The 69851-nt window shown below is 56.5% G+C and overlaps 1 protein-coding gene across 3 annotated transcripts; it reads right to left on the minus strand.

The window, feature by feature from the left end:
- Window positions 1-4751: 4751 nt before the first annotated feature.
- On the minus strand, window positions 4752-42024 carry TNFRSF8 (TNF receptor superfamily member 8). 3 transcript variants are annotated; one of them, XM_016205633.2, is made up of 14 exons: window positions 41943-42024; window positions 36537-36650; window positions 31337-31489; window positions 27906-27999; window positions 27399-27559; window positions 25289-25405; window positions 23733-23885; window positions 19418-19511; window positions 19000-19145; window positions 17676-17777; window positions 17500-17553; window positions 11226-11251; window positions 8472-8679; window positions 4752-4996 (listed from the first exon to the last, which is right to left on the minus strand). In XM_016205633.2, the coding sequence occupies exons 3-14, from the start codon at window positions 31422-31424 to the stop codon at window positions 4752-4754; spliced, it is 1488 nt and encodes a 495-aa protein (XP_016061119.2). In that variant the 5' UTR covers window positions 31425-31489; window positions 36537-36650; window positions 41943-42024. The 3 variants fall into 3 exon arrangements, with proteins under 3 accessions (XP_016061119.2, XP_087676904.1, XP_087676905.1); XM_087820778.1 differs by having other exon boundaries at window positions 8472-8676; window positions 41943-41997; XM_087820779.1 differs by lacking the exons at window positions 19000-19145; window positions 19418-19511 and having other exon boundaries at window positions 41943-41997.
- Between the last annotated feature and the right edge of the window lie 27827 nt (window positions 42025-69851).

Consider the following 69851-nt stretch of genomic DNA (forward strand, 5'->3'; position numbering starts at 1 on the left):
TTGAGGTGACAAGAGATCTCCAGGACAGTGGAGGTCAGTCACTAGTCATTCAGTACTTTGGAGACCTGGGAACCCGCTTGCTCGTCTGTCATCACGGTCACTGGGAGGTCAGCGGTGATGGGCGTAAAGCGCTTCGGCACTGCGTTCCCGACAGACAAGCTGGCTGCCCCTCGCGCGGGATCAGCTACGTCATTTGAGGGACCCGGGGGAAATGAAAACATAGGGCCCCTTGTTCAAAATGTACCGGTAATTTTCCAGACGGCAGGGTATGAAGTCAAGCTCGGCCCTTCTAGGCGGCGACCCTGTGGGACAGCACAGGTCATAGGGCCGGGAGGCTGCACAAGTCCCGCTTCGTGTCCATTCCTGTCTGATTACAGGGGCTACTTCGGCTCTTGCAAAGCTGCCTTATAAATACGAACCCAACGCTCTTACCACAGTTGCCTTTACTTTAACACCATTTTTTTAAAAGGAAGATTGAGAATCAGCAAATAGCCTTTACTGCTCACTTAGGCTAAATTGCAATTCCCCCACCCCAGTCCCAACTTACACAGCAAGGGATCTAGCTTACCAACCTGGGACCTCAGGCAAACCACCTTACCGCTACAGGGCTCAGTTTTCCCATCTGTTCAATGGGGAGGCTTGTCCTTGACCTGTCTTCCTTGGATCCCGGCACGGGGCAGAGCATGGGGTGTGAGGAGTTATTGAGAATGTCGAAGGCGATCTGATTGTTGGCCAGTCCTCCAGTGGAGGTCTCTGTCCCCCTGTTCCTCCCAGGCCTGGGTCTCCCTGACCTCAGAACCAGACCCCCTTCAAGGAAAGCTGCTTCAAGGAGCGAGGCTGTGGCTGGGTTAGCCCTGGGGCAGAGGAATCAGAAAGAAAGCACACCTGGGGTGCCACCTGAGCTCGGGCAAGTTCCCCAGCCTCATACAACTATCCCTGCCTTGCCCTAAAACAAGGAGTAAAATCAGCCTCCTTCCTCTCTCCCAGCTGTAGTGACTTGGAGGTGAACCGTGGCCGGAGGGCACAGTGCCCGCTGAGAACTGTGATGTAAACACAGCCCGACCTCAGAGGCAGCCCAGGGCCACATGGGCGGAGGGGATTTGGAATCACAGAGTTGGGGGATTGGCTGTGTGACCGTGGGGTGGCTGCTTCACCTCTCTGAGCCTCAATGTGTAGAGGGAGTGCCGGTACTCAGCCTATCTGCCTTTCAGCTGTGATTGTGAAGCCCAAGTGCATAAAGAGCTTGGAAAGCCTTGGGCAAACCTGAAAGCTCTCCAAGTGCCGCTGATAGTGATATCGATCACGGCACAGGGAACGTGCCTGGCGCCAGGCCAAGCACTGCACCGGTACTTACTTGCATGCGCCTCGCAAGGTCATTATGACCTTTGGGTTGGAGGTCAGGAAACCAAAGTGGAAGGTGATGAAGGGCCTTGTCTGAGGCCGTGCACCTGGGAACACTGGGAACCCTCGAGCTGCGGGTTTCAACCCAAAGGCCATCCCTTCAGGACCTCAGAAGCCGTAATGAATTGGGATGCAGGAGGAAAGTGCAGGCCGGGGTGTTAAACTCACGCCCCACACCGAACACAAAGGCCCCTGGCCTCCCCAGGGTTTTTTGATTTGGTGTTCACTCTTCTGGAAGACACCCAAAGAAGGAGGAACCTGGACTGCCAGGCAGCCAGCCCCAGGGCTGCGACCGGGAGCCGCCTTAGCACTGCCCTTTCTGAGAAACATCCAACGGCTTTCCGGCTGCCAGCAACCCCTGCCTTTGTCTGGGATGGATTGAAACAGCCTCGTTGCCCCTGGTTTGGCCTTTCCGGCCCATGCTGAGAGAATAGCAGGATGTTTATTGTTCTGGGGGGAGGAAAACAGAAATCAATGAAGTCTGATGTGTGTTTTTTACCTGTCTTCTTTCATGTTTATTTTCCCCCCTTTCTATTGAATTTATTAGGGTGACACTGGTTAACAAAATTATACAGGTTTCAGGTGCGCGATTCCACAACATATCATCTATGCACTATATTGTGTGTGCATCACCCCGAGTCAAGCAAGTCTCCTTGTCTTATGATAAAATCTGGGTGCCTTATAATCTCCACCGGGCCCTCCATGACCTGGCCCCACAGCCTGCTTGCACCCCCCCTCTGCCCTGCTCACGATGCTTCTACCAGGTGAGCTCCTGAAGTCCCAAGGCGAGGAGCTTTCCCACCCCCGGGGCCTCTTGGGGCCCAGGCTGGCTGCCTGTGGTGGGGAGCAGACCCCCAAACTGCCCCTGAGCCGTGGCCCCCTCCCAGCCTCAGCATGAAGCCCTGGGCTCCCACTGACATCTTAGTCCGCTCCCTGTGTCCCCCAGGCTGGGCGTTCAGGCTGCTTTTGTGACTCCCTTCCCCACAGTCCTTTCTGCAAACACCCGCAGGGAGCCTGGTGTGGAGCAGCTTTGTCCCGAGGACCCTGGAAGGCAGGCCTGGACTGGAGCAGGCGTGCCAGGGAGGAAGGCAAGGAAGAGCCTCCAGCGGTGGAGGGGCCTCTCCTGCAGGTAGCAGCCCTGTCCCCAGAGGGGTGAAGAGGGACCCGCTGTCCTCAGAGGTTCTCAAAGATTATCCATCTCAATGAGAGTCTCCTTAGCCTCACGGTCATTTCGTTTTTAGGAACCTTATGACTTTTTAAAATCCTCACCTGAGGATATTGTTTCCATTGCTTTTCAGAGAGAGTGGAATGGAGAGAGAGAGAGAGAGAGAGAGAGACATCAATGTGAGACAGAGAGAGAGAGAGAGAGAGAGAGAGAGACATCAATGTGAGAGAGACACATCTACTGGTTGCTTCCTGCGCCCTGGGGTGGGGATCAAGCCTGCAACCGAGGTACGTGCCCTTGGCAGGAACCGAACCAAGGACCCTTCCATCCTCAGGCTGACTCTCTAACCACTGAGCCAAACTGGCCAGGGCATCTTATGACTTTTTAAAAGATCAAAAGTTCTGTGAAGAGCCCGGCTGGTGTGGCTCAGCGGTCGTTGAGCCATGCACCAAGAGGTCGCAGGCTGAATTCCCCAGTCAGGGCACGTGCCTGGGTGGCGGGCTCCATCCACGCAGGAGGCAGCCAATTGATGTTTCTCTCTCACCCGCGTTTCTTTCTCTCTCGCCCTCTCCCTTCCTCCCTCTCTAAAATCAATAAAAACATTTTTTTAAAAAAAGTTCTGTGAAGGGCTCTGGGGCAAGGGAGCGCGTCATTTCATTAAGTATCCTCAGGCCGCCTCCTGAGCCCCTGCCGCCGGGCGTGTGCTGTCCTCGGGCACCGCAGAGCAGAGACACAGGTGCAGAGCTGCCCACACAGGCATTTTGACAAATATCATCCATCCCCATAAACTTCTACAGGTTCTGGTGTAACCGCCTCTCACGGTGCCCCGACCTCTCCAACTTTCCCCAAAACATCTGAGCCGTTTCAGAAACTACCCCTGTGGTTCCTGACCAGCCCCAGCTTCCTCCAGAGATGAGCAGGCCGGTGAGTAAACAACAACTCAGGCCTGGCTTCCAGTGGGTAATTCCAGGACTCAGTGCCCAGGCCACCACACCCGTGTCATCGGCCCACGGTCCCTTTTCCAAGGCCACAAGCTTGTTTACATGAGTCTGAAAGCCTTACGAAGAGCAGGTCAGCAGACAAAGTATTCTTAGTGTGACATGTAACAGTTCTGGACTCCAGGTTGAGCGACGCAAAGCTTTTTCTCCCAGAGCCCAGGATAAGGCAGGATGCAGCTTTTGACGCCCGTATCCCAACATGGGTGCGGAGACACTGCAGCAAGAGGCAGGGCCCGGTGCCATCAAGGTCCATGAGTGTGGCAGATCTGGGAAAGATGCATCTTCATTTCCCAGCCAGAGCGGGGAGTGCCCACCGAGCCAGCAAGGACCCAGCAGGGCCCACAGCTCCTTCTCTGTGTGCGGAGGAAGCCCCTGAGCAAAGCTGGCAGGGCAGGCTCTCTGGCCAGGATGGGCACCACAGCTGCTAGGGGTCTGCAGATATCTGGGTCCTGAAGTGCCTCCTGCTGAGGGGACACTGGCAGGGACATTCTGGGATGAGCGAGTTGATCCCAGGCCATGGGCCCACCGTGCGGGATACAGAACAGGGAAAGGGGGCAGGGCCAGGAGAGTCCCACTCGATCAGGCTGGGCACTCACCAGGCACAGGGCACAGAGCCCAGCAGGGCAGTGGCCGAGACGCGCCAGCCCACAGCGCCCTATCCCGCTATTTTCCTTCCAGCTGAGGAGAAGCCGTCGGCGCTGGCTCTGTGCCACGGGGAGCCACGTTTACAGTAACTGCGGTTGTTGGCATGGCACCAAGGCCCTGTGGGTTTCTCTTCTGAGGCCCAGGGTGAAGGGAGAGGGTAGGGGGTATGGGCCTCGAGGCCACTGCCTCAGGTGGGCTCCAGCCCTAGGAGAGCGTGTCCAAGGCCCAGGGCTCGGTGGCACTTTCATAGGAGCAGAAACAGCGTGCCCAGTCCCCGCAGTCTGTCTGTCGCCCCAGCAAGCTTCGCTGTTTAGATCTAGGCCCCTGGTTGTCTCTACTGCACAACCCACTGCCCCAGGGTGTGGGTGGGGGGCAGCTGGGTGGGGGTGCAGTAGAGACCCCCAGGACCCCTCCTGCACTGACCACTGGATGCTGGAAGCTCAGTTCAGCAGATGGGCCTCTGCACCGGCTTGGTTCCCCTGTGCCGCTCTGGCTCCCAGGGGGCACCCAGCTGCCCCCTCAGCCCCAGCCCAGGCCAGGCCTCATTTCCCAGAGGCAGTCGTGGGCAAGGGGTCCTCCTTCCCTTCCTCTTCCACCGAGAACATGACGTCCCTGCAGCTGCCCAGAGGTGGTTCTGTCTCCTGCTCTGGGTAGTGGGGGGCATGGTCCACCTCCAAGCCCTCCTCCAGCTCAGGCTCCGCCGGCTCCACCAGGCCCCGGCCCTCGGGCACCTCGGTCTTCACGGTCCCCACGATCACTGTGTCGGCCCTCATGATGTAGATTTTCTCTGCAAAGCCAAAAGATGGGTGAGCTGGGGAGGCCAGAGCCCCAGAAGATGGAAGCAAGGAGGTAGAGAGGGCTCCAAGTCCCAGCTTCCCCACTCCTGCTGTGTGGCCTCAGGCAGGTGGCACAACCTCTCTGGTGCACAGTAAGCCCTGCCAACCTTACAGCTAGGACTGTGTGCTGAGGAGTTAAAAACTGGCCCACTTGCTACCTATGGGAGACACCTGTGATGTTCTCGGCACTTCTGTGAGGATAGGGTAGGGTAGGGGGGAGAGCATGGGGTTGGGAGAGGAAGCACATAGTGGGGAGGGGGCAAGTAAAATCAATAACAATAGCACCTTCCAATGTCACCTGTAATTAAAAAATAAAATTTAAAAAAAAGTAATAGCACCAGAGAACTTGAGTAGAGGTTGGCCCCTGCTGGACACTATTTAGGACACTGTCCACACTTTAGCTCCTGAGTCCTCATATCCCTTCTGCCAGGTAAATAGTCTGTTATTATCCCGTTAGAGATAAAGAACCTGAAGCCCACAGACGTTAAATGACCTGCCCAAGGTCACCAGGTGGTGAGCAGAAATCCCAAAAGAAACTCCTGCCTCCTGCCCTTTCCATTCTTCTCCACGTGCCTACAGCAGAAACCCGGGGTGACCAACGTGCCCCAGTTTGAGCAGAGGATGTCCCCAACCCAGGAACCTCTTCACTGGTCAGTCCCTGCAGAAGCCTCGGCTCTGTGAGTGACACCGGCGGCCTGCCATGCGGACAGCACTGGGCCAGGCAGCCTATTTCAGCGTTTATTGCTTATTGCCCATCTCCCGCCTGGGGCCCTCGTGGCTGTGCCTGCCCAGTGCCGAGGGAGTGCCGCTGCTTGCGTGTGTCACTTGGATGGAAGACCGGCCCTGCCCATTAAAGGTGTGATTCCTGGGTCCTCAACACCATCTGCTGGGGCCTTCAGAGGCTCAGAGGAGTTAAGGACGCTGCCTAAGAGGCTGGGAAGTGGGGAGCCTAGCCTTGAGCCAGGCCAGCTGACTTCGAGCACCAGTGGCCCAGCTTCCGAGGCCTCGAGCTCAGGGCGGGGGCCCAGCTCCCAGGCGCTCAGCCCCAGAAATCTGGCGGCTGGGTGGGGAAGCTCAGGAGGGAACTTGAGAGTTGGGGTGGGGCAGGGGGCTCGGGATCCCTGCTTCTCTGGGTAACCATTGACACCCCTCTGATTTAGGAACTCCCAAAACATTCTTAGGGCCCCTGAACCCTAAACCACATTACATAACGCCAGCTCTTCACACCCCCAGGAAAGAGAGAAGTGTTCAAAATAGCAGCAGGAACTAAAGAGAAGCTGAGAGAGAGACTAGCTGTGGGCTGGGCCCCCACATACTTCAAAGGAGAGAACAGGGCCTCAGGCCCCAGCCACACACACCTTCGAGACCTGCAGGCCGCTTGCCCTGGGGGGTGAGAAAGGGCACGGAGAAGGCCAGGCGGGGCTAGAGGAGGTGACAGAGAGACAGAGAGACAGAGAGACAGAGAGACAGAGAGACAGAGAGACAGAGCAGTGGGGGTCCAGGTTGAAGAGGCCAAAGTTGGGAACCAGACTATCACCCCCTCCCATTCCCTGGGTCCTGATTCCTCCGGCTCTGTCCCCCATCACAGGGCTGCACACCTCCAGACTAAAGGGGGAGGGTCTTTCAGAGCTACTTCGACGTCCTGCCCCATCCAGGGTGCCAAGATCCAGGGAAGTCGTCTTAGTGGGGTGGGGGAAAGGGGGGGAAAGAGCTGTCTTGCCTGGTGCCGGGGGTCAGGGAGTGATGAAGCTCAGGCCAGAGTTTGGTCCCCTTTGGGAACTGAACACAGGGGTGCTCCTCTGGGGTGGTATCAGCAGGACAAGGGGCTCACTGTCCCTTGGGTGTCCCAAGAGAACCTCCAAACCTTCCCTCCCCACCACCCCACGCACCAGCAAGGCCTGCAGGCTGGCTCAGCTCTAGGCAGGCTGCCCACGTCCCAGCTGCCCTGAGAGCCTAGTGGCTGCCTCCACCACCCCCTCAAACACTCCCAGAGCCCCAGCCCTGAGGTTCCAGGCATTCAACTCATCATGGGCTCAAATGTTCAAATTAGGGCTTCTTAGGAAATCTGAAGGAGATGCCTTGGGCAGTATTTCCCAAAACACATTTTTTAAAAATAAAACTTGCCAAAAGCTGCAGTTCTTAAAGTTTCAGTTTGGTACGGAAGACTCTGCCCTAAAGAATCTATCCACCAACCCCTGCCACGGAAATGTGTTGCGCAATTACAAATGCCTCTCTGGTATTATCTGAGCGATGGTTAACCCCCCAGAGAAGACAGGGATGGACCCACTGAGGCCCTGCCCCAGGGGGCGCACAGCCAGGTGAGGGGCAGGGGAAGGCCACAAACACAGTCACACTGTTCAGTGCTGAGGACACTGGGTGGGGAGGCCTGGAGCCCGGGGGAGCACAGCAGAGGGGCATCTAGTCTAGACAGGAGAGCAGAAAAGAGCAAGGAAGGCTTCCTGGAGGCAGCGGCAAATAAGCAGGGTCTTCGGGACATCAGGAATTAACTAGGTTCAAGCGGGTAGAGTTGGCTATCGCAGGTGAAGAAGCAGCTCCCACAGAGAAGCTTAGCAGTGAGCGAGGGCTCGGTAAACTTAGGAAACTCCCGTTGGGTGGGAGGACACGCAGGGTCAGGAGGCAGGTGAGTCGGTGCAGAGAAAGCAGAGCGTGACCAGCCGTGAGTGCTGGAATAAGAGCCCTGCAGCTCAACATAGAGGGTGTAATTTGGGAGAAACATTCTGGTGGTACCAGCGGGGAGAGAAGTAACAGAGGAAGCACGAGGCCTGGGTGAGGCCAAAGCGGGCGGCGTGCCCGAGCCCGAGGGCAGCTGCGGCTCGGGTGGCGCTGGCTCCGCGCCCGCGAGGCCCGGTGGTGGTGCAGACAAAGCCGGGGGTTCAGAGGCCTGCGGACGAGCCCAGCCCTGCTGCTTACAGCTGTGCGCTGGGGAAAATCATTTCACCCCCGCCCCCCCATCCACAGTTTCCCCAGTTGCGAAAAGGGGAACACACCATCCGCACTCAGGAGGTTGTGTGGCAAGGAGACGTGACGCTTGCACAGCGCCGGGAATGCGTCAGACAAGTGGCAGCTCTTATATCACCATGTGTTTTCCTCCTGTCCCCCTCAGGCGCTCCTTGCTGGTGATCACTTTTCTCTATAATAGTGGGCGCCAGACAGGGGGAGCCCCTTTCCCCCACCGCGCCCCACAAGACTGACGCTATGTGATTATTTCAGGAACTCTCCGCTGGTCCTGTGAAGTCAGTGCCACCCCTATGCCGTCTCCCAAGCTGCGCCGTGCACCTAAGTACTAATGAGGCCTGTGGGAGAATCCACGCCTCCTCCTTGTGGGCCTTCGGGCCCCAGGGTCTCTGGTTCCCTTCGGGGGCCCAGCACCCCCCCCCACGGCCCTGCCCAAGCAAGCCGACTCACCGATCCTGTTGTTGGTATGCTCCGCGGTCCTGCGGGGCTCGGGAAGGTCCCTGGGGGACGGGGGGCTCCCGGCTGGGCTGGCACCCACCAGCGGCAGGCTCTCCGGGCAGGCGGCCCCCACGTTGCAGGTCTCCACAGCCGGGGGGCGCATGAACCCCAGCTCCCCTGTGCAGCAGGGCTCGGCCACCGACCCGCTCCTCTCCAGCTCCTGCGGCACAGAGGCGGGGCGCTGAGGCGGGCGCCTGACCTCCCCCAGTCTTTGAACTTCGAAGCCCCGTTTCTTCATCTCTATTTGCCCCGGCGGGTCTCCCCCTCTGCTTTGGAGCCGCCACACGCCCCCCCGGGTTTGCAGCCACGACCGCCTGGCACACCTGCCCGGTAAGTTCCAGGGGAAGTCTGCCGCTTTTAACATGTACTAAGTAATAAGGATCGCGCCAACATCACACGCATGTTCCCCGTGGCACATGTTAATCCTCACAGCCACCCCATGAGGTGACTAAAATGAGCACCTCTCCGTTTTACAGATCAGGAAACTGAGGCACCGAGGAGGAGTCAAGTGACTTGTCAGGGTTAGTAAGTGTCCGGGCCGGCACTTGAACCCCGGCATCTGGCTGCAGGACCCACGCGTGTAAGGGCCGGTCTATAAGCGTTGGCTCCAGGCCACTCCAACTGCCCAGCCCTGGCCTCCTGGGACACTAGTCAGTTATAAGCACTCATGTTTTCTAAAATTAGCCACGTCTTCCAGAAGGTGCTGGATTACTTTTCGGCTTTGATAGGTAGGCGCACAGGAGAAGTGGCCTCATGGAATGTTCTAGGGCACAGCATTTACCTGCTGCCTTCAAAGTGGAACGGGTTGGAGTAATTCAGAAAATATAGCTACATAATTCTGAATATTCTCTTATAACAACCTGAAGTACAAAAGACAGCATTTTAAAACAACTTACTATTAATGCGTCAGCCCAGGCAGCCAAAAGATACCTGATTATCTTATGAATCGCCTAACGCCTTTTTCATGAAATTCCTTGGCATTGTAACAGCAACTTGTCTGACCCAAGCATATCTGCATCTGATTTCCCATAATTTGAAACTGAACTCCTATTGTGGTTCTGCTTATCACGTTTAAAAATTAAATGATGGAAACCTTTCTCCATGTATACATAGGTTTTCTTTTTTTTGCTTTTTAAAACTTTATTTCAACATAACTATGCTTAGAGAAATATACTCATATTGGTTAACAGAATGCAATTTAAGTTTAACTTATTCTACACAATTTGGACCAAAAACTTGGTATATGATTTAAGCATTCAAAAAAAGAATCTGTGCCCTGGCCAGTGTGGCTCAGTCACGTGGGCACCATCCCTGTGCACTGAAAAGCTGCCAGTTCAATCCCTGGTAGGGGGCGTGCAGGAGGAAGCAGATCAATGTTTCTCTCTCTCCCTCCCTCCCTCTTCCTTCTTTTCTCTCTAAAAATCAATTAAAAATATGTATGTATATAAAAGAATTTGCAATCTGGTTTTTCATCTATTACAAGCATATATAAAAGATTCTCCACCAAATGCCACTAAGGCAGGTAGCAAGAGCCTTGAGACATTAATCTTTGGTTTGTCTCTGAAAAACATCGCCTCTTGCACTGTAAAAGCTTATAAAATTGGTGCAACGAAACAGTGTTGGGATGTTTCAATGCCAGTTTACAAAACTCAATCACTAATGGACCTGAAAAGGGTGGGAGAGCCTGTGCACACCATGTGAAACTGTAAACACTGTGGTATTCAGTTACTATTACATCTGGACTGCAAATCTTCCAGGCATAAATGTTTGAGTTAAAAGAAAATAATGATAGATTTGATAAGTGGGAGGAAAAAACCAAGAGGGAACCGTACACGTCTGAGACCCGGCCCTATGGAGGGCTTGGTCCTGTTCCCTCCCTCAGCTCTGCAGGGCACTGCCCCGGATCCCACGGCCCGAGCTGCCCCTGGGGGGCTGGGCACAGAGCAGGGCGCAAGGACAAGCCCAGGGAGGACCTGGTGTCTGGGCCCCATCCTGACACCTGGGGACAGGTGATCCTGGGGTCAGCATAACATCTGCACAGACCCTCGCCCGGCGCCTGCACACAGCCAGCGCCCCGTAAAGGGCGGGTGAAGCTGGCCTTACGAGGAGGCAGCGCAGGGTAGCCGCTCTGGCTTTGGAGTCACGAACTGGGGCTCAGATGCCGGTAGGTCTGCTCCCAGCTGTGGAGCCACCTCTCCTGTCTGGGCCTCCATTCCCTCTCATAGAAGGGGACGGCACTACCGACCTTGCGTCTTGTAAGGACCACCTGAGATTACTCTTGTCGAGAGCGAGGCGCCTGCTCATGGTAAATGCTCAGTAGGCGACAGCTACGGTTTTGCAAATTCCCGCTACTGATTTGTCATCCCCATGCAAGGACAAGACTCATGGAGGAGCGAAGGGGAAAAGGGGAAGTAAGCACAGGCTTCCTCGTGACCAGACCACACCTGGCACCCGAAGTGGCCAAACCATGGTCTGGAGGGCCTTTCTGGAAGTCCCCAGCAGGATGAGCCAGGAGCCGAGGCTGCCGGGGGCGGGGGGGTGGCATCCTTGGCCAGGGCCTGGCTGAGGCCTGGCTCTGCTCAGAGCTCCCTGCGTGGGGAGGCCCAGCATGAGCTTGCAGGGGCCTGGGCAGCTCTCAGCACCAGCACATCTGTTGAGGAGTCAGATTTACGGCCACCAAGCTGGGGGAAGGGGGCGGCTACTTACTGTCTGGTTCTTCTGGGGCCTGGAATCTGCAAAGAGAAGAAAAGTGACCACTTCACCACAGAGGGTCTGGCAGCCACCGGGTCCTGCCCCGCCCCAGATGTGGGCAGATGCCTCCCCCTTGTTCTCCAGTGGAGAAGAGTGGGCAGATTTCAGGGTCCTTGCCCATCCCCCCAGGCCAAGGTCACAGGGGCTCACTTCCCAGTGCTCATTTCTCCAGTGTTGTCAGAGAACTTAGGGAGCACCTCTCCTCCAGCCACTAGCCGCCCAGCACACTGGACCCCTCCCCAGTCCACCTACCTGCCCCCCAGCACGCACACACAGTCCAGGAGAGGCCCTTGCCCACCTGGAGCCAAGCACACTCCTGCTGACAAAGAACTTGGTCTAAGCGGCTGCCAGACCGTGCAGCACCCGGGGTCTGCGGAGCCCAGAGCTCCCCAGGTCACTGTGGGAAACACGCAGAGGACCTCAAGGCAGGGCGACAGGAGTGGACGACAGGCACTGAGGACGTTTTCTGAATCCTGTGCCAGACACGCCTGAAGCCTGGTGACCCTGGAGCCCTTTAGGCTCAGGCCACTCGGAGTTCGGTTTTCTACAAACCGCGCTTTTCAAAGCCCTTTGGTGGGCTCGGGAGGTGCTGAGGAAATGATTCTTAGGGCACAACCTTCACCTTCTCCTTCCAAACCCCCGCCTCCGTCCGATTGTTTTCTCATACTGAGTAGGGTGCCGGGTCGCAGCCAAGTGTCAGCGGACATTCAGCCACGGCCCAGGCACCTGGTCTCTCCTGGAGCAAATCAGCTCCCTGGTGCACACGGTGCTCGGGGAGGCACAGCCTCTCCCGGCTCTCCAGAGGCTGCCTGAGGGGTGCGGAACCCGCCGCGGCGAGGCGCACACGCCTGGCCAGAGACATCTGCCGGAGACGCCAGCGTGCCGGCTAAGTCACCTCCAGAGCATCCTCCCTGATTCCTGCAGCTCTAGGGAACCCCCGGCCCGGACCCCTCGCTGAAAACCCACTGGAGGCCGACCAACCGCCGTAACACAAATAAGGGGGGGCAGGCTGAGCTGTGCGGACACGAGGCCAGTTTGGGAAACACTCTTAGGTGTCCCTTTTAAATGCCCATCGCCAGGTAGGAAGTGTCAAATGGGGAAACAGGCCGGGACGCGTGCGAAAAGCAGAGCGCGTGGAAAATGCCCCAGTTCCTGGCTGCGGGTTTAACAAACGCGTCGCCCTCGCTGCGTCGGAGAACCGCCGCTCCCAGCGCAGTGGCCGCGGGAGGCCAGGCTCGCTTCAGCCAGGCGGCCCTTGTGCATCGCCCATGCAGGGCTGTGACATACGGTCTCTGGCCTGAGGCGCATTCTCTTAAATGACATCAGCGAGACGGAATCTCCGACCTTTGAGAATGATTCTGAGTTTTGCAAACAGCCAGCTGTGGGTTGGTGCCAAGTCACTGGGATTGGGCCGGGGGGGAAGGGGGGGGGGGGCGTGCGTGACAAAGTAACAAGACAAAATAAATAAAAACGATAAAACTCAGTCTTGGAGAGGACATGGGTAAACAGGAACCGGTTCCATCTTTCTCGAGAGCCATGTGGCAGTGAAAATCTCACACCCTTTGACCCAGTAATCCCTCTTCGGGGACACACCCTCAGGAAATAACCCAACACAAAACAGCAAGGCTGCGCTCAGCCTGGTATTTATATTAACAATCACACGCTGGAAGCAGGCTGGATGCCAAACAATCCTGGAGAGGAGGCCTCCTGGCAGTGAGGCCCGGCACAGGACTGCGCCTCTCCCAGCCTCGGTCGTCTTAGCTGGAAAATGGGATGGATCAGGCCCACTCTGGAGGGTTTTCTAATTTTGATTTTTTTTGTTTCTGTTGTTGACTTTTAGAGAGAAAGGGGGAGAGAGACATCGGTGGGTTGCCTCCTGCATGCTCCCCGACCGGGAATCGAACCCGCAACCTTTTGGTGTGCGGGGCAACGCTCCAACCGGCTGAGCCACACCAGCCAGGCGTGGTGCATCTTGCAAAAACCCACTTCGGGGGGTTGACTGAAGATTAAACGAGCTCTCGAAAGTGAAGGTGCCAGTGACCAATCGTGCTGAGAGCATGTCCCCTGGATACGATGTCATGAAAAGGACCCTGTCCTACCCTAAACCTGTAGCCCCAACCGAATCCAGACAAAAACATCTGACAGGTCCCAATAGAAGGGCACCCTGAATGGCCCTCCTCGAAACTGCCAAGGTCATCGAACACAAGGAAGGTCAGAAGCAGCACAGCCCGGAGGAGCCCAAGGAGACCGGGTGACTCCACGTCGGCGGTGTCCTGGGTGGGCTACGGGAACAGGAGCCTGCGGCAGGTGAAACCTAAGGCGACCTGAACAGAGGACGGGCTTTAGTTCCGAGCACCGTATCAATACTGCTTGTTCGCTGTGACAAATGCGTCACCCTAAGATGTTAGTCATAGAGGAAACTGGGTGGGGGTCCATGGGGCGCTCTGCTATCCTCTCAGACTTCCTGTCAATCTGCTCTGAAAAATAAAGTCTATTTAAAATGTTTCAGCATTAAGAAGGGGAGGTGCCCAGGACACTGCCGGGCACGCAGCTGGTCCCAGGACGCAGGCGCTCTACCACGGCGAAGAGAAAATTGGCGTTCAATACCGCACCTTGCAAAAAGCACAAAATAGCACCACAGTGAGAAAGCAGAATCCAGCAGGTGCCGGCATCTGCCTCCAGCCGTGTGACCACCCACGCGTGTACTTTGATAAAGACTCAGGACAAACTGTGCCAAGCACGGAAGTCGGATTTCGTAAGAGCTCTGCCCCTAAAAATGTTTCAGTCCACTGTCTTCATCTATTGGTTTCTTCCCTTTTGGAATAACTATAATCTCCAAAATGCACCCGGCACCCTCGGACATGAGTCCAGGGACACGCTGGACGTCGGCGGCCGGCGGCTCCGTAGCCCAGGGCTGCCCCGAGGGCCCCGGTAGCTGAGCACGTGCTCTGACTCGGGACCGTCGTCACTCAGGCCCGCCCCTCTTCCGTTCAGTCCCACCCCTCCGGCCTGAGGTCCCAGCTGCGGTGAGAATCAGAACAGACCCAAGGAAAGAGTCTGGCCCGGATTCAGCCGGGATCTGGCAACGGGCACGCGCCCATTCAAATCCCGGGCTCCCTGGAGAGCGGGCGGACTCCAAGGCGGGGGCAGGAAAGTTCAAGCTAAGCCGGCAACACCTTCAAGTGAAGAAGTGTTCCCAACACAAAGAACGGGGCCAAAGGGACACGGCCAGCAGCTTGGAGTGGCCCCGCTGACCCAGCCGGGGACACTGTGGAACAACAGTCACAGCAGAATAAAGCAGGAACGCGTGAGTCAGACAGCAGAGCGTAAGAGAAGAAGAGGAAAGTCCACGGGGCGCAGGCCCTTTGCACGGCCTCCAAGGAGCTCCCCTCAGAGGACTTAGCGGTCACCATGGAGACAAGAGCCGAGCCCGGCAGGCACCACCTCGATCAAGCGCTCGCCACGACCACCCGCCAGGGGACCAAAGGAGCCCCGGAGGACAGGCGCCACCGAGGAGAGCTCGGCGTCCCGCCCGGGCTCTTCCCACCCGACGCACCGCCCGACCGAGCCCAGTAGCGAGGACGCATCAGTCAAAGCCAGAGTTGGGGACATCTATAGAGTCACGGGTGGAGTCTCAGGTCATGAGGGAGAGAAAGAGGCGGAACGGACCCGGAACCGCGGCGGGAGACGTGACGGCCAAACCCGCACGAGGCTCTGAACCGGGATCCTGGCTGGAACCGGCGCCGCCCGGCGGATGGAGAAACCAGAAGGGGGCCCGAGGCTTCGCTGGTGGAAAGGGTTCAGAACGAATCCTCTGGTTTTGGTGGTTTTACTACGGTTGTGTAAAAATATGCCTAATTTGTATGAAACACACTCGAAGCGTCAGAGATGATGGGCGTTACGTCAGTAACTCACTCTCAGGTGGTCCCGGGAAAATCTCTGGACTGTGTTTGTGACTTTTCTGTAAGTTCAAAATTATTTCCAAGCAACACAAAATTTCCTCCAAGGTAAACTTGCCTGGATAAACTGATCAAGTAACGGTTTCAGTGTCCATTACAATGAAAGATTAAAAGAATTTTAATCAGTGTTTCTCAACCAGGCATGATCTTCCCCACCAGGGGACACTTGGCAGTGTCTGGAGACATTTTTGGTTGTCACAGCTGGGGGGTGACACTAGTATCCAGTGGGCCCAGGGAAACCGGCCAACCTTCCAATGCCCAGGACAGCCCCGTCCCAAACGGCAATAGTGCCAGGGTGTGAGGCCCTTTTTACAAAAATCTCACCACCAACGACGACAGAATCCCAGTCGCCCTGCTTTTAACCACGTGGCCTCAAACACGTTCCCTCACCTTCCTGGGCCCCTGGCCCCTCATCTGTGAAACGGGAATAACAGCCGTGGGCGCCTCGAGAGGACCCTGGGGCGGGAGGTGAAAGGAGATCGCGCGTGTGCTTCGCCAACCCCTCACGCGGGACACATGCCACAGGTCAAACCCCTCAAAAGCTGATTGGCGAGCATCTAACGGGCACCTGCCCGGGTCTCAATGTGCTCCTTCAGGCACCAACTGCGCCCCCAGCCCCGCAGCTGGGCTCACATTCCCATCCTGCCAGCCTTTCGTCCCTTCGGGCTCCTGGCACTGGTCTGAAAGCTCAGGAGAGCGAGGACAGTTTCTGTACCCGGCGCAGAGCCACTCGGAATCGCCCAGGGACATGGTTTGAATATATGGGTGAGCGGACAAGTGAGTGAATGTCCCTTCTCTCCTGCAGCACCTGCAGCTCAGTCCGGAGGGCACAGGGCACCCACCCTGCTCAGCCTGCTCTCACCCTGTGCCCTGTGTGCTGATCCTGGCCTCACCTCCCTTCCGTCTCAGGCCTGGGGACCCAGACCCCCGGGCACCCACTGGAAGCTGGCCGGCCAGGCCGGGCCACCACTGCGTGTCAGGACTCAGGGTTCCTTGTAGGTCAGGCTTCTTAAGAGAAGGTGCTTTTTTTCTTTCTTTTTTTCTGTGTGTGACAAAACTGCTATCACAAAGGTTCGAAGAAAAAAAATAAACTGACGGCAATGGAAATTCTAATACTAGAAAAATGTCAAGAAAGCAGACCCGGGTTTCAGTGAGACATGGAGCCTGACAGCTCATGGAAAAAGGCTTGAAACTGCCAAAACATGAAAACCCCCCTTGCGGAGAGGGGACGAGCACCTGCTTGTGAAACTCATCAAATTCAAAACATGCCCCAGCGGACTGTGCTTTCATGCCCAGGTCAAAAGGCGGGCTACACCCAGCAGGGCTCTCCAAGGGTCCAGGGGGGATGGGGGTAAGGGGGCCAGGACCTGGCCTGGGCCCAACCACTGGGCTCTGGGCGGGCATGGGGCGGACAAAGCTTGGGGGGGGGGGGGCTAGTGCCGAAAGACAGAGGGGACAACACTGAGCCCTTTATGAACAGAACAGCAACCTCAAGGACGAGGAAGGAACCTTGCAGTGGCACTTGGGATGTGTGGTCCTGGACCAGTTATCCCCTCCTTACAGAGAGAAAATCATCACCTATCTCCCCTGGGACTCCTGGCTCAGGAGACCCCCTAGGAGAGGGAGACTGCCCTGAAACAGAAAGGGGAGCTCAGGCCATTCACATTCACTCCCTCCTCTGTGGTCAGGGCCCAGCACACACAGTGTGCAGAAGACGTTTCCCTGCCCTGACGGGGGCTGCACAGGAGAGGGGACACTGGGCAAAGGGGTCTGGGAACATGCCCGACCCCCAACCAGGTAAGAGCTGGAGGAGATCTGCTGCCTGGGTGAGTGGGGAGGGCCCGGGGCTCCGGAAGGCTCCCTGGAGGGGTCAGAGAGCAAGGACCAGGGAAGGGTTCAGAACAACCTAGAACTAAGGAAGGCCTGGGATTCCCAGTGAGGAGCAAGGCCCCAGACACAGGCTGGCCAGCAAACAGCAGCCACCGTTTCCCCTGCACAGCTATAGGGGCTCCACACGCGCTTAACAGGCCCCAGCTCCTGGGGGCCTGTGGAGAAAGGAGTGAAAGGTTTAGCGGGTTTGTAAAGCTTCATGCCAGTAACTCCACTCAGAAGCTGCACAGGGCACGGCCCAGTTTCCACCCACATGATGTTCCCATTACAGTAGAGGCGCAGCTTGTGGGAGCCATCCAGAAAGAGTCCGAAGCCCAGGGCCCAGGGCTGCTGTGTGTCCTTGCAGCTCAAGCAGCCCCTCCCGACACCTGACCACTTACCCACAGGCTCAGGCATGGTCCGGAAGGTCTGGACCGGGTAGCAAAGGTGGAGCTCTGAAATGACATCAGGAGGAGGACTGGAGATGCAGCCTCAGCGAGCCTCGGGGGGCAGGGCAGGGCCCCAGGCCAGCAGCACAGAGCACCCCCCCCCGATGCCCCACGGACACCTCACTCACTCTGGCGAATCCATTTCCAGCACGCCCGCCAGTGGCACAGGAGGAAGGAGCTGGAGCCGATGAGCACCACCAGCACTGCGAGCGCCCAGAGGAACACAGGCCCTGGAACACAGAGGCGGCCCTGCACTCTCTGCCCCAAAGTCCACTACAGGGCGCCGCGCTGGACAGCCCTGGCCCGTCTCCACGGGGCTGCCAGGACCTGGTCCTCTCGCAATCCCGGACTGAAAACCAGACACTGTACCTGGTCCAGCCCTTACCCACCCGCCTCCCTCACTTGGCTCCAGGAAACCCATCGGGACAGCCTTCATAGTGGAGCAAAAAAGCAAACCATTTCCAGAGGGTGGGAGATTGAGGAGTCAGGGGCCAGGACAAAGAAGGAATGGAGCCCAAAAGGACAAAGTCTGGGGACTGCGGAGGGGGGCCCGTGGGAGAGGTGCGTCCCCTCTGGACCGGAAGCTCCATGAGCAGGCACGGGGTCTATCCCTCGCATAAACGCACTCCGCCCTGTGCCGTGGGCACCACTGCCATCTTCATTTTACAAAAGAGGGAAACAGGCTCTCAAGGGTTAGGTAACTCGGTCAAGGTCACCCTGAGGGCAAATGGCAGAATCTCAGTTCAGGCTGGGCCAGGAGGACTCCAGCAGCCACACACTGAACCCGCTACCTGGGTATATTTCTTTTTAACTTAGTGCTTAACTTGCCTCCTTTTAGTGCATTTTTTAGACGCTAAAAAGTAGTCTGTGCCAGATAAGCACTTCTCAGACTTTAATGTGCAGAGGAGTGTCCTGGGGACCGTGTTAAGATGCAGATGCGGATTCTGCAGGGCTTGGGTGGGGCCCAGGATGATTTGTTTTTCTAGCAAGTTGCTGATGCTGCGAGTTCAAGACCATCCGGCACCCAGAACCGCGGGCCTGAGAGCCGCCGCCGCCTAGTGCCCGGTCCTGGAACTGCAGGCCCGGAACGCCCAGAGCGACCGTCTGCGAGGAGCCGGGCTGAGCCACATGCCATCCCGCGGGGCGAAACTGGGGCGCAGAACTGGGGCGCAGAGGCATTAAGCGACCGGCCAAGGTCATAAAATCATTCACCAGATCCTTTCTGAGTAGCAAACCGGGGCCCCGGGGAGGAAGCTCTGAATGAAACCCCTACTCACAAGAACTGAGAAACAATCGCCAGCAAGTGACAGAGCCCCAGCCCCAGCCCAAGAAGCCGGAAACCCAGGGTCCACCTCGGTCCCCCCACCCAGTGGGTGCCAGAAACTGAGGAGAAGCCTCCCTTCTTCTGCTCACTCGGGAGGGAGGCCCCGCCTCCTGGGGGGTGATCATTACCTGAGACCAGGGTGGGTCGCCCCGTGGATGAGAACGGGGTGGGAGCACTTGTTGAGAGGGAGGCGTCCCCCTGGGCGTGGGTGGCGGCCCCTGCATGCCCCTTATGGGCAGGGAAGTCTGCCAGGGAGATCCGGGCGGGGCTGGTGCTGTGGGCAGAGAAGCCAGAGGTGAGACTGACTAGGGGATGTTAGAAGGGAGGTGTGTGCTCGCGAATACTTCCTTTCCCTGGAGGTCGCGTAGCCGAGGCCGGGGCCCCAGGCGCTCCGAGGACAGGGGCTGCATTTCAGGGTTCCTGGCTCGGTGCCAGCACAGAGCCGGGCACAAATTCTCCAAAATGACTTGCAGGCTTGGCACAGAGACCCAGCCCGGGCTCCACCCCCACCCCCATCCAGCCCCCCAGAAGGGGCCGTGGAGTTACCTGGCAGGTGCTTCGCTGTCCTCTGGGTTGGTGCTGCAGTTAAGGTGGGTCCCTGGGTGAGGGGGCTCATGGCTGGTGTCCCTCTCAGCTTTACCTGCAAAGAGTGGTCTTAAGAGTCAGCGTCAAGGCGCCTTACCCAGTAGGGACTGGTGACCTCCAGGGAGGCAGCTCAGCAGGGCCAGAAGGACGCTGCTGCTGGGCAGGTTTGTGTCCTGGCTCTGTCTCCTCCCTCCCTCCCTCCCTCCCTCCCTCCCTCCCTCCTTCCTTCCATGCAACAATTCTTTATTGAGCACCTACTGTCTACCGGGGATTGTGCTGGGAGCTGGGATATAGCAATGAGTAAAATACACAAGATCCCCACCCTCGGGAAATCACAGGCTGTTGGGGCTCACAGACGTGACTCAGGTGTCACACGAGGGCATGTGAAGTCCCCGAAATAGGGGACTCCACCTCGCCTGAACAGGGAGGCTTCCGCAAGGAGGGGATTGCTGGGATGTGAGGGTGGGGTATCTAAGCAGAGGAAATAGAAGGTGGGAGGCGCAGAGGTGGGGAGAGAGGAGAGCACACTGGAGGGGTTGGAGGAGGCCCAGAGAGGCTGGGGTGTGGCCACGTGAATACACTCAGGTCCCGTGTACGCCTCTTGCAGGGCACATTTTTCATAGCAGCCAAAGAAGTGGAAGCAGCCTAAATGTCCATCAGCTGGTAAAGGGACAAAACGCAGTATTTCTGCTCATTGAATATTGTTCAGCAGTAAAAGGAACAAAGCGTTAGCATATGCCATAGCATGGATGAGCCTCACATGTGTGCTATGTCCAGGGAAGGGACAGACACAGAAGAACAGTCTAAAATGTCCCTAAAGCTCTAACCTAGGGGACGGGTTAGTAGTCTCCGAGCTGGGGATGGGCAGGGGTGACTACTGACGGGCTCGAGGTTTCACAGATCATGGTGTTAACCTAAAAATAAAAGGCCAAAGTGGGAGGCAGCGAGCGTTTATTTGAGGTTCAAAGAACAGCTACTCGGGAAGAACCGATTCAGGCAGAAGCCCGAACAGTGTTCAGCTAGGAAGCAAAGGCGGGGATGTGCGTGAGCCGGGGCAGGGGAGCAGCGACATCAGCAGAAGGATTATTACATCAGTAGAATATTCATTACATCAGCAGAGGAAGGCGCCTCTGGGGGGGCAGATGAAGCAACGCAGTGATGGCGACTCTAAAGAAAGGTTTCCATTTTCTGCCCTGTCATCAGCCCCGCCGGCAGTCATGATATCTGCCCTCTTGTCATCTTTGCCAGCAGTTCTTTGGAACACAAGGTTGCTTAGGCCCAGTCCAAAGGTTAATTTGCCCAGTTCTAACATTCCAAAGGCTTGAGGCATAAAACATGCAAGGCATTTTCTCTGGGATGGTGGCTCTGACCCCATTTTAAACTCTCTCCGTTTATTTATTTATTTTTACAGCGGCGATAGTCCCACAATTTGTAAATTTCATAAAAATCACAGCATTGTACACTCAAAATGAATCGATTTTATGGCATAGGAATTGTACCTCAATAAAGCTGTTTTAAAAATCAGGTCTTAAATGGAGACATCTGTAATAGTGTCAACAATAAAAATAAAGGAAACATCAAGTCTTTCTCCCCAAAGAAATGATTTTAATTGGCGATGGGATGGGATTGGCGTCGTAGATTGTACTGTAAGTCCAACTCCTCACCCTGCCCCACATCAGCGCCCTTCTCCAGGTGACTCTGCAGCTCCTCCAAGTCGAGGCAGGTGTCTGTCTGTGTCCCGGTCCCACCAGTGCCTGAACTGGGCTGTATGACTTGTCTGGTCAGTGGAGGGGTGGAAGTGACCATGTGCCCATTCCCAGCCTGGGCCTTAAGAGGCACCTGTTCTTCCACTCACCCCCTTTCTGCGCCCCACCACTGCCATGAGGAGACTGTGCTGCGGGGGGTGAGCAACCTAAGTGTCCATCGATAGACAAATGGATAAAGAAACTGTGGTGCATCTATACAATGGAATATTACTCAGCCATAAAAAGGAATGAAATCTTGCCATTTGCAACAACATGGATGGACCTAGAGGGGATTATGCTAAGTGAAATAAGTCAGAGAAAGGCAAATACCATATGATTTGACTTATATGTGGAATCTAAAAAAACAAAATAAATGAACATACAAAACAGAAACAAACTCATAGATGCAGAGAACGAGCTGACGGTTGCCAGATGGGAGGGGAGTTTGGCAGCTGGGTGAAAAAGGGAGAGAGTTTAAGAACATAAATCTCCACTTATAAAAAGTCATGGGGATGTGAAGTACAGCACAGGGAATATAGTCCATAATATTTCTAAAAGCCATCTCTTGGCCTCTGTTCTTTTACTGTTCCTTTTTCATAGCATTCTGTTCTCACTTTGTGAATGGTGTCAGGTGAGCACTAGACTTATCAAGGTTATCATTTTGTAAGTTACATAAATGGCTAATCACTGTGTTGTACACGTGAAACCAATATAATATTGTATGTCAGCTGTGATTGAAAATTTAGTAAGTAAATAAGTAAACAGGTATATCTATTACGTCTAGGCATGGGCAGTTTTCACTCATGTTTTGCCTTTGGTAGATACTTTCATTCTGAAGTCTCATATTTTTAAGGCCAGGTATACAGGGAAATTTGGGGCACCACTGTGAGAACAAGACCTGGAGCACCCCGTAACCACGTTGGGAAGGGCTGCAAGATGACCCACGGCTGGTAGAGGATGCGCAGAGGGGATTACAGCACTCCTGTTGACCCGAGGCCTGGAACGTGCCCATGTCCCTGTTGGGAAGGCCACATTATGGGGGTCACCAGGCCTACGCTGCAGCTGTGAGGTCCCCAAGGGACTGCCTACAACTGGGGAAGGGCACCACCTGATGGCCCCATCCACACGTCCTGGTGACAGACTGTGCTGCAGCAGGAGCAGCAAAAAGCAAGTGCAGCCCAGAGCCCTCTCTTTCCTCCCCAATGGCCCCCAGCGCCCTCCACTGGCAAAGCTGAACATCATGCTCCCGGGAGAAATGCTGGAAGAGGCCAACCCTTCAGAGCAGAGCAGGTCCTGAGGGTGCACCGGGAGCTGAGAGGCAACCCACTGACAACAAGCACACTTTCTAAAAGCCGTCTCTTGCCCTCTGGTCTTTTACTGTTCCTTTTTCACAGCATTCTGTTCTCACTTTGTGGATGTAACAGCTTCCTGACATTTTCTGTGGACACGCTTACATTTTTTCAAGTTTTCTCCTACTGCTGTTGCTTCAGTTGTAGTCAGTTTTCCTGTTTGTGAATCTTGTTATCCTCTGGTTCTCCCTGAACCCTGAAGATCTTTGCTGCTCACTCGTATTATTTTAAAAGGACTACGCTGAATGTTCCAGTAGCCGGCGGGGTTTCTCCTGCTGGAGTTAGGGTGCCCTCTTTGCGGTGGGCCTCTTCCCGGAGCAGCAGGTCTCCCTGGGCGCTTGGCCTGCGGGGGGTGCGTGAGCCGGCGGCCTCACCTCAGTGACGGCGGAGACAGCCGACAGCCAGGGCCTACCCCAGATACACGAGGAGGCGTCACACCAGAGTGGAAGCACCACACGGCCAGCCCTGGCTTCCTGTGGAGACCCCCTGAGTGTCTCTAGCCAAAAAGTTGATTATCTTGACCCAGGCACCACCTATTCACACTGGTTACAGACGTTTTTAAATTTTATTTTCAAAAGGAAGTTACCCTTCGCAATTCTCCATCTCACGCCCATCCTTCAATTTGCTCGCCTGCTCTGAGGCCAGGGCCCCTTGGGGGGGCTTATGAGCATGTTACCCCTCAGCCCTCAGGGAGTGAATTGTAGGGTGAGCTTCCCTCCACCTGGCTTCACTGGTCGCCACCCGCCCATCTGTTTTCTGCTTTCTAGAAATGTGTTGAAATCCCTCCGCGGCTCATGAACCTGCTTTGTTTTGTTTCTCGCAGTCGAGGTTTAGGCTTTTCTGCGCTCTCGCCAGTGTCCACCAGCTTGATTGGAGGCCTCTTAGCAAACTTTATGTTCACTTATCTTCAGTCAATAAAATGACCTTGCAAATAAGTCAAGATTTTACCAGCCCAACAATTTCAGCCAGAACTTTAAAAAAAATATCATCAGAAACTCTTACCAAAATGACAAATTTGTTTTTCATGCCACTCACTGGATCTAACTAGGCAAAGAAAACACAAAGCCCAAACCTGACCTGGTTAACAGCTGGGGTTGAAGGTCATTTGCCCCGTGGGGGTGGGAGACATGCAGCTACAGGGCACAGACTTCAGCCCTTTGGTCAGCGGTGCAGACTCCTTACCCTGGACGTTGGTGACCATCTCCGGTGGGGCAGCAGGGCAGGTGACGCAGCGGGCACAGGTGTTAGTAGCTGACGTGACACAGAACATGCCAGGCCGACATTCGCAGACGCGGGAGGAGTTCCACGTGCAAGGTGTCTTCTCCACGAGGTCATCTAAGGGACACAGAGAAAGGTCATCAGGAAGGATCAGGGATGGCAAGGGCGGGGGGGGGGGCAGAGAGGCCCCAGGAGGGCAGAGGTGCATCCCCCCAGGAGCAAATGCTCAGCTGACTTTTCCATCGAGCTGGTCTCTGGCACCTGCAAAATAATCGTGCTAAGCGAAAGAAGGCAGATGAGGAAGGAGCACACGCTGCATGATTCTGTTGACAGAAGATGCTAGAAAATGCAGCCTATTCCACAGTGACAGGAAGCAGAATGACTGCCTGGGCTTGGGAGTGGGGGTGGGGGAGGGAGATAGGAGCTTGAGGAAGCTTTGGGGCGGGGGGATGGATAGTTTATTACCTTGACTATGGTGGTGGTTTTGCAGATGCACACATACGTCAAAGCTCACCAAACTGCACACTTTAAACATGTGTGTTTTATTATATATCAACTATATCTCAATAAAGCGGCTAAGGAATCTAGAGACGGGGTGACTGGGCATGGGAACAGATGAACCAAGACTGACCACGACTCGACGAGTCTTTGAAACTGGGTGATAGTCCATCACGATTCCTGATTCCCTCTACTTCTGAACAGGTTTGAAATTTTCATGATAAAAAAAGGTTTTTTCCCCAAATCAAAAAGTGTCACAGGTTTTATAAAAGAAGAGATATAATAATGCACTTGTGTACGTCTGGAGGTATTTTGCATGCTCTGTGTACGTGAAAATAGAGCCACTGCCTCAAGAGATGAGACAAATGTGACTTGCTTGGTAAGAACATATCTCCTGGGCGTAATGAGACACATTTGGGACAGGGAGGTGACTGACAAATGTTTTCTTGCCGGAGACAGTGGGTGAACAGAAGCTCTCTGAGAAGAGGTCACTGCCATCGAAACCCACAACTGTGGCCCTCCCTCCAGGGGGCACACCCGTGCCATTCCCTTTCCCCTCTCCTCCCCCCACAGGCACATATCTCTTAAACTCCAAGGGACCCCACGAGACCCGCAACCAGGGGAGCAGTGGGCAGTGGCAACTCATCCTGGGCGAACCCCTTGAAGCTGTCTCCAATGCCCCCTTTTCTCTGACTCCACAGGGAGCCAACACAGCCCGGCCTAGGCTCTCCTGCTGCTGCTTCTGTGTCCTTCCTTGCTTCACTGTCCTAAGTGTGTTTTTGCTGAGGTCAATAAGTTCTTGCTTGCTTTTCTACAAAAATTTAAAAAACCCACAACCGTGATTGGGAGTCACTAGAAGCTGACAGCTCAAAACACCAGAGAGCTGAACCAGGACCCCGAGGGCTGAGCAGTCCAAGGTCAAACTCGAGACTCCCCACCCCCAGCTGCTTCTCAGTCTCTCCTGCAAAACCCCAACCCCCCAGTCCCTGGAAGGAGCCCCTGGCGGAAAGATAGGCTCTTACCTCCTGAACAGCTCACGCAGGCTGTGCAGCGCCCATCCCTGTCCAAGTAGTAGTCCTGCTCACATTGCTTCCTGCAGTCGCTGGACCCCAGCGGGCACAGGTGCTGTGGGGACAGCCCTAAGAAAAGAAACAAAGACAGTCCAGTCCAGGTCACCTTGGCAGAGGCCTCACTTCCTCACAATCACTGAAGCGCCCCCTGCCCCAGCTCCCTAACTGCACACGTCATTTCCACCCTCCAGAGGGAGTCATGAGGCTCAGAGAGGGAAGGAATGTGTCTTAGGCCACACAGGAGAAGAGCTCTGAGCTCCCCTATACTTTCGGTTCCCCCTCCACGATCCACCATTTGCACTATGCCAGAGCCCTCCCTCCACGCTCACTGCTATGCCACTGCCCTCCTCAAAACCTTGGCAGCCACTTTCCCTTTGAGATCAGCCATGAGGCAAGGGTGCCTGCTATCACACCCTCTATCCAGCATGGTACAGGGATCCTAGGCAATGCAATAAGACAAGAAAAAGAAAGAAAGGTGGTAAGATTGAGAAAGGAAGCTATCAATCTGTTACAGACAGATGATATCACTGCGTACACAGATAATCCCAACGAATCTGCAGATCATTACTGGAACTAATAAGTGAATTAGCAAGGAGGTTAAATACAATGTTATTATATCGGGATCAATGAAATGTCTATATTTGGGTTGAATCACATGAAATTGCTGTTTTGATAGGTTAAATATTAGCAAGTTCACATGGTTCAAAAAGAGTTAGAACATGATGTATTGAAAAAGACCATCGGCATCATCACTGGAAATATCAAATACCTAGAAATTTAACAAAAAGATGTAAATATCTCTACATAGAAAATGGCAAAGCACTATTGGGAGAATTTAAAGGAGGCCTGGATAAATGCAGGGCTGTGCCCTACACTCAACACCGTCACAGGGGAGCCTCTCCAACCTGATCTCCAGCTTCAGTGCAACCCCAACCAAAATCCCAATGGGACATTCTGTGCAATTTGAAATGACTGATTCTAACATGTATGTGGAAAAGCGAATTACTAGAATGGTCAACGCACGGCTGACGAACAAAGTTGAAGAGGTGGCTCGACCATCCACGAAGACTTATTGAAAAACCACAGGGATTAAGGCAGCATGGCATTCACGCAGAAGAGACAAGACGCATGGGGCAGGATACAAAGGCCCGAACCATACCCGCAGACACGGGCGCCCGACCTCCACAAAGCTGGCACGCAAAGGCGAGGGGAAGGACCGCGTGTCTGATAAGCGTGGTGGTTCAGCTGGGTGTCCGCGTGGACACTTTTAACATGACCACTGCCTCGCACGGCGCACACGAGCCAAGCTAGATGGCAGAGCCAAGCATGCAAGGGGAAACAGTGCTGATCCCAGGCAAGAAATGTGGGACGTCTTCCGACTTCAGGGGAGGAAGAGACTTACAAAACAGGACATAAAAAGCACCGGTCACAAAGGAGATGAGTCAGTCTGACCGAATTAGGACTAAGAGCATCTCTTCATGGAAAGACCCCAGGGAGACTGAGAAGGTGAGTCACGGGGGGGGGGGGGGGGACACAACTATAGGACAAAGGGCTCAAAACCCAGAATTATAACAAGTCCTATAAATCAATTAAAAAAAAAAACACTCAAGAGAAATGAAAAATACATTCCAACAAAGATTCGCCTTTCATTATAGCCAAGAAGTGGAAACAATCCAAATATCCAGAGACTGTCTGGATCAGCAGTGAGGCGAACCTATACAATGGAAGGCTATTTAATAATACACAGGGGCATGGCCAGCCCATCGCCGTGGGAGCCAGGAGAGCATCAGATCGACACCTGCAGAGGCCACCTGCTCCGTCACAAGCAGCAGTGCCTGTCTCAGAGTCTGGCACACAGGAGGCCCCCAAAACTGGTGTTAAATGCGTGAGGGCTTCCATGATCTACTCTGGCCCTTGACGCTTTCAGTCTCTCTTCTCCCCCCACTGGGAAGGACCACAGCTCAGTGCCCGCCTGCCTGGAGCCCCCCCACACACACAGGTCACCCACCAATCAGACACCGTTGCCGTGGGAAACAGCCTGTAGCTCCTCTAGAGAAATTACCTGGACCCGGACTTGGCTTCCCCACAGAGGAGAGAGAGTTGGGAGCCTTCATCATTTCCGACTCATCTCCTGGAGCGAGGGGAGTGGCCCCTCCAAGAAGCGAGGTCCTGGCGTCGGAGCCCGCTGCGGTCAGGATGAGCTTGGCCTGGGGTGTGGTGCCACTGGGAAGAAACCCAGAGATGGAACGGGAAGTTCTGCCGAGGGGGTGAGGGACGCCTGTGCTGGGGGACAACCATTCCCATAGCGAAGGGGCCCCCAGACCCTCTGCCCACAGCCAGGGGGCAAGGGCTGTATTTTCTAGGCCTTCTCGTTCTCCTGTGCAATCAGGGCAGGCAGGGCACACAGTAGGGCCTCAAATGACTTGAAGGGTTGGCAGAGAGGCACCCCGGAGCCCTGACACCTTGTGCTGAATCCCACCTGTACCCCCAGCCCAGCTATGGTCCAGGCACCTGTCAGGTGAGACAGCCCCACACTAAGGTCAGCTGGAGGGGAAGGGCAGGGAGTCACCTGGCAGGCGCCTTGCAGTCCTCTGGGCTGGTGCCGCAGTCCGGGCTGGTCCCTGGGGAAGGTGGCTCACAGACGGTGTCGCTCTCCGCTGTGCCTGCAGGGGCCACAATGCCTTCAGACTTGGTACTGAGGAGCCTGAAGACTCCAGGAACAGACTTTTACCCCCACAAACCAGGGTCCCAGGTGGGCGCCTGAGAAACCCAGTGGCCACCTGGTGTTTGCACCTGTCCAGCCTCCACTCCCCCTGGGGTAAAGCAGCTTCTTTCTCCCAGGAACTCTCCCCATCTCAGTGTCTGTGCTTAGGGGCTGGGATGGACTGGCTTCCCCTTCCCTTCCAAGAGCAGCCATGGGACCAGGCTACTGGCCCAGGGATGGGCGCACGACCCAAGCCACGCCTTGTGTCTGGTTGTTGGAAATGTAAGAAGAAGCTGTCTTTCCACTGGGGTTGGGAAGGAGCAAACCTGGAGCTGCTGGTACCTAAACATAGGGGAGCAGAGACGAGAGATGGGAAAAGACAGAGTTCCTGGATCCAGCTATGCCTGAAGCTACCCAGAGCTATCCCCAGACTTTTTAGTTACATGAGCCAAAAAATTTGAGATTTTGTTACTTGCAACCCAAAGAGTCTCATGATTATAGTAATATTGTCTTCACAGGGCTGCTGTGGGCATCGACGGAGAGTGTGCCTAAGGTGCCCATCACATGGTGTGACGTGTAGCAAATGCCCACAAATAGTATGTCCTTTCCTCAGTGGGCTCTTGCCCCATCACTCAGAAAGTGACCCGCGTGTGTGGGATGTGATCTGAAGGTTTTGGTGGGCGTAGGTATGAACAATGCTGACTCATCTTGTGTACCTGAGTGTGATAGGTGACCACACCTGGGGGTGACATTCAAACCCTAGTCCGGACAGTCTCTGCTCTGTGGTCCTGAGCAATCTGTCCGCCATCCCTGGACTTCCATTTCCTCGCCTGTAAAGTGGAGCTAACACAGTCTGCCTGTGGAGCTTTGTAGACTCCAAGAACGAGAGCCTACGTGAGCTCTTAGTGAGGGGCTCAGCTAGGAGCTGAATCTAAAGCAGAAACCACTCCCCATTTTCCAGTTGGAGAGACTGAGACCCTGAGAGCTGCCCCGTGGGAGGGTCCACAGGGGAACTGAGAAGTTAGCCAGGTGGGGCAGCCAAAGGGTGGAGTGCTTCCAGAGGCTCTGTCCAACAGAGATTATGTGAATCACACGGGCCATTTTAAATTTTCTAGGAGACACATTAAAAAAGTAAAAAGAGCCCTGGCCAGTCTTGCTCAGTGGTTAGAGCGTCGGCCCACGGACTGAAGGGTCCCAGGTTCAATTCTGGCCAAGGGCACGGACCTCGGCTGTAGGCTTGATCCCTGGCCCCGGTCAGTGCGAGAGTGGGAGGCAACCGATCACTGTCTCTCTCCCCCTCCCAGCTCTCTCCGAAAAGCAATGGAAAAAATACCCTCGGTGAAGATTAAAAAAAGCAAAAAGAAACGTGAAATTAATTCAAATAATATATTCATTTAACTCACTGGACCGAAAATACTGTGTCATCAGGAAATCGATATAAAAATAATTAAAAAAATGTTTAACATCCTTTTGAACTAAGTACCTGAAGTCCAGTGCATATTCTATACTGACAGCATCTCAAGGCCACTGGACACATTTTAAGTGCTCAGTGGCCTCGCGTGGCCGGCCACTGGGATGGCAAAGAGAGGACTCTGGCGCCACCGTGTGGTAGCCACAGGAAAGCCACTGAGCGGGGCCTGCCAGCCCCGGCTGGGCCAGGCGCCTTGGTGGGAACAACTCAACTCAAGGCATTTGACAGATGGGGAGACTGAGGCCCAGAGAGCGGTGGGAACACGCCCCTCTCACAGACGCAAAGCTATAGGAAACCCCAGGTAGCTGACGTGCAGCCCAGAGCGCTTTCCACTCCGCCATCCAGCCCCGCTTGCAGGTGGCGGGCTTCTGCGTGTCCCTTAGCGGAGTGTCTTGTGGGACCCAGCTCAAGGCCGAGTAGGAGTTAACTGAGTGAATGGGAGGGAAGGGTGTCCCAGACAGAGGGAACAGCATATGCGAAGGCCTGACTAGAAGGGAAAAGCACTGCCCACCCACGGAACTGAAAGAAGATAGACCAGGTGGGGCCCAGATAGTGAGGGGCTGGTGCCAAGAGCTGGGGCTGGGGGAGCGAGGGGCGCACGTGGGGTCCTGGTAAAAACCTCGCCCTCAAGACCCTGCTTCTGGGAAGATGGTGGACCCGCTTCCTCCTGCCCCCTCATTAGGCACAGCTAAAGGACCCTGAAAAGTGGGAAGGAAAAGGCAGACAGGCGAGGGGCCTTGGGACCCTCGAGCGACACAGCGGAGAGTCCCCTGGGTTTTCTCTTTGCTTCACATATCCCAGACTTGGAGCCCAATAAAGCAGCAACCTAGAAAGGCCCAAGTACACAGGCTTTTAAAAAGTCCCCTAAAAAACCTGTTCTCCTTTATCAAAGGATCACCGCCTTATTATTAGAGCAATAGGAAGACACTGAATGTTTCAGGCAGGTGTGTGTGAGAGGGAGACACACGCACAACCTGGTTTGGTTTTGCGGGGAGAAACTGGGGGTGGGGCAGGAGAGAGAATCGGGAGGCAAAATCTATGGGACTTTGGGGGGTGGGCTGTCTGTAAGGGAAGGGAGGGAAGAGAGAAGACTGGCAGAGAGGGGGTGGGGATGGGACGTTGGAGAAGGGCCAGGTCACGGGCACTTTCCTCCCCGGTGGACACGGCTCCCTCTGATTCCATCTTGCCCGTGTCCCCTGTATGGTGGTGGCACCTCTTCTGGGCTGTCTCTAAAGCCCGCCCTCTGCCCCTGCCTCCCTTCTGGAAGGTATTCTCATGCCACCTACACAGGATCTGTGGCCCTTTTCTCCTCTCTGGCCACTGGCCCTCCTTGCACATCAGAAAGTTAGAAGCCCAGAGAAGACAAGGAAGCTGCCCGAGGTCACACAGCAAGTTGGAAAAGAGCCGAGTTTCTCAGTCTTGAGCCTGGTGCCCAGTCTCTCGCTCCTCTGACTCCCGAGGTCTCGACTGTGAAATGGGAAACCAGCCCTCCCCTCCCAGGGACCTCCCAGGACAAGGACTTGAGGTTTCTTTCTTGTTTATTGGACATCCGAGAACTTTTACCCTGAGCCTCCCACCATCCCAAGACCTCTTCCAAGCCAGGCCTGGGCCTTGGGCCACCAGGGTCTCTCTGAGCCGGGGACACTGAGGGGAAGGGGGAGCAGGGGGCTCTGGGGCCTGGGGCACCCAAGGCATCACTGTGAAAGGGGCTGCGATCTGCCCACAGGAAGGAGGAAGGCGGAGGTGGGAAGTCGTCTGGAGGCCGGTGGGACAGTACAGCATTGGCACAGATCTCAGCCCTGGGCTGGGGGTGGGGGGGGCTTACCTGGGAACTTGACAGTCATCCCTGGGGGGCAGACGGAGTGGGGGGAGCAGCGGGCACAGGAGTTGGTGGCTGACGTGGCACAGAACATGCCAGGCTGGCATTCGCAGACACGGGGGGAGCTCCCTGAACACGGCTTCTTCTCCACGAGGTCATCTAAGGGACACAAAGGAGGGTCACCGAGGACAGAGGGAGGGCGAGGGAAGGGGACCAGCAGGCCCGCCAGGGACAGTGCAGCCGTGAGAGGGGGTGCTGCGTGGCCTTCGCAGGGCAGGGCAGCTGGCAGGCTCAGCCCTTTGCCAGGATGTTCCTGGGATGAGGGCAGGAGGGCAGGCGGGGTCCGTGAGGCAGCCTCACCTCCCACCCACGTCCCTGGAGATCCCTAAATTGGTATTAAAAAATAACTTAACGTCCTAATTTTAAAATGGGCAAAAAGGACATGGAGAGGCATTAAACACATATTTCTAAGTGAAAGAAACTGATCTGTAATACAGGCTATCTAGATGGTGATTTCAGCTCTAGGACATTCTGGACAAGACAAGACTACGGAGGCATCGAAAGGAGCAGCAGCGGCCCGGGCCCAGCGGTGAAGGGCTGGGGGGGCAGACAGGCAGGGCACAGAGGGGTTTAGGGCACTGGGGCTCTTCCGATGACACTGCAACCGCGGGTACACGAAGCTATGCGTTTGCCAGAAACCACAGAACTGTGAGCACAAAGAGTGAACCTTAAAGCGAACTATGAACTTGAGTTAACAACGTGCCAGGACCGGTTCATCAGCGGTGACAATGACCACAGCCACGCAAGGTGTTAGCAGGAGACACTGTGGGGGTGGGGGGCATGTGGGGACTCTCGGTACTTTCTGCTCAATTTTTCTATAAATCTAAAGCTGTTCTTTAAAAAGGTCTATTAAGTATTTTTTTTAATAAGCCAAGGACTTGAGAAATTTTTTTCTCCAAAGAAGATACACAAATGGCCAGTAAGCGCATGAAAAGCTGCTCAACGTCGTTAGTCATTAGGGAAATGCAAATCAAAACCACGATGAGATACGACGTCATCTCCACCAGGAGGGCCAGGACCAGGCCGACAGACAACAGCAAGCGTTGGCGAGCCCGTGGAGATACGGGAACGCTCACACGCTAGCGGGAAGGCAGGTAGGCTGTGCCGTGGAAACCAGTTTGGAGGGTCCTCGAAAAGTTAAACACAGATTTATTTGTTTTTTTGTTTTACTTATTGATTTTAGAGAGAGAAAAAAAGGGGGGGAGAGAGAGAGAGAGAAACAACTATTTGTTGTTCCACTTAGTTACACATTCATTGGTTGAGTCTCTTATGTGCCCTGATCCGGGCTCGAACCCACAACCTTGGCGTAAGGGGACAACACTCTAACCGACTGAGCTGCCAGCCAGGGGCAAACACACATGTGCTATAGGATCCAGCAATTCCACTCCTACGTATCTGCCCAAAAGCGTCCACGCAAACACTTATACATGAGCGATCGTAGCGGTTCTATTGGTAACAGCCAAAAAGTAGAAATGACCCAAGCGGAAGGACACTGCAACACTGCTCCAACGTCGCCACCCCGGGAGGACAAGCTAAGGGAAATAAGCCGGTGGCAGGAGGCTCGCCTGTAGGACCCACTTCCAGGAGCTTCCCGGACGAGTCCAGCTCACAGGCTGTCGCGGGCGGGGACTGGGTGGCCGCGGGCGGGAGCTAGTGTCTCACGGCGGCGACAGGGCTTCAGCTGCAGAAGATGAAGGAGCTCGGGCGACCGGGGGCTCGGCCCGGTGGAGCATCGACTCCATGCCCCAGGCCGCGGGTTCAATCCCCGCTCAGGGCGCACACGAGAGTCAAACACTGACGCATCCCTCAGGGGGTCGGCGCATCGGTGTTTCTCCCTCCCTCTCTCTCAAATCAATACAGAAAACTTAGAAAGGAAAGAAAAAGTTCCGGACACAGCCGATGACGGCTGCCCAACCATGCGAATGCCCTTAATGCCACTAAACAGTAACTCAAAAATGGTGAAAATGGTAAACTTTGTTATGTATATATATTTTTTTAAAAAGTCACGCTGAGCCCCCAGCGGCAGCCTGGGCCGCGGAGACGAGCCAGCCAGCGCCCAGGGAGGCCCGCAGGTGTGACGGAGCTGTCCCCGCACCGGGCCGGGCGCAGGGAAGGCGGGCGGAGCTGCTGTCCCCGCCGAGCCTGAGCAAGAAGGAAAACGGGAGCCAGGCCACCCTGCAGGCACAGGAACTGGGGGGGGGGGGGTTGCAAAAAGACGGGTGTATCTGCAAAGACAGAGAACCCGGTCTGACGCAAACAGACGCGACCCGGGACGGCGTCGCACCCACGGACACCTGCCACGTCTGCATCGGACGGAGGGAGAGCCGAAAGGGAGCGTGGCTTTAGGGGGATGGGGTGCGCCCGGCCGCTGTGGCCCACGGGTGTCCTCCCGCCTGCTGAAAGGCCAGCGGTTCCCTTCCAGGGCCGGGCGCGCGCCCCGGTTTCGCCTTGGTCCCCGGGAGGGGCTGCGGGACACGGAGAGCCACGTGTCTCTCTCACACCACGTTCCCGCCCCCCCGCCTTCCCCTCTCTCTAAAAACACCCCCGCGTGGGGATGAACACCTACACCGCCCCGGTGCATTTTAGAAAACGGGTGAGCTGAGAAGGGAGGCGAGCCAGCAGAGCCGAAAACGAGGGGGGAAACTGAGGCACACGACACCGTCATTAGAAATCCCATCGGCAAAGTCCCCGGGGGCGGGAAGCAGGGGACCCGACAGGGGGCGAGAAGACAGAAAATACCGGGGATGCCAGGCTCACAGGCAAAGCCAGGAACGCGGCCAAAGCCGGCGACGGGCGGAGGGACGGCCGGAGAGCCGAACACGCGGATCACCGGAGCCCTCGGGCTGACGCTGAGACGCACGGGGCGGCGAAAGGAGGTTTTCAGCGGTTGGCATGGAAAACACAGTCATTAATAAATCATAACACAAGAATAAACTGTGTTTCGCACGCCCCACGTGTGTCTAGCGGAGAGAAACACCTGTGTCAGTTTCCCCGGAACCAGGAGGAGCTAAACCCGCAGACAGCAAAGAGGTGCGGGCCCGGGGAGCCCCGCTTCCACACGGCCGACGTCGACGCCTATTCTGGTTCCAGTTCTGATCTCTGAGGGTCAGGGAAGAATTGTTCTTGAGTCACCTACAGGGAGGAAGGGGAAGGGGGACTGCAGACCCTCCCTGGTGACACAATCACAGGAAGGCAGCCAGCCAATGCTGCCTGCAAACTTCTGGGGGGTTGGATATTAGGCCCCTCAAGTTGTCATTCAAATGTAAAGGCCACGGGCGTTCTCCAATGAAAGGAGCCAAGGGAGGCGCAAAGAGGGGTCCTTCCTGAAAAACCCAGAACCATCCACGCGACCGCGAAATCAGGCGACGAACGAAAACGAGCGATTCCCCGAGAGGCGGGCGGATGCCCTCGCGGGGCTCCCCGGCCACGCTCGGCCCGCAAAGTGAAGCCAGCGTGCGGGGCACCCGGGCCACGGGGCACAGTGTCAACGCCACAGACCACGACAGGGCAAAATCCCGCGTGAAGCAGGCCAGGAAGAGGCGGGGAGGTCTGCAGGCCTCGGACTTCACGCCAAAGGCCGTCTGCTCGGTCCTGTCCCCAGACTGAGGCAAGCAGACTGTGACTTTATCCCAAGAAATGGCCGTTCCTTAAACGACTCCCAACGCCTTCCTCTTTCCTTGATGTCAGCGGGTTTTGTTAGGACGGTTTAGGTGCTTCACTTCGGCTCCTTCCTCTGAGACGTCGGAATAAAACTGAATGTGGTCATTTTAATGCCGTGGATGGTGTGATCCTATCCTCCTAACAATGCCTTCTTCCTGACTGTAGTCTGGGGGGGACGGCAGAGTTGGCTTGAGTTTGGGGTGGCGAACATATATATGTAGCTTGCACTTAATAAGACGCAGTCATTCGTTTTAAAACTTTAAAACTATGCCAGAGCCCGGCCGGGCGTGGCTCAACGATTGAGCATCGACCTAGGATCCGGGCGATCAGGGTTCGATTCCCGATCAGGGCACATGCCCGGCTTGTGGGCTGCAGCCAATCAATGACTCTCTCATCATTGATGTTTCTACCTCTCTCCCTCTCCTTTCCTCTTTCTGAAATCAATAAAGATATATTTAAAATAAAAAAATAAAGAATAAACTAAAACTATGCCAGAGAGATGCGAGCATAGCGAATGGCAATACCAGCACCTAACAAAAACGGAATCCAGGAGAACCCATTACAAGGAGCAAAGAGGTATCTTTCGTGTTGATGAAAGGCCCAAGTCTCCAAGAAAACATAATATTCCTGAACATGGTACCTACTAACACAGCTTTGACATCTATAAAGCAGAAGTAGATAGAGCGCAATGAAAATCCGATGAAAAACACACATATCGGGAGATAGATTTTAACACACCTGCCTCAGAAATCAACCTCTGTGGAGGCGACCAGACCACATAAAAATGTGTATTATTTAAATAACACAATTAATAAATGATCTCATAGGTATATACAGAATTTTGTATGGAACAAACAGAACAGACATGTTTTTCAAACGCACTAAACGTGCTAAAAATGTGAGTATTCATTAACCCAAGAAATCTCGACAAATTTCCCCACGCCACCCCCCAAAAAACCCACACAAAACCAAAACAAACACCGGGAGAGCTGACCAACCGCATTCACTAACCATCATAAGAAACTCACAACAAAGGCGCCCTTCTGAGAAAACTCTGGAAGCTTGTGGTCTCCGGGAAAGAACACAGCCCTTGGGGGTCTGACCATCGGTTCAAACTCCAGTTGGGCCACTCACTGGAGTTTCGTAACTTTGGAAAGGCCCTGAAGCTCCCTAAGCCTCAGTTTCCTCACCGTGAAGCGGGGCTAAAAAAGAACCTTCCCCTACGGGTTCCGCAAAACTTAAACTCAATAAATCTGAGAGTCCCTCCCTTGAGGAAACGTGTTAAGGAAGCCTCTCCAAAAAGCACAGACGCAAAAGATCACGGCTGAGGCCAGGTCACAGATCCAGAGCGGTAAACCGAGGCGCCAGGGGACCGCCGCGGGGCGCAGTCTCCGGATCTCGACGCTCTCCACCTTCCAGATTCCCTGTGTGTCCCCGCGGCCCCCTCCCCGGCAGGAGCCCCTGGGGGGAAGGAGCAGGCTCTTACCTCCGCAGCTCACGCAGGCGGTGCAGCGGTTGTCCCCGCTCAGGTAGTAATCCTGCTCGCACTGCTTCCTGCAGTCAGACGGTCCCCGCGGGCACAGCTGCTGCAGGGCCAGCCCTGGGGAAAGAGCCAGAGAAGCTGCAGGCCAGGCCGCCCCGGCAAACCCTCAGAGGCCACCCCTCCGCCTCTCATCCCTGAAGCCCTTCCCAGCAACACCCCAAACCCCAAGCACGTCAGTGCGACTCACACCTTCAACACTGTGACGGGCTCACGGGCATTCGACCCTTGCCAGCCAGTGAGCCCATCTCTGAGAGTGTCACAAAAGCTACCAGGAACGAGCCCCCCTTCTGTACTGGGTTCCCGCTTCAGAGGGCACTTTGGGCCCAGAGCTGCCCCGTCTTGGCGGCTGCAGCGTGGGCACCGTCTACCTGGGAAGGAGGCGGCTCAGAGGCCACCAGAGGCCACGGACACCGAGAAATGACTCCTGATGACATCATTCAAACCCGAATCAATGGATTTTCTCCGTTACCGAGCCAACTACTTTTTTCTTCGTATTATTATTTTTTAATATATCTTTATTGGTTTCAGAGAGAGGAAAGAAGAGGGGGAGAGAGAGAGAAACATCAGTGACGAGAGAGCCATTGATCGGCTGCCTCCTGCACGTCCCCTGCTGGGGATCGAGCCCGCAACCCGGACACGCGCCCTGCCCGGGAATCGAACTGCGATCTCCTGGATCCTAGGCCGATGCGAAACCCTGGAGCCACGCCGGCCGGACGAGCCAGCTGTTTCTCTCTTGTCTCGTTTGGGCCTGAGTTAGGCTTCTGTTAGTTACACCCCAGGGACTCTGGGCCAGGGCTTCTGAGCATTTCCTGTGCCCCTGAGTCATCCAGGGGAAGCCTGGGGACAGGGCTCGGGGCGAGGTTGCTAAGTGCAGAGTAAACAGAATTCGAGGCCCAGAGGGACTCGCTTGGTGGCGGGATTTTTCCCACCCAGCTCGCATGTAGCGAGCGCCCCCCTGGCTCCCACGCTGATTTAGAGATTGGAGGAGATGGGGACCCTGCTCCCGTGGAGCTCACGCTCTAGCCTGGGAAAGAGAAATGGGCAAGCCGGTTTCCAGCGTGGGTGCAAACTAAAGAGAGTATAGCAGCAGAAAGAGAGGGAAAGGTGGGGGGAGTGGAGAGGGAGCCCTAGAGGTGGTCTGGTGGCCTCGCAGCGCCCCGAGGACTGAAGGAGGCTGGGGGAGCTTTCTGGGCAGAGGGCACTGTGAGTGCAAAGGCCCTGGGGGAGGCCCAGGCTCGGAGTGTGCAGAGAACATAAAGGCCCAGGGCCTGGAGCAGACGGAGCAGAAGAATTATGACTGTTTCCTCATTTCTCTTTCTCTCGTTTCCCACATTCCACAGAGAGCTTCTCCACGATCACTTTCACAGTCAGAAACAGAAGTGGTTAATAAAGGCTCCCACACTGCGGTGATGCTCTTAGAGCTGGTTCCCAGGTGTCCTGCCCTGACCAGCCTCCAGCCACATTCTGCTCCCAGTCCCAGATCAGTGCCTTTCCCACTCCAAATGTTCTGTCTGTCCTAACGTTTCCGTCACTGCCTTCACCTCTGGCTCAGTTTTGGGGTTGTTAGGCCACCGCAGGGGGGGGGGGAAGCTTCATTGGCCCCAGAAACTGCCCTCACTGAGTCTGAGCCTCCTGCCTCGCCCCCTCCCCTCTCCGACTCCCTTTCTCACCCTGTGCTTCCAACACATGGAACCCCAGCCTGCTCTTGAGTGGCCTCTCCGCGCCCACTCCATGCCTTGGCATACTCTGTGCCCTCCGACCAGAGCACACCTCCACGCCTCGGCCCGACACACTCCTGCTCATCCTCAGGACTCCTTCAGAGGCTGGTTCCTCAAGGAAGCCCCCCTGAATGCTCCCACTAGGCCAGGTCCCCCAGGGGTGTGTCCCCACAACCCCCAGCAACCCTGCCCTAGATTCTAACGGCCTGTTTAGCAGACAGATGTCGCAAGGGCTTCCCAGCCCACAGGTCCCACCCCTCCCCCAGCAACAGTCCAGGGCAGTCCTGGCTTTGGGGCCAGAGCAGAGGCGAACATCCGGACTCAGCTGAGCCATCAGATGCTTTCTCCTTGGTTTTGGAATTGGGGCCAAAAGAGGTTTGTCTGGCGTTTGCCCTGCTTCCCTGGAGAACTGCAGATGCGGAAGGGAGCTGTGGGCCAGCCAAGCTTGGCCCAGGGCAGGGAAGACAAGGAGGACTCCTCCTCCTTCCTGCTCACGGCCCTTGGAGAAACCCTCGGCTCCTGGGTCAATGTGGGATACACTGGCTTAGCCCCAAACAAGCCATGCTCTCTGCTTAACACCAGGCCTGGCTGCACATGGTCCCCCTGGGCAGGTCTTGCCCATCTGCAGGGAGGCCCCTCCCCATGGGCAGCGAGTCTGATCCAGGGAGCAAGGTGCAAAATAGTGAGGGGCTTGGGCTCTCCTCTGAGGTGCTCTGCTGCCTCCCAGATGCGATGCCATGGGGGTCAGCACCGAATACAACCAAAGGGCTTGGGGTTCCGATTAGATGCCATATTCGAGCCCCACCTGAGCCACTTACTAGCCTGTAACCATGGACAGATCCCTGAACCCCCCTCTAGGTTTCCTATCTGGTCCAGTGAGCTAATATGTAGGTAAAGTACTCAGCACTGTGGCTGGCATGGAGCACGCTCCACCAATGTCACTCACTGCCATTGCTATGAATCAGTGAGTGAGCTCCCCATCACTGAGGGTGTGTAAGCAGAGGGCTGGGGATCAGCTGTCAAGGATGCTAAAAAGGGCATTAGAAAGGCCTGGGTCAGAGGAGGGATTTGAAGACACCTAAACTTCTCAGTTTCAAAGGTCCCCCTGTTTCCTTCCTCCACCGACCCGCCCCCGCACAAACCCTGCCACACAGCTCTGCTGCCTCCCAGATGCGATGCCATGGGGGTCAGCACCGAATACAACCAAAGGGCTTGGGGTTCCGATTAGATGCCATATTCGAGCCCCACCTGAGCCACTTACTAGCCTGTAACCATGGACAGATCCCTGAACCCCCCTCTAGGTTTCCTATCTGGTCCAGTGAGCTAATATGTAGGTAAAGTACTCAGCACTGTGGCTGGCATGGAGCACGCTCCACCAATGTCACTCACTGCCATTGCTATGAATCAGTGAGTGAGCTCCCCATCACTGAGGGTGTGTAAGCAGAGGGCTGGGGATCAGCTGTCAAGGATGCTAAAAAGGGCATTAGAAAGGCCTGGGTCAGAGGAGGGATTTGAAGACACCTAAACTTCTCAGTTTCAAAGGTCCCCCTGTTTCCTTCCTCCACCGACCCGCCCCCGCACAAACCCTGCCACACAGCTGAGCGCTGATGGCAGAGGGCCGGCAAAATGTCAGAAATTTCCCCAAGAGACTGAGGAAGGGGGTTTTGCGGGTTTTTTGTTTTTCCTCTCTTGCCTGCCCGGAAGCACAGAGTCAATAAAACTCCACCAAAATGCCCCTCCCACCACAGCGACACGAGGCAGGTACTCAGCCGCCCCCAGTCACCGGGCCTTGCAGAAGGAACGTGGGGGAAAGGGAGCCCCCTCTTCCCAAGTCACAGTGTCTAAGTGGCGGGAGCCTGGGACCAGGACATCACTCTGTGTCCACCCACTTTCTGTCAAGGCCCCACCAGGCTGGGCCACGGGGGCCGGAGAACGCGGGAAGGAAGTGGCTGTCTTCTTGCAGACAGACCGTGGGTCCCGTGGAAAGTCACGGAGCAAGAAGCCTGACTGCACTTGGCCTGGGGAGATGCAGTGTGCAACCAGCCGCCCGGCATTGGGCTGGCGAGGGCAGGCGTCCTGGAGGAAGGGGTGCCAGGACTGCAGCAGGTAGAGACAATGGGGGAGGGCCCCCCGGTGCCCACAGGCATGTACAAAGGCCCAGAGACTAGAAAGCTCACGGTAGGTTCAGAGGACACCGAGCATAGCAGCTCCTGTAGAAAGGCCAAGGAGAGAAAGCTGGAAAGGTGGCGGGTGACCTCACTGTAAGACGGGGCAACAACCGTTCGACAGATGCGTGGAAGGGTGGGTGAAAGGGGGCAGGGGAGGAAGGGGAGGAGGGGAGCAGAGATGGGAGGGAGTGGTCCCATGGACTGAATTGTGTCCCCTCCAAATTCCTATGTTGGAGCCCTAAACCCCAGTGGGGCTATATTTGGAGACAGGGCTTTTAGGAGGTCATTAAGGTTAAATGAGGTCAGAAGGATGGAGCCCGGGTCCGCAGGATTGGTGGCCTTATTAGACAAGAAAGAGAGAGTTCTCTCTCCATCTCAGCCACGAGAAGGCAGCTGTCTGAAAGCCAAGAGGAGATTTCTCACCAGAAACCAAACCCTGCCAGCACCTCGATCTTGGACTTGTAGCCTCCAGAACTGTGAGAAAATAAATGCGTGTTGTTTAAATCCCCCAGTCTCTGGTATTTCCTATGGCAGCCTGAGCAGACTGGGACAGACGGGTAGATGGATAGAGGAGGGGTGGCCGAAAGAATGGGAAGAGGGATGGGAGAGGAGGGAGGGGAAGGAGGGGACCCGAGGAGACGGCAGGAGGGCCAGGGGACGAGCTAGTGGGTGGGTGAAAGGAGAGGCGGGTAGACAGGCAGGTGCATGGGTGGGTGGCCAGCCAGTTAGGCACTGAGGCCCCAAGCTCTGAAAAAAGCACAGGGACCCACCTTATATATATTCAAACCCAACACTAAATCACAAAATAAAGGCAGGAAAAGCTCATACAGTTCTACTTTCTTCCCTATAATGACTGCTCTGAATAATTTTTGGAAATAGAAATTATCACTCTTTCCCTAAATGTTTTTCTCGGTCCTTTGTTGGACTGAGCATGGGCTCTGCTTGGCCCTCACGGTCCGGGGACAGGTTGGCCAGGGTTCCGGCCCAGCTCGGGCCACATACCCTTAGTGATCTTGTGCATCATGGCCTGTCACCCTCCGGACAGCAATGCTGGGAGGCTTAGAGGACGGGCGTCCAGGCCTAGAAACGAAGGGTGGTCAAGGGATATGGACAGCCCGGACTCTGGGGTCACGGAACCCTGGGCTCCAGCCCCAGCCAGTTCTGCCATTTCCCAGCTCGTGGCCTTGGGCAAGTTACTTAACCTTGGAGCACCCCAATAGCCTCATCTGCAAAATGGAAATAATAAAGGGTAATTGTGAGGATCTGATGAGATGATGCAACGCATGCGAAGGTCCCAGGCTAGCGTATGTAGAACATGTTCTATAAGGGGCAGCGATTAATTAAAAACAGGAACTCACGTGGGACGGCCTTCAGAACTCATAGTCAACATGACCATGACGATGTTGACTCCGGTCTTCCCCACGCCCCAACCCCCTTCTCTTAGCCCCAGCACCCCCACTTACCCACAGGACAGCGGTAACAGCACCTCCCGGCAGCCTTGTCGTAGTAGCGGCTGGGGTCTCCAGCACAGGGGTCCGTGGGGGGTCGACCCTGGAGGGTAGGACAAACCAGTGAGACCCGGTGGGTCCCAGACACCCATCCTCCCTCCAGGCCCTCAGGTCCTAGGGGGCTGGGTCCCCACTCACTGTCAAGGCCAGGCCTGAGCCCAAGCCTCATGTTACAGAGGAGAAACCAGGCCGCAGACACCTGGTCTCACATCTCCTCCGACCGGGCCAGCCCTCACCCCTCAGGCCAGACTCCTGGGAGGCCCCTGACTCTCCCCTCCCCTCGGGCTCACATCCAACCCGCCAGCCAGTCCCTGGCCTCTCTGGGCCAGTGTCCCCACCTCCTCCCCCCGCTCCCACCCCACCTTCTCTCCCTTGGATCGATTCTCTCGCCTCCCACCTGGCCTCCCGCCTGGGCCCACAATGCAAATTTCTGCTCAGCTTGTTTGCTAGGTTTCCTTGGGTACACAGTCAGGCAGGGTCAAGACTCAGGAGCATGCCCTTCTCACGGCCGCCCCACATTGCCAGGGCTATTTGAAAGTGTGGGGTGGGGCCCTGGGGTTGGGGGAGAAAAGCAGAAGCCATTTACACACACACACCCCAGGCCCGGCTGGCCTAAGGCACGTCTCTGATCTTCCCTCCACTTGAGGGAACAGCGAGAATTAATACACTTCTCTGTGAGGGTCAGAGAGCAGCCAGGAGGCCCGTGTAGCAGGAGGTAGGTGGCTACACGGAGTGTGTGTTACAGTCTCCTTTTTCTGTGCACCTGAGACGTCACCACATCCACCTGAAATAATAACTACAACCTGACATCTGCCCACAGTGGGTCACAGGGCACCATCTTCGCCCACGCGCACTCAGCCTCCTTGCTCCAGGAGCTCATCTTCTCAAGTAAACCAGGGGCTCAGGGGGCCTCTCCAGGGGCAGGGACCTGCCAGCACCTCCTAGGTCCTCCCGGGCCCGAAGCATCTCACCAAGCGAGCTTGGGAGCCTAGGGGTGGGGTCGGCTGGGGGTGAGGGTTCAGCCCTGCCGGGCCCGCAGAGAGTGGGGAAATTTCTGGGCCCTTGGCCTGGGCTTTCCCCTCCCAGCCTGCCTGCTCAGCTCATCGATAGCTGTGGACTCCCCGGGGCCCGGGGGACAGACGAGGGGAGCCTGGCTGCTTACCCTTCACCTCCTGCCACCACTCTCGGGGCCACCGGAGAAGGGGAAGGCGCAGACAAGAATAGGGAGCCCACGGTGTTGCCTATCACTGCCCCGGTCACACATCTCCTCCTGTATGCAAACCCCAGTCCTTTGGGACCAGATCACCGCCCCTCGTTACAGGTGAGGAAACTGCATCTCAGAGAGGTGCAATCACCCGCCCAAGGTCACACAGCAACTAAGCACAGAGAGCACCTTTGAGCTTCACTGCGCCCCCAGTTATCTCCCCATCTCTGGGTCACAGGCTGCCCGGATTTAAAATAAAAATCATTCTGAGAAGGACGTATCGCATCTGTGGTGTTTCTACCAAAAGTCTATGATCTGAACCAAACCAAGAGGAAACATCAGATAAAGTCAACCCGGGGGCCTTTCTACAAAACAACCAGCCTGGGCTCTTCAAAAATGCCAACCATGAAAGACAAAGAAGAGCTGTGGACCGTTCCAGAATACAGGAGGCCAGAGAGGCTGGACGGCTGCCTGCCATGCATGGTTTGGAGCCTGAGTCGAGGAGGAAGGCAGGCGTGGCTACCGGGCGATGTTGAGATACTAGTGAAATTTGAACCTGGGCTCTGTGCCCGGTCACGCTCTACCATGTCAAGTGCCCGGACCTGAACTTCTTTATGTCAGAGATGCCCTCGCTGGAGAAGAAACATGCTGATACGTTTGGGGCGAAGGGTCAAAACGTCCGCCACAGACTTGCAAATCGCTCAGCAAAACAGAGTAGTAATAATACTACTAATACTGTGTGTACACACAAAGAAAGGAATAAAGCAATTGTACAAAACCACGGGTAAATAACAGCGCCTCAGGCCGGAGACAGCCCCTTGCTCCAGCCCCTGGACAATAAACCTGCGTAATGCCAGGTGTGCCACCAGGGGGCGCTGCCCTCCTGCTGTCCAGAGGGGCAGTTGTAGCCCATCAGAGCCCCACCAAGGGAGTAGAGGCTGGGGGCCTCGGTTTCCATATAGGGCTTATGGAGGAAGGGACTAGCCCCCCTAAACCTATGGCGGTGCTGGATCCCAGCTCCCCCAGACATTCCCGGAGATATAGGTGGGGTCCAGGTGGGGGCACCACTCAGCCCCATGCCCCCAGCATCCACCCCAGATGCCCCCAGGCTGCTGGGGCTGGCCTTCTCTGGCGGAGACACTGGGGAATTTTTTTGGGCCTGTGATGTCATTGTTTTACAGGCACCGGGAAACAGGGTCAACACAATGCACGTCATAGAAGTAACAGCAGCGGTTCTTGAACCCACAGCCCTGTGAGACCCTGTTACCATGGAAGCTTATCTCAGGGAGGTGACAGAACTGCCCAAGCGGGGTCAGGTCAGCTGACTCCTGACCACCACACGCCATCAAGCACCTACTGTGCGCCAGAAAGCTGGATGGGCCCAAATGCCCTCCAGGAGCTGTCCTTCCAGTGGGGGAGGCCACCCACCTTCCCAGGGTATTCCCAGCCCATAAGCAGAAAGAGGTGGCATCTGGGGGTCTGACCTTCGCCCTTGCAGCACTTTCTGTGGTCTCGCCAAGCTGGCCCAGTCTCAGGCCTCAGGCACAGCGCTCAGCCCCTGCTCCACTCGTTACACTCTCTGCCACCTCTCCCATCTTCCCCGTTGTCCCTCGCAACCCGGGGCCCCCCACTCACACGGGCCCTTCACCCACCCCAGCTCTGGCAGAGAGGGCAGCAGCGGCCCTGGGAAGTCTGATCTCCTGAATTTTGAGTTCCCCACAAATTTTCACCGGCCAAGGGCTCAGACCCTGGCTGGCCCATCAGCTCCCGCTGCTCCTGGGGAAGGGGGAGACACAGCGGGACTGGGCTCTGGCCATGGCCTGGGAGGGAAGGGGGGGTTCAGAAAGGGGAGAGTGGGAGGGGGAACCCCGAGGACTGGAAGGGGGGCTTTTGGGTGGGGTTCCCCGGCCGGTTGGAGGCAGAGCGAGGTGTCCACAGGGTGATGAGCTGTGCAACCAAAGACCTGTGGCTCAACCTTCGTGGCATCAAGATAAAGAAAGAGCGGCCCCAAACCTTCCCATTTCGAGGCCTATTTCAGGTTGGTTTGGTTTTCCCTGCAAAGCCTGGTAAATAGCACCTGCAGAAAGCCCCACCTGGCCCAGCTGCAGGGGCACCGGAGCCGGGCCCACCTGCGGGCCCTGAGAGTCGGGGGGGGGGGAGTACAATCCAATACCAAATGTCTGGAGGGGCCGGAGCTGGACAGAGCTGGATGTGCACCCCAACTCCACCCCGGGGGACCCCCACCTCTATTACTCAAGGTGAGGTTCCTGGGCCAGCGGCATTGGCCCCCTTGGGAACTTGCTCGAAATGCAGCACCCCAGGCCCCACCTATACCTACTACTATCCCATTTTACAGATGAGGCACAAGAGGTCAGGAAACTTGCCTAAAGTCACACAGCCGGGCAGTGTCAGAGCCAGGATTCAGCCTGAGCGCAGGCTCTTACCGTCCAGGCTCTGCATCACTGGGCCTGTAGGTTTAACCTTCAGTTCTGCCCTCAAAGCCACCAGCTCTTCCTCCCCTCCCCACCATCTGGTCCTGACAGTGGCCGTCCAAGGGTCTCCCCGCATCAACCTCAACCCCCATAAGCCACTCACAGTGCAGACGCCAGATGGACCTTCTCAAAACACATATCTGGTCTCTTCCCTTGCACCCCATTGAAGGCACTCAGGTGGCTTCAACTCCACTATGAATAAAGCCCAAGTCCTGACCATGGCCCAGGAGACCCTGTCCCCCGCCCCGCCCTGGCTCCCCCTCTCCCCCGGCCTTCCTCCCATCCCCGCTTACACCCACTCCCGCCCTCCCTCCAGCAGCCTTGCACACGCTGTGCCCCTGCCCACCCCATCCCCCTCGTCCAGAACACCCCGACTCATCCTTCAGACCTCACTCTTGCGTGCCACCTCCTCAGGGACCCCCCCGACCCCCCTCCAGGTCAGGCCTCAGCTGGCTGTTATGAAGGTGTGGGCGGGGCTGGTCCTTTGAAACCTCTAGGGGAGGATCCATTTCCTGTGGTTAGGACTGAGGTCCTGCCTCCTTGCTCTTGACTAAGGCCATTCCCAGCTTCTCGAGGCTGCCACGGTGTTTCGCTCCCTTTGCTTTGCCCCTCTCCTTCCATGTCACTCTCTGTAACACAGCCAGGAAAGGCTCTCCACGATCAAGGACTCGTGTGAGGACAGTGGGTCACCTGGATCATCCCGGCTAATCTCCCACCTCAAGGTCCATACCTTTAATCACACCTACAAAGCCCCCTTTTCTGTACAAGGTGACATAGTCACAGATTCCAGGGATTCAGATGTGGACATTTTAAGGGGCCATTATTCTGTTGATCACAGCCCCGCTCATAAGTAACCCCTAGGCTGGGGTCTGTCATCTCCTAGTCCTGGGGGGCTCTGAACCCCACTCTCCATTCCAAGAGCCCACCTGAGCTCCAGACCAAGAAACCACCTGAAATTGAAGTCATCTTCCCCGCAACTTTAAACAACCCCTCAGGCACCGGTGTGTCCCTACGGCATGCAGGCGACATCCCGCAGGGCTGAGGGATGTGCCAGAACCAGGCGGAGCTCCCCCCAGGTCCCACCTCCGGCCTCCAGGGAGCTGAGGGGCAGAACGCAGGGCTGTGTGCAGCCCAGCCCCATGGCTAGAAATAAAACCCAAAGGCGACAGACACAGAAACAGCCATAGAGGATGGAACCTGCAGCCCCCGTCAGGAGGGAGCCCGGGAAGAGGGGAGCACCTTCTCCGGGATGGAGTTTGCAACAGTGACCGTCCTCACTGGGAATCTCCCAGGACTGTGGTCAGAAGAAGGGGTCTGTGGTCAGCAGAACAGTGCCTCTCCAAAGATGCCCACGTCCTAATCCCCAGGACCCATGACGATGTCACCTTACGTGCCAAAGGGGTATTAAGGTTGCAGATGAAATTAAGGTTGCTAACCAGTGACCTTGAGATGGCTGGGTGACCCTGGATTATCCGGGTGGTCTCCATGTCATCACAAGTGTCTTTCAAAATGAGAGGGAGAGAGAGAGAGGAGTCAGCCAGAGGGCGGGAGAAAGACACTGGCGTGAAGACGGAGGAAGGGGCCACAGGCCGTGGAACGCAGGCGCCTCCAGCAGGCGGAAAGGCAAGGGACTGGATTTCCCCCCAGAGCCCCGGAGAGGCAGGCAGCCCCGCCCGGGCCTTGACTCTAGGCCCGTGACAACCATTTGGGACTTATGAACCAAAAGATCGCCTTTGCGTTGTTTTAAGCCACTGAGTTTGTGACAATGACAGCCACAGTGGGAAACTAAAACCGTCCCACCTGAGAAGACAAAGGATAAGCCTAAGTCCCCTGCTACCACGTAGTCATCGAAGGACCCAGGCGCTGGGCTGGGTGCTCAGGGAGACACAAAGGCCAGTTCTAGACTGTTCCATGTCATGAAGTCAGCTCCCAGGACAGGCACACGGGAGACGCTAAACAGCGATCTGTGGAATGAGGGAAAGGAGAGCCTCAAAGGTGGGGTCAGAAAAACCCTCGCGTCGCTGATGCAAAGCAGAATAAATATGAGGCGAGCAGAGAGAAAAACCAACTTGGGGGACTGAGAGGGCTTCTGGGAGGAGGCGCACCTCCGTTTATTCGTGGAGGCAGGGTAGATCCCGACAGGAGGAAATGCTGGGAGGGATTCCAGCAGAAGGCCCGCAGAAGCAGAGGTGCGGAGGCGGGAAGGAGCGGAGCTGCGGGCGTTCGGTGGCTTTATGGGCTGGACCCTGGGAGCTGAAGGGGACGCGCCCAGGACGCAAGGCCAGGCAGCCTGCCCTTAATTGCCATTCCCCACATAGCGTTCCATCAAATGCCAGTCAGGTTACAAGCAAAACACAAACAGAATACAAAGAATCACCGGTTTCCATCCGAGAGGTTTCCACGCGAAATCTAGGGCCGCTCAGTGCCTTGTAGGTGCTCACGTGCTCTCTGATGCTCCAAGGAAAGGGGGCGGGGGGCAGAGGAACAAGATGTTTCCCAAACTTAGTTGGCCAGAGAACCCTTTCCTCACGAAACTACTACTCCCTGGAAGTGACTTTGGGAAATGTAGTCTTTGGCAATGGGGAGCCACCAATGGTTGTAGAGCAACTAATAGAGAAGATGGGTGGGATGGAGGCGAGTAAGTCAACATGACCAAGGTCTGGCCTCGAGTCCAAATTCTGCAACTATAGCTCCTCACTTCCCACGGACATCCCTCCTGCCCAGAGGAACCCCCCCGGCTGCGTGGGCCAGTGGTTCAGACACAGTCTTCCTGAAAGTGCTGGGGTTGCAGCTAGTGTCTGAGCCGGGGGCCTCCTCCCCCACAGACCCAGGTAGTGTCTGAGCCGGGGCCTCCTCCCCCACAGACCCAGGTGCAGGTGAGGACGGGCCCCTGTGGGCTCCCACAGACCTGGGGCAGTTCTCGGCACAGTACTGGTCACGTTGTCGTCTGTGTCTCTCTTTCCAGGCTGCCACCCTCGAGGGCAAGCCCTGCCACTGATTCACCTCCAGCCTGTACCCACAGTGCCTCGCATACAACAGGCACTTAATAACGGCTTTCCTTGACTCAGCACTCGCTTTGTGCCAGGAGCTGTGCTCAGCACTTTTCACATATTAATCATATGATTCTTCCCACGGCCCTACAAGGTAGCTGCTGTTATTACCCCCCCCTTCTGTGGATGGGAAAATCGAGGCACAGAGAAGTGACTTAACTTGCCCAAAGAGCACCATAGGGCAAGTGCCAGAAGTAGGTTATAGACTTGGCAGGATGACCCAAAAGTCCATAGACTTTTTTAAAACTATGTTTTTAAAAATTTTTTTTAGAGAGAGAGGAAGGGAGAGGGAGAGTTAGAACATCGATCGGCTGCCTCCTGCACGCCCCCTGCTGGGGATCGAGCCCACAACCCAGGCACGTGCCCTGACCGGGAATCAAGCCAGTGACCTCTTGGTTCATGGGTTGATGCCCAACCTCTGAGCCACACCGGCTGGGCCAAAAGCCCATACTCTTAACCAAGATGCTCTACTGTCTCCCCAAAATAGACCTGACAAGCAATGGGCCAGAATCAACAAGATGAAATCTGTGAGAGGTAGAATGAGGGCCCCCAAAGATGTCCATGTCCCATAATCCCTGGAGCTTGAATATGCTCCTTACATGGCAAAAGGGACTGCGATATGGGTCAGCACCAGATTCTGAGATGAGGAGATTGTCCTGGATTGTCCGTGGAGGCCCGATGTAATCACGGGGGGGCGGGGGGGGGGGGGCGGGCCTCAGGGCGAGAATCAGAAAAGGTGATGAGACAGTAGAAGCGGAGGCCAAAGTGACCAGGGCCACGGGCCAAGGAATGCGGCCGCCCCCAGAGGCCGGAAGAGCCGAGGAAGCAAACTTGCCCTGGAGCCTCCGGACGGAACATGGGCCGGCTGACCTATTGTGCACTTAGTACCTCCAGGGCTCTAAGAGAATGAATCTGGGTCATCCTCAGCCGCCGCATTTCTGATAATTTGCTACAGCAACAAGAGAAAGCCAACAGAAAATGCCAGCGGGATGAACGGAAGATCCTGCCTTCAGATTGGAACTGATTGACAAGATAGTGCGGCGGCCACAAAAACATGGAATCTTGGGTTACATCAACAGAGGTAAGGGGACTCCGGCGAGGGAGGTGATTGATGCTCCTTGGCACTGGCCCAGACAACACCAGGAGTTCTGATACCAGAGCCCTAGATCGGGGGCCCGAGCTCCGCAGGGAGCTCCATGCTTCTGCACTCAACACGGGCAAAACAGACCTGGTGTTTTTCCTCCAAAACACCTTTGTTTCTGTCCCGTGCCCAGCTTGCCTGCCTCCGGAACCCACACCACCGTTCAACCAGAGGCGGAGCCCCCGTATCTGGACGGGATCCCGCTTCCCTTCCTGCCGTCTGCACGAGCGCTCAGCCCATCAGCAGGTCCCGTGGATTCAGCTCCAAAGCACAGGCCCGGTTCCACCTGCCCTTCCCCTCAACACTGCACCAGCCTGACTCCCGGCTACCCCCCCCCCCCCAGACAGAGGGAACTCGACTACATGTCACGTAATGTCGCTCCCCCTCCAACACCGGCAGCCCGCAGAGGCCTGAGCTATCCCTGCTTCCTTGTCCCACCCCCTGCACTCTGCTCCAGCCACCCTGGCCTCCTTCGTGTCCTTCTGCCTTGCTTCTCTGGGCCCAGATGCTCTCCTGCTAACATCCCACTGGCGGACTCCTTCCTTTCATTCCTGTGCATGTCACCACCTCCCGGAGGCCCTCCTCTTTTCCCCACCTGAGAGGTAGCCTCCACCTCTCTCGCATTAGCCAGTTACAGTCAGCTCCAGGCTACTAGCACCGGCCCATCTGTCGACATGCGAACATTAATTCCATGAGGCAGAGGCTGTCCGCGCCTGGGTGTTCCTGCAGCACCCAGGACACTCCTGGCACATGGTGGGGGGGGGGGTCCATAAATGTTTGGGGACTGAATGAATTGGTAACAACAGGCACCGAGCTCATGCCACGTGGGGAATAAATGTTGGAGGCCCTGAATGGTGTGATTGGGCCAGGAGACCTCCGGGCCCAGGGTCGAAGCCTTCACATCGCTGGGAGGCCATTTCCAAACGAAAGGGAGGACCACTTACTTATGCAGCCCCAGCTTCCAGGACCAGGACCAATGGCAGAAGCTCCCAGGAGACAGAGATTTCAGTGCCTCATAAAGACCGTCTGCATGAGCTGCCTTGGGAGGGAGGGAGCACCCCGTCACCAGCGGCCTACAAGCAGATGCTGAGTGACTACCCAGAGCAGCCTGAAACGAAAGCCCCTGCAGCCGTGCCTCGCAAGGGCAGCCGCTCCCGTAAGATTTTCTGAATGAATGAATAAGTTCATAAATGAATGAAAGAGAACATGACTCCTTGGGTGACTGTCCCCAAAGGTCTAGGCACTCTGAGTAAGTGGAGCGAGCGGCGTATAAAAAGTTCCTTCCCACAAGCGAGGACACTGAGAATGCCCGGTGGTTTCTGACCATAGGCAGCGAAGATTCCAGAACGAGGTCTTCCTACCCCAAGCCCAACAGCCCCACTGGCGGGAGGAGAGAAACGCTGGAGGACTGGCCCTGCCCGGAGCTGCCTCCGCGGGTGTCCTGTCCATCGGGTCTGAGACTCTGGTCCTGCTCTGCCCCTGACCAGTCCTGGGCGGTGAGCAAGACCCTCCCCTGCCTCTACGCCTCACATTCTCATCTGGAAAATGGGGGTCATGGTCCCAGATGGGCCACCCCAGGGTCAGTGCCCAGGCCCGACGAGGCTCCAGCTGGGCTTAACTACCATCTGTGCCGAGGACCCCCAGGCTCCAGGCCCTCCCCAGGCCCGGACGCAGATATCCCTGGGCTGTTTCCCTTCTGACGGTGTTCCTGAGGCGAAGGGGGGCTGAGGAAGGTGCCTGTGTGCCTGAGGATGAATCACAGTGAACCCAAGAACCGAGTCTAGGTCAGATATGAGTGGGAGCAGAAGCAGAGGCTTACGGTAAGCACTGCCCTTCTCCCAGCACCGACTGCTCTCAAGCTGAGTAACGGGCCCCCCCACACCCCTGGCCTCTCGGAGGCCTGGATTCAAACCAGCCTGCATGTCCTTCCCCTGCAGGCCAGGGCGCGCCTCTCGGAGGTCCCCCCATCGAGGTGGAACTCTCTGCTTCGTGCGGGGAGCGAGGGCCCTGGAAGCGCCCCCTTTCCTAAGCAGAACCACCTGTCCAGCCCTGCTAGTAAATCCCACCGTGAGCACTTGGCTCCGTGGGGGTCACTGGCTCAAGCCTGGAAACCCCGGTGGGAGGAAGGGACACGCGCAGTTATTTACGCCCCAGGGGGAGCGGCTGGAGGGAGCTGGAGCTGGAAGTGGGGGGAGTGGATGTGGGAGGGAGGCTTGCCTGTGGTATGAGGGGGCAGAGGCAAAAATCTCTTTCTCAGAAAGTGACACACAGCAAGCATTCCCATCCCAGGGGCAACCGCAGAAAATGTGCTGTCGTAAAATCAGGCGGCGATGGCAGGTTTACCATTCCAGCCCTGACTTTTTTTCCTTCTTCTTAATAATAAACTTTTCAAACCTTTGGGGGGGGGGGGCAGCAGACATGGAAGAAGGGGGGGTCGGAGGGAGTGTCAAGCTGGGCAGGCAGCCCCCTCCCCCACGGGCGCCGGGTCCCTGCCAAGAAATGACCCAGTGTCTGGGCCCACGAGAGACACTCAGCCTCTCTAGTAGGCGGGAAATGCAAATGAGGACAATAAGGATATGGCCCTTTTCGCAGAGCACATTGACAAAAATAAAACCCCTGATAAGATCAGAGTCGGTTAGGATGTGGGGAAGTCGCTACTCTCCTGCCTCCGGCCCCCGGGTGGGAAGGTGAGCGCCGGCCTCCCTGGGAGGCGATGAAGTCAGAGCAGCTTTCACCCCGCGCAAGTTCCTCACCCCGAGCCTCCCTCTCCTTCTCCGCTTCTTCTCTGGGAAAGCGGCACACACGCCCCAAGCACCCACATGTCACCCGTCAGTCCATCGGGGTGTGACTAAGCTAGGGACCCCCCTCGTTTGACAGGACACCGCCCCCTCTTTCCAGGGGCCAGCGGGTCCGATCAGCGCGGGAAGCTTCCCGAGACACCGGGGACGCTGCGAAAGCCAAACTGCAGTTCCGTGCAGGGGAGCGCTCGGAAAACCCCGGAGATTTCTATCAGCCGGCGGTGATGGCAGCCGGGTCCTTGAAGGGACCGGGATGAGGCAATGCCCGAAGGCTTAGCTTTACCTATAGGGCTTCGATTTCTTGCGTGTTGAGGCTATATTTATAGATATATTTATACGTTCCTTGCGTAATGAAATACATATTATTTTTTACTTAAAGAGGGGGTCTGTTCTATAGAAAGGAAGTATACGGGCTCCAGCCACCAAATACTAACAAAGCCCCCAGAGGTCCCTGTTACATCCCTCCCTCCCCCTTACCTCCCCAAGACCTTGGCACCCCAAACTCTCTCCCTCCGCCAGGCCATCAGCAGAGGGCGTGGAGGGCTGGGGAAGCGGGGTCTCCAGCCAGAGGCTCTGTCCTGTGATTGTCAGCGGCGTCCTCTGGGGACGGGGGCGTCTCACGTTGCCTTATTAAGAGGGGAGGGGGCACCTGCGTGTCCGCCCTTCCCCACCTACACTCTCCCTCCTTCTGCCTGAAGCCTGCCCCACTGCCTTCCGCCCCTGCCCTGAGATTCAAAAGAATATCACCCATCTCTCTCTCCCTCCCTAGACCTTCTTCAGCCAGTGGGCACCTCGGGGACCGGGGGGCGTAGCAGGGAGGCCCCACCTGGCCTGCCCAGACCCCGGGGAACCTCACCTCGTCTGCCCAGGACCCCCAGCCACAAACAGCCTGTCTCCTGCAGGCAGCACCCTCAGCTCAATGAATGATAAATAAATGAATGATCCCACTTTTGTGCCAGGGCGGGGAGAGAGGATACCCCCCCCCCAGCCTGTCAGCCAACCTCCCGCCTTATAACACTCGCCTGGTCTGGTCCCCCCGCTTGTCACCTGCACCCCTCCCTCCAGCTGGGCACGAGGCGAGGAGCTTTCTGCCCCCCCCCGCGTGTCCCACGTGCGGCACAGGGCACGGCGGGCGGGAGGGGGCTCGGGACCCCAGGCTCCTGACACCCCCTTACCTGCGGGAAGGCTCGGAGCGCCCCCAGGAGCAGCAGGGGCGGCAGCCAGCGGAGCGCAGACATCGCGCCGGCGCCGGAGGCCGGCTCCCCGCCTCGCTCAGCGGGGCGCCCGGCGGGTGGCTGGCCGGCCGCCGCGAGGCCGCCGCTCCTCCTCCAGGACTCGGCTCGCGCTCCCCTTTCTGGACCCTCTGGAGGCGCAGCGGTTAACCCGGAGCTGCTTCAAAGAATGGGCCAGGAGCCGCTGAAGAAAAAAAAAGAGGGGACAGACACGTGCTGAGATGACTCAGAACAAGTCACACACCCCTTTTGCTGTTTGAATGGCTGGCCCTGGATTCGACAGAGGCGATCGCGGTGGCCCCAGGGGGGCCGAGGGGCAGAAAGGGCCGCTCCCGCCCCCGGGAGGGAGGGACTCGCAGGAGGTTGGGGGTCTCCAGCTGATCCCAGCCGGCCCCGCTCACCCCCACCCCAGGAAAAGCAAAGCCTGAGCAGGTTCCTGCTCCTGACTCTGATCAACTCAGACCTTCTCTCCTGCCCGGGAGAGTGTTTGGAAGAGACTCTGGGGATGGGTGGGCGGATGGGTGGGTGGGTGGGTGGGGGGATGGATGGGTGAATAGATGGTGGGGGGATGGATGAGTGGGGGGCCAAGCGGGGGCATGGGCGGATGGGTGAATAGGTAGGTAGACTGACTATTGGAGGCTCTGACGGTGAAAAGAACAGAACATTCGGTCACCGATTCACAGGTGTTTCCCTGCCCCCTGAGAGCTTTCTGCCTACAGGAGGAGCCCCCTAGTCTTACCTAAAAGAAACTGTACACGCCTCCTCCGAATGAAGTTCTCACTAGCAGCTGGAAGATTCTCCCCACCAGTGCTTCTCCACCCCCCAGCCTCTCTGTTCCTTTCTTTCTACATTCCAGACATATTCACTGAGCACCCGAGTAGGTGCGGGTCAGGGATGCAGTTGCTTGTCGTGTGTTTGTTGTTTTCAGATGTGGAAACCGAGGCTCAGACACAGGCTCTGATCGCTTTCCCTGTGCCCAGAATGGCCCAAGGACCCTCAGGATTCTGCACCTCAGTCTGTCTTGCAAGGTGTCACGTCAGGCCCTATCTTGTCAACTTGGCCCACTAGCAGCTGTCTCCCGCCAGGACCGTCCCAATAAAGTCTCTACAACTGGCCACCCCTTGCCCAACCCTCCTTGAGCTCCTGGATTCCACATGGAAAAACTGCCCACCTTGGGTGCCCTCCCAGGAGACCCACTTCTGGGCTCTGCCCTGGAGGCACCCGGCCTGGGATGTCTGAGCTGGGACTACGTTAAACAATAAAGTAAGTGATTATGGAAGTGGCCCCCGAATGACATTCACAGAGCCAGGCAGGGGCGGGCCAACCCGGGATGCCTCCTTCCAGGTGCAGAGCTCTCTGCTATAGAATCGCTGATGCTCTGAGTGAATATGCCTGTTCAGCCCTGGCTGGTTCTCTCAGGGGTTAGAGTGTCAGCCCGAGGACTGAAGGGTCCTGGGTTCGATTCCGACCCAGGGCACATACCTCGGTTGTAGGCTTGATCCCTAGGCCCAGTCGGGGCTCATGCTGGAGGCAACCAATTGATGTCTCTCTCTCTGTCTCTCTCTCCCTCCCCCCCCCCCCCCACTCTCTTGAAAAGCAATGGGGAAAAAAGTATCCTCAGGTGAGAATTTTAAAAAAAATTGCTTGTTCAACACACATGCACAACCAAACAACATCAGGATGGCTGACACCAGGAGAAATACAAATTAACATTAATTACACATTTTAAAAGTCCTATCTCTCTAGCAATTGAAGAGATGAAAATTAAAGCAACCTTTGATCCCTGTAAGATACTAAATCATCGGGGTTTTTTTTCTTTCTTTATAAAAACAACTTGGGTAAAATCCCACCCCGAAGTGGAACATGCATTCATACTCTGCTGGTAAATGTTACAACCCTTTTCAGAAAGCAGTCGGCAATTCTTAGCAAAGTCCCACACACACGCACGCACGCTCCCGCCCCGCAATAAAATGTTCATGGCTCGTGGTGCAGTCATTTCGACCCAGTAAAGAAAAACACAGGGAGCGGTTCAACTGGGGAAAGAAAACTATAAACAAGTCATGCTTCCTAAAATATTATTTATATGTTTTGGAAATACCCCAAGAATCACAGAGAATGGGTAAGTCAACTGTGGTATATTCTTTTAATGGAATACTACGCGCCCATTAAAAATGATCGTTATAGCAAAGGACGCCCGTCTCTCTCTCCTGTCCTTCCCTCCGTGGGCTTCGAAAGGGACCGTTCACCAAGCCTCCTCTACACAGAACCCTTGGTGGGGGCAGGGAGGCTGGGAGGTAAGGTTTTCATCACCTGAAAAATTATAACATTTACTTAATGGCAATAACAATAGATGTATTTGAGTGCTTACTTTATATTAGAGTTTTCATGACTCTGATCAACTCAGACCTTCTCTCCTGCCCTGGAGAGTGTTTGGAAGAGACTTGGGGGATGGGTGGGGGGATGGGTGGGTGAATAGATGGTGGGGGGATGGACGAGTGGGGGGGCACTCAGTTCCTTGAATTCAGTTCCTTGAATCCTCAGGGAAATCCCATGCAGAAGATCCTATTTTTGTGCCCATTCTGCAGGCGAGAAACTGAGGCGTAGAGCAGGGCCTCCACTAGCCAGGGTTTCCCAGAGCCAATGTACCCAGGCCCTTCCCAGCCTGCCTCTCCCCCTCATCCCTGCTCTAGCCACACGTGCCACGCTTCCCCCCGCATGCCTTTGCCCACACTGGCCCCCCACTTGGAACACACCTCAGGCTCCCGTTTACCTTCAGAACCTGCCCCAAAGCCACCTCCTCTTGGCTGCTTTCCTGGCACTGTTCCCTCCCTCCCCCAGCCATCTTCCCAGTCAGAAAGGCGGTTTCTGTCGTTTTTTGGTACCTCAATTCTAGAACTGATCTCACTGTGTCATGACTGGAATGACTGGCTCGTGCATCCACCTGCCCCGGGAAGCCAGGGGCTCCTGGAGGACCAGGATGCCTGGGAGCCCGGCAGCACCCGCACGGGGCTGGGCCAGCGGTGGGCGGCAGGGACTGGGCTGCACCCGGGAGCAGGAGCCCAGGAAAGCGCAGCCCGTGGGACTCTGCACGGGGCCCTGGATGGAGGCAGCTCAGGTTTCGGTGCCTTCTGCAGGTCTCAGGCACTCTTGAACTCCCAGTGCGTGTGAAAGTGCTTTGAAGAGCCAGGAGGGGAAGTCCCTGGGCCCCGGGGCTCGGCAGCAGGCCCTGCGGTGGGATGGCAGAGGGCCACAGGCCCTCCTGGCCCGCGAGCAAGCGGGAGCCAGCGCAGGCCCGGAGGGAGGCAGGGGAGCGGCCGCCGTCTCAGAGGAAGCGGGCGGCAGGCAGGTGCAACAGCAAGCTCTCTGAAGGGAACTGGGAACCGGTGTCACCAAAGGGATGCTGAATAAGACACCAAGTTCCGACTTGGTTCAGGAAATTCAGGGACTTCCCCAACAGCTGGGAACCCCAGCCCCAAATGGCCCCAAAATACCCTGAGCTAGTAAAGGGATTCTTTCTGCCACAGGCAGCAGCCGGCAGGTAGGAGGCTGAAAACTGGAGGGGGAAAGCCTGGCTCTTTCTGCTCTGACTGGCCCAGGTACTTTTAGGGGTACCTTTCCCAAGAGCTACAAGGAGAGCAGGGCTGTCCTGCGGGGGCTTCTTCAGCGGGACCTACGTGTCGGGCTGCTTCCAACTCAGGCCCCCAGGACTCTCCCCTCCTCGAGGCCCAGGACACTAACTGGTTCTTGGTCACTCGGCTCTGGTCCCTGGGACGGCGATGAGAAGTGGCCACTGAAGGCTGGCGTCAGGGAGGTCGCTCCTCAGAGTTGCAGGAACAAACACTAGGGGTTCCCAGCTGCCTGGGTAAACCCCAGCAACACCCTCACACACACAGTATCCAGGCCTTTGGCCGACATGTCATCCTGGCAACAAGACTTCAAGTCAGTACAGCTAGCCCCGCTGCACAGATGAACAAACTGAGGCTCAGAGTAGTTAAGTAACTTGCCTGAGGTCACACAGCTTGAGAGCGGCAGGGCTAGGATTTGGCTCCGAACTCGTCTGATTTTCAAGCCCCAGCTGCCTTCTCTTTCCTGTCTAGGCCCTTGTCACCCTCTGCTTTCCCCAGGAGAAAGAACACGAAGGTAGGGGTCCTGGTCTGGCCACGTGACTGTGGGCAAGCTGCTTCAGCAGCTTAAAGCAACAAGAAACACCATGTCTCCTGATATCTGTGGGTCAGCAACTCAGGAAAGACTGGACAGGGTGATTCTGGCTCAGGGCCTCTCATGAGGTTATAGTCAAGATGCCAGCTGGGGCTGCAGTCACCTGTGGGCTCAACGGGAGCTGCAGTCACCTGCTTCCAAAATGAGCCCCTCAGCGGATGTGGGCAGGAAGCTGCTTGAGTGTCCTCACAACATGCAGCAGGCTTCCTCCTGAGCAAGTGATCCCAGGAGAGCAAGATGGAAGCCACATTGTCTCTTGTGATCTAGCCTCAGATGTCACACTTTGTCATGTCCACGATATTGGTTACACAGGCTGGCTCTCCCCAGTGTGGGTGAGGTCTGCACAGGTGTGTGAATACTAGGAGACAGGTGGGGATCCTTGGGACATATTTCCGTCTCTGCTGGATGCAGATTTTTACCACCACCAGGCAGCCTTCCAGGGTTGCAATGAATCCTGAGTAAAACAGTGAGCAGAGAAAGCTCTTTGGGATGCAAGAGGAGAAATGTAAAGGACTTAGCTGCCCTTTGCTCTGCTCTCCCTGGGTACCCGGGCCCCTGCTGGGACCCCAGACCTCTCCATTCAAGACTGCAGCTGGAATGCTCATAGCCTGGCATTCCCCTTCTCAGGGGATGAACTTACCATGGCATTCACCATTCCAGCCAAAGTGAGTCATGCAGGGGCTTTGGGCACAGTGGCAGGGTCATGGGCAAGAACCTTGGAGGTCAGAGGTCTTTCCCAGCCTATCAGGTGACGCCAGGTGGGTGACCACCTACTGTGTCTCAGCACAGGCCAGCTTGCTGCTCACACAGCCAGTGGGGATGCTTCCCCAAGCTTCTGGCACCCGGCCTGGGCTATAGCTTGGTAGGTGGCAGCTGCAGGTGTGGGAAGACTAGGTAGAGAGCCAGGAGCCCAGGTTTGAGCCCAGATCTGCAAAGAGCCATGTGACTTCCCCTCTCCAGGCCTCGGTGCCTTTATTTGTAAAGTCAGGGGCTGGGAACTGATGATCTGCCTAAAAGTTCCCTTGTCTGAGGCTCCAGGGAGAGTGGGGGAGATGGGAGGTCCGCTTCCCATCTGGGCCTGGGGGACACTTCCAGCTCTGTTCTCCGGGCTGTCATAGACCCTAGAAACAGACAGGGTCAAGTCCTATCTTTGACACTCACTAGCTGTGTGGATTTAGGCAAGTTACTCCCCCTGTCTTAGCCTCAATTTCTTTTATTTTTTATTTTTAAGGATTTAAGCTTTATTGATTTTAGAGAGAGGAAGGGAGAGAGAAAGAAAGAAACCTCCATGTGAGAGAGAAACATCAATCAGCTGCCCCCAGCCCGCAAGTGCCCAGATCAGGGACCGAACCCACAGCCTCTTGGTATACGGATAACACTCCAACCAACTGAGCCACACCGGCCAGGGCTCAGTTTCTTCATCTATAAAATGGGAACGGTGATGATCACTGCAAAGGGACTTTGTAGTGAGGATTAGACATGTTAATGTGACTAGCACCATGGGGAGGCCCTGTTCTTCCAGGCTCAACCCCAGGAGCCTGCTAACCCTCAGGAGCCCCTGGAACTGGTATCTCCCGGGAGGAATTCCTGCTGTTCTTTCCAGCTTCCAATATTTCCAGAAACACACAGAGGACGACACTATGAATAGAGAGGGAAAGAGACTTGGCCAAGGCCCACAGCATGAACGGGACGACCCCATGGGCGGCAACTCCCCATCACAGAGTCTCTGTCTCCCCGAGACCTTCGTGCTCAGAGAACCGTTGTGAATGGGGTGAGTCATCTAGACATTCAGGAAACCAAGCCTAGTCCAATATTAATCACAGAACCAATATTAATCTTGGGTACAAGAAAGAAACAGAAGCAACCGATGGTGACGGCAGTTCAGGCCAGGACAGCGTGTCCCCTGGGCGTTGTTTGTGCAGGGATGTCCCAGATCCTGTGCACCCAGACGGGAGGGCATGGGGTAGCCCCTCAAGAAAGAGAGAGCCATCCCTCGCCAGGCTCGGAATTCCTGCCTGGAGGAGCCACCCCCACGCCCACGAGCACCGTCTCCACCGACAGATGGACAGATCTAGGCTGGGGTCTGCTGGCCTGTCAGGAGGAAGACGGACCCCGGGCAGGGATTTTGCTCGGTCATGCTCAGTGCCTGCCACCAGGTAGGCGTCCAGCAAAAAATGCAGAATCAGCCAAAGGGGCCCACAAGGTACGTGGCACAGTAGCCTTGCAAAGTGACAACTTTTTAAAAATCCATGGGGAAACAACGTTCAGAAGAGTCACCTGCACAAGCCGCCCAGGTAGTAAGTTCTAGAGCCGCGATTCAAACCCAAGCCTGTGGCTCTAACATGCACCTCTCCCTGTCTAGGGCTGCAGCCGCCCTGGCTGGAAACTGCACCCCACGTCCTGCTTTCTTGAAGGCCAAGGGCCAGGCCACACCCCCTGGTCCCCCTGAACCTGCTCTGGGCTCCCACCTGCACTGGTCTGTTGTCACGGGTTTGCTCTAAAGGAACTGACTTTGTGTTTCCTGTCACCCCCTTTCTTCCCCATGTCTTTGGCGATCAGGTCAGGAGAGACTCCCAAGGACCAGCCCTGGAGGATGTGAGGGGACCAGAGGCACCCTGTCCTCACATGGTGGCCACAACTCAGAACATCCAAGAAGCCAGCTCCACCTTCCTGAAGGCTGAGAACTTAGAGCCCCAGGAGGGATGGACGAAGCCTGCCTCCACCGCCTGCCCCTCAGCCTGAAATTCTACCCTTATTCACTTCTTCAGGTGAAGGCCCCAGTGAAAATGTAAATCATGTCTGGGGGAAACCGCTTGCTAATGCATTAGCAGGAGTCACTGCCCCACAAGCTGCTTTCCCAGAAGAGCCTGGTGGAGAAGAGGGCCCTAAGGTCTGATGACCCAGTGTAACGTGGCCGCTTACTCACCAGTCAGCAGGGTGCCAGGGAAGTGCTAGATTCAGCCAAAAAGGCCCCTAGGTGGGACTCCTCCCCCAACCCCCATCACAGCCCCCACTGGCCTCCTCTCTGTCCTCTGGAGCCAGCAAGCCTGTCCCTGCCCCAGGGCCTTTGCACTTGTCCCACTGTCCGAAATCCTATCCCCAGCTCTTCAAAACGCGCCCCCTCCAAGGAAGCTTTGTGGCCGATAGATACGTTCATTATCTTGATGGTGACGGATGCATACATGTGCCAAAACTTATCAAATCTTACGCTTTAAATCAAGTTCATCGTATGTCAATTATACCTCAGTAAAGCTGTAAAAAATAAAATTTAGAAACACTGCGTCTTCTTATCCTTCAGGTGCTGGCTCGGATGGAACCTCCCCAGAGGCCTTCCCTGACCACGTAAGCCGATGTTATCACTCCGTGGCCTCATCCTGTCAATGCCCTTCCAGGGACATATCACACCACCATCTGAAACTGTTGATTGCGAGTGCCCCCACCTCCTCCCAGGGTGGCAGCGCATGGGGGCAGGGACTCCGTCCTGTCCACGATGTGAGTGGGGGTGGCTTAATGCGTATTTTGGGGGGTGACTGAATGACCAAGGCCAGGGGCCCTGGGCGGCATGGCAGCCACCAGCCCTGCCTCCCGGGCTCCCTCCAGGGGCGCAGTGCGGAGAACTGAGGGCTCTGAAAGTGAAACCTGGGACAGAGCCGCAGGCCCTCGCGTCCCCGCCATCGCCCACGCTGTCATCGCAGGCGGGAGGGAGGTGGGCGCACTCCGGCCGGGGGCTGCCCCGTTCCCAGCAGGAGCTGCCCAGCAGGGTGTGTTCATTCAGAAGATCCCTCGGGTTTTCCCCCTCGGCGGTTCCACGCTGCCAGGGGAGGGTCACCCCACCCCTAGGACCTTCTCTCCCTCCAAATAGGAGCCAAGAGGTCTTCGGGCCTGGTCGGGCCTGGGGCTCCCCAAGCATGAAACCCTCAAGACCTGGGGAAACTGAGGTATGGCCCCAACTCAGGCCCCAGCTAGGTCTGGAGACTCATGGGTTCCACCCGGAGGCTGGGACCACGTCCGGGCTGAGAAAAACCCAACAGCTCTCCCCCGCAGTCCCTGGCTGCTCACCATTAACTGGCTTCTGGCGTATGCAAGAAGGTGGCCCAGAGAGAGCCAGGGGGACCCGGAGACTATGAGTCCCCTCCCCGCCCAGCAACCCTCCCCCACCAACTCGCACACCCTGAGGCCAGAGTCTGCAGCCAGCTAGTGCAGGGACAGCCCAGTCCCAGGCTTCCTAGCCACCCAGCCCCTGACCACCGGCTTCATCTGCTTGTTTGATGGGTCATCTGCCTTCCCCAGGGAGCAAAGGCCGGACCGAATGTCAGACCCTGACGAGGGAGGGCAGGGCGCCGGAGGGTCCGCGTGGCTCTCGTGACGACAACGGAGATTGACGGCATGTCAAGGGTGGGGAGCGGTGGCCTGTGAAGCTCTGCAGGTGCAAATGCACGTGTGCGCGCACACACACACACACGCACACGCAAACACCTATGGCCACACGCACGCACCTCCCTGCCTCAGCACCTGCCACGCAAACACCAGGACAGCTTACCTACCCCCACCTGGAATCCGCCCTGTTGTCTGGCCGGAGAGATACCAGGGAAATAAATGTCTTGGCAATAATAAGAACCTGGCGTGTCGCCCACCCCTCACCCACCTCCTGGGGTCCGTGTGTGGTGGGCTGAGCTGGTATTTCAAACACCCACTAGTTGGCATCAGTGTCCAAAAGGAAGCAGCCTGTCCTTGGGTTCCCTTGAGGCCTGAAGTCTGGTCACTTGCTGATGTCCCGCCTTGAGCTTAGTAGACGTTAGAGCAGCCACTGCCCTGCTGGGAGGGACCCTGCCCAAGGGACCAGGGGCCTTTCTGAGCCATGACCTGCACAGCCAAGTAGAGAAACTGTCGGCACCTACAGAACAGGCGGCCGCCAGCGGGCTCCCAGCCCCCGAGGCCCCTCCTTGCTGTGCTGCAGAGGCCGGGAGGACCCCTGGGTGCCCACCGGGGCCTGGACCTCGGCCAGGCCCATCTCCCACAGTTCCCAGCAGGGCTACAGCCTCTAACGTGCCTGGGGAAACAAGAACGTTTGCATAAAAGGAACTTCGATTATTCAAGGGGCGAGTGGCAGATTGTCATTCGTTCATTCCTTCAACAAACTCATTGCCGGTGTGTGGGTACCAGGCCCAGGGCGAGGTGCTGGGGACACATCAGTGAACGTAAGACTCAAAACTCCCTACCTTTGAAGAGTTTCCATCCCAGTGACGGGAAGACAGACGACAAATAAAAGCAACGGGCAAAGTAGGTGCGTGTCAGAAGGCAAGCGGTGCTCCAGAGAAGCAGGAAAGAGGAGCTGGGGCGTGCCGGGGGGAGGGTGCCAAGTAAAACAAAATGGTCAGGAAAGACCCCACAGAGAAGGTGACTTTTGAGCAAAGACATGAAGAAAGAGAGAGGGAGGGAGCCAGGCAGACAGAGGGGAGCACAGGAAGGCCAGTGCAAAGGCCCTGCGGTGGGTCTGAGCCAGCGGGGGGCCGGGGCAGGGGGGGCGAGCTGGGGGCGCAATGGAGGTCCCACTGCGAGGACTTTGACTTTGACTCTGAGTGAGATGGGGTCGCTTGGGAGCTGTGAGCAGAGGAGCATGATCTGACTTCTGACTACAGCGTGCGGGGTGGGGGTGGGGGTGGAGAGGTCACGGGCACTCAGACAGGAGGGAGCAGTGGGGAGAGGAGAGGGGGCCGGACCCGGTGACCTTGAAAGGGAAGAGGGACGGGGTTCGCTGACAGAGGCATAGAGCGTGACTTGAGGGCTGGGCCTGGGAACCCAGGAGGAGGGAGTTGCCTTCAGCTGAGAAGGGAGAGTGGAGCAGCCCATTGCCCCTTGGCGACTGTTAGGACAAAGGGCAGATTTTGCAGAAGCACATGGCAAGGGCCACCCAGATGGTGACGGGGTGGGTGTGGTGGCCAGAGAGGGCTTCCCTGAGGAAATGACAAATGAGTTGAGACCCGAGGGAAGGGCAGGCTGGGGAGAAAGGACGAGCGGCTGCTGGGAAGCCCTGGATGAGGGCAGTTGGGGGGAACTTCCAGCAGCCCCAAGGGGCCCGAGTGCTGCTGAGGGCGAGGAGAGAGAGCTCAGAGGAGGCCAGAGGTGGGCAGGAGGGCCCGGCTGCTTACTCAGCACGCAGGAGGAAGGAGGCTTGGCTCCTGAGCAGCCCAATCAGACTGAGAAACAGCGCCGAGTAACAAATAGCCCGGCTGAGTCATCTCGAGCCCCGATTCTGAGCCTGCCCTGTAGCTCTCCGTGGCCTGCACCCCTCCCCGGAGGGGCCCCTAATTTCAGAATGACCAGGTCAGGGCACCCCAGCCCTCCCCTCCCCCTACGTGAGTGCAGTGCTCAACCCTGCAAAACCCCAGGGGGCAGAGCAGCTGGGGCCGCATCGGCCCCCCCAGGACTCAGATGGGAAAGAACAGCACACAGAACACCTTGCTCTTGCCATCAGCGCTTCAAACGCAAGAGAAGCAGAAAATAAAAGCCTCCTACTGAAAAAAAAATAGTTGGAGACAGCCAGGTATCTTCAAAACAGAAGCATTGGGAAAAGTCAGGCAAAGCTGGGTGCAAATCCCACCTTGGTCACTGCCCCAGGCGACACCTGGAGCAACTGGTTAACCTCCCTGAGCCTCTGGTCCCCGCATGTCACACGGGTGTGCAAAGACCAAAGCTGACAGGTCCTAGCTCCTGCTGGGCAATGGGAACCTCTCCGATACTCATTGCCCAACTACCCCAAAGACGGGATCAGGGGCGTCTTCTGAACAGGTGCCCACCAGCCAGGATCCAGCACACAAACGGGTGGGTGCGGGGTCTTGTCTATTTCTTCAGTGTTTTTTGTGCCCAAGGCTTGGCACAATAAATATTTGTGGGTTTCATGACGATAGCATCCTGAGTTAATAATAATTGCCAACCAGTTTGTTTGGCTTGCCACACTTCCACAGGTTCAGGTGAGCTGTGTCACCGTTCGGGACACCCCCAACGTCACAGACAATCTGCTCAAGCTTTGCCCTGAGGAGACATCAACGTTATTACCCCAGACTGGGAGCAAATCTCCGTGGGGGGGAGGAGACCCTACCATCTGGGAAGGTAAATAAACCTGCTACCTGACCCACAGGGAGACACTGTCTCTGTCCAAGACAAAAGCAGGCCTAAAACGTATAGAAACACCAGGGACAGTTCTCTCCCAGCAATAACAGAGCACCAGCTATGGCACAGCTCCCGCGCGTGCCAGGGCTCACCATCCAAGCCCTTGTATTAGTTTGCTGTTGCTGCTGTAACAAAATCCCACAGGCTGGGGGACTTAGACGACAGACACTATCCCTCACAGCTCCGGAGGCTGGAAATCCAAGATCAGGGTGCTGGCAGCTGGCCGCCGCCTCTGGGTCCTCCCCGGCCTCTTCTCTGCGCGCATCCCTGGGGTCCTTTCTCCCTTGAGGACCTGGTCCTATTGGGTTAAATCTCTACCCTTATGACCGCATTTAACCTTAATCACCTTTTAAGAGGCCAACCTCCAAACACAGTCACATTAGGGGATGGGGCTTCAACATGTGGACTTTGGGGGGCACGACTCCGTCTGTGACAGCCTTGACCGCACGGGCTTGTGTGCTCCGCCCCATCCCGTGTGGCGGGCACTACAATCGCCAACTTATAGATACGAAATTGAGTTGGGAGAGGAACTGTCCAGTGTCACACTAGAAAAGAGGTAAAAAGCACCATTTCCTGCGGTTCCAGGAACAAACACGCTTCCCTGCGCCCCCTCCCCCAGCCCGGAATGACTGCGAGAGGCGGAGGGGGGTCTGCGCCGCGGGCAGGGAGAGACCCCTTTCTCTCAGGGGTTGCCCTGGCTCCCAGGCTCAGGCCGAGGCGTGAGGCGGGCCCCGGGCCCCGCGCCCAGAGGCTCTGCAGCAGCGGCAAGGCTGGGCCTGCGAGGCCAGGCTCCGCATCTGGGGCACGCAGGTGTCAGCATCCCCGGAAGGCTGCGTCAGCTGGTGACCCCAAGGCCCCCAGAGGGGTTCTCAGCTGTCACGTCAGCATTCTCTCCCCGAGCACTTCTTGAATCGCTCACAGAAACTCCCAGCCGAGGCCGCTGAGTGACACGCTCGTGGGGCTGGGGTCTGGACACAGGCCCGGCTGGGACCTCAGCCCTTGTCCTCCCATGTCCCCGCTCTCCGCCTCCCATTCTGCAACGGGCAGGGCCGCGGCAGGGCGGACAAGCGGGCCAAGCGGGCACGTCGCAGGGGCAGGAGGTGGCCTGGGGGTGTGGTCTGATCTGCAGCCACTGGCGCTGTCAAAACCACAAGAGAGATCGAAAAAACTCCTTCCCAGTCAGAATGAAAAGTGAAAGAGAGAAACTGAGTGAGAAGGTCTCGGTGGAATAGCAGCCAAACGGCGGCTTCCATGAAAGAAGCACAGCGCAGGGGGTTGTTAAATGACTAAGTGCTGGGGCCACGGTGACAGGGACAGGGCCTCCTGCAGCACGTGTGCGTGTGTGCGTGTGTGTGTACGTGTGTGTGCACACGTGAGGGTGCGTGTGAGAGAGGGTGAGTGCGAGGCTGAGCCCACATGTGCAAGGGGGTGCGTGTGAGCGTGAGCAGGCACATGCCCTCGAAATCACGTGTGTGCACATGGGGGTGTGCGCTCACGGCTGTGTGCATGAATTAAGGTGCGTACATGTACTCGTGCGTGAGGATGGCGTGGTCAGCGAGCATAAGGATCTGCCCGGCTTCACAGCCGCCTGGAAGCAAGGCCATCACCAGGGACAGAAAGTAAAGCTCAGGGTGGGGAAGCGACTGCCAGTGTCACCTGGTGTGGGGACCACAGGCAGGCCTAGGCTTTGTCACTGCTCCCCGCTGAGCTGCCTCCCCAGGAAAACAGGAGTCCAGCCCAAAGCCAGCCCCAGGAGAAGAGGAATCCCAGGACATTTGTCACCGAGGGGCACAGGGTGCAGGTTACAAGCATGGACTCCGGAGTTCACGGTGGTCTGAGTTCAAATTCCAGCCTGGTCACATACTAGCTGTGTGGCCTCAGGCAAGTCACGTAACTTCTCTGTGCCTCAATTTCTCCATCAGTAAAACGGGGATATTAACCTTCCCTCACAGGATGGTTTTGAGGACTTAAAGAGGTAAGAGATGCCAAGCTCTTAGAATAACACCTGGCTTAAACAGAAAGTTATTTTCTAACAGTCCCAGAGGCTGGAAGTCCGAGATCAAGGTGTGGCAGGCTCAGTTCCTTCTGAGGCCTCTCTCTTCAGCTTGCAGGGGGCCATCGTCTAGCTCACGGTGTTCATCCATGGTCTTTCCACTGTACATGTGCATGTCTGAATCCAAATTCTCCCATTTTATAAGGACACCAGTCCTGTTGGAGTATAAAGAGCTCATTTTAACTTAATCTAAAGCCCTAATCTCCTAATACCATTACATTGAGGTCACTTGGGTTATGGTTTTGCCATCAATGTTGAAACGTTGCATCTCTCACGGTTCTAGAAGCTAGAAGGCTGAACTCGGGGTGGTGCGTGGTTGGTTCCTCCTGCAGGCGCCGAGGGAGAAACTTGCCAGTCCTCTCCTGGCTCCTGGTGGCACCAGCATCCTGGGTGCGCCTAGGCTTGTAGGTTCCTCACTCCAGTCTCTGCCTTGCTCTGTGTGTCTGTGCACCTACTTTCCTATCTCTTACAAGGACACCCATTATTGGAGTTAAGGCCCTCCCCAATCTTGCGATCCTCACCTTAATTAATTACATCTGCAAAGACCCTTATCCCAAATAAGGTCACATTCCAAGGTTCTGAGGGGACGTGTTTTAGGGCCACCATGTCGTGGCCCCAGGAGGGATGCTGGCTCCTCCCAATGCTGGAGGCCACTGCACACTTTGAGAGCGCTGACCAGCTAGGGCATCCTGCCTCCAAGAGGCCCCAGCCATTCAAGGTGAGACGGATGAGCCCACCTGGCCCTGGACGAGAGGCACAAGGTCACCCAGGGCAGGGAGGGGGTGGGGGGGATGGCGACAGAGCTGTCGGGGACAGGGACGGCATGTGCCAGGCAGCAAGACCCAGGGAAGGTGTGGGCAATAGTTCCTGCAGTCAGACACGAGAGGCTTATTCCCAAAGAAGGGGACAGATGGTGGCCTGGGTAAACCCCATGGTCCCGCCTGTCTTCCCAGGCCGGGGCACATGCTGTTACACACCCCGAGTTTGAACCCAAGATTTCCTGGAAGGGCCCGAGTGGTTTCCAGAGCGTCCACTCCGGCAGGGACACGGGCAGGGGCCTTCCTCAGTCAATTACTAGAGAAGCCGCCTAGAACTTTCCCCTCCACTTCATTCCTCACTGTTTCAGGCCAGGTGAGGTCGACTCCCCAAAGACTGGACCCCATCTCGCAGTACGCCCGTGGGCCCTTGTTTTCAAATAATAAGATCTCACGGGTATTAAGCACATACGAAGTGCCAATTCCTGCATCAAGCATTTCATTACCTGATCGTCTCGTTTAACCCTCAAAACACCCCTATCAGGTAAGTAACATTATAGTCTCCCATTTTACAGATGAGGAAACAGAGGTTCAGAGAGGGCCCCTGACTTGCCCTGAACCCCGACTCCAAGGCCAGTGCTCTGCCCACAGCTGGCACTGACCCCACCAACCCGGAGGGTGTCCCTTCACGCTGCTTCTCCCTCTCCCGCCAGCCTCTGCCAAGAAAAGCCGGGGAAGTTTGTCAGAATGTGCTGGGAGTGGGAAGAAGGGGCAGCTGGGTCTCCCTCTGGGCTGGGGATTCCTGATCCGCAGCCCTGGGGGCAGGGAGGATCCACCGCCCATCAGGCCCGAGATCTGGGGAAGTCTCAGAGCCCCCCTTCCCTTCTCCCCGGGCTAAGATCCAGTCAGCCCCAGCCCCAGCCCCAGCTGGAGAACAGCCTCTGCGTGGGAGCTGGGGCCTAGAGCGCCTGGCTCTCCCCGTGGCCTGCGGCCTTGCGCTGGGGGCCTCTGGGTGTGGGGGGAGAAGCCCTGCCGCCCTCAGCCGCAGAAAAACAGGACCTGAGAGCGCCGTGGTCAGCCTTACCCTGGTGCCAAGACGGGGATGTCCCCGAAGGCCACCTAAGCCACCATCATGTGCCCAGTCACTGAGATCCAACCTCATGCCACTCCCGCCAGCCACAGACGGTACCGTGAGGCCCGGGCTTCCCCTCCTGACTTCCTGCACAGCCCTGGCCCATCTCCCTCCCACCCCGAGTGCTGGTCACCAGGCCCTGCAGGGAGTGCAGCTCTGCCCCCCCCCAGCTGCTCTCAGCACCAGCCCCGCCCACCAAGGAGCTGGGGGACAGCTGTCCTTATGTCAGTTTACCCGGTGCTGATCCTGTCCGGTTCCCTCCTGTCCCCCAGGGAAGGTGGGAGCAAAAAGAGTGAGCTCAGAGAGGGCAGGTATGACGGGTGGGGTGGGGACAGGAGGAGCTGATGACAACCGTGATGCGTGATCACCTGTCACCCTCCTGGGGCCGGCCTCGTGCGGGTTCTGCCGCGTCTGCCGGCCGACGGAGCCCGGCTAGAGGTCAGGCCGCCTTCCCGCGCCCCCCGACATTGCGGGCGGGAAGCAGCCCAACGGCGGGGGCCTGAGCTGCCCCCCGACCTGCGAAGCCTCGCTCCGTGCCCCTCTACCAGATCAGGCTTCTGATATGGCCCCCCGATGGGCCGGCAAGCTCGGGGTGAGCCTGGCACTAAGGCTGGCACCG

The sequence above is a fragment of the Miniopterus natalensis genome, chromosome 9, assembly GCF_054644295.1.
Source record: "Miniopterus natalensis isolate mMinNat1 chromosome 9, mMinNat1.hap1, whole genome shotgun sequence".
Classification (NCBI taxonomy): Eukaryota; Metazoa; Chordata; class Mammalia; order Chiroptera; family Miniopteridae; genus Miniopterus; species Miniopterus natalensis.

Excerpts from the sequence above, each read along its gene's own strand:
- TNFRSF8 (XM_016205633.2), bottom strand. The coding sequence starts at position 31,424 with ATGTTCTGTGCCACGTCAGCCACCAACTCCTGTGCCCGCTGCTCCCCC. Across the intron at positions 19,146-19,417 it reads GACAGCGAAGCACCTGCCAG|CACCAGCCCCGCCCGGATCT; the intron begins GTAACTCCACGG and ends CTCTGCCCACAG. Across the intron at positions 4,997-8,471 it reads GCATACCAACAACAGGATCG|AGAAAATCTACATCATGAGG; the intron begins GTGAGTCGGCTT and ends TTGGCTTTGCAG.